Genomic DNA, 72,089 nt, shown 5'->3' on the forward strand with positions numbered 1-72,089 from the left:
AGGGCCTTATATAATGTGCAAAATAGTAAGAATTGGTGGTATACTAGAAAAGTGGGAGCTAAATAATGAGAACACATGAACACATAGAGGGGAGCAACACATCGTGGGGCCTATTGGACTGTGGAGGGTGGGAGGGTGGGAGGAGGGAGAGGATCAGGAAAAATAGCAAATGGGTACCAGGATTAATACCTGAGTAATGAAATAATCTGTACTACAAGACTCCATGACACAAGTTTACCTATGAAACAAACCTGCACATGTAACCCTAAAGTTAAAATAATTTAAAAAAAAAGTGTTGAGCAAAAACTTGGAAGAACTATTCATTTTGGCAAATCATAATCTCTCTAAACTTCCATTAGTCTTTATTGTTGTGTTTTATCAATTCCTGTAAGACGTAAAATTAGCTTTACCTTGACTTCATGTGTCAAACCACTTTAATATATTAACATTTTAATAAAAATAGTAAAATTACATGTGGAAACATACTTATTGCAACTTTAAGTTTTCCACACTTGGGGAGAGAAAAACTGTTAGGCCTAACCGTGCAGCCTTGAGTTAAACCAACAATAAATGTAATTTGATAATATAAAATTCTCATCTTCAGATTTATAAAGTATATGTGCTAAAATAATAAGATTTCATAAACAACAAATACCTAATCATCTTTCGTTTGTTATTGAAAGCTTTTAATTTACTGCCAATTGTTCTTTGTCATGATATATTGTAAAATAAAAATGCTCACAACTCTCTTTTTATACTAATGAAAAGTCATATAAATGTAAAAACTATTTCGTTTCATCCATGCAATGTTAATTTCCATCCAGAGTAAGCAAAATATTTCATATGCACGCAGTGAATCTCGTATAGTCCCATTTTAAGGTTGTCAAATATTCTGATTTCAATCCTATTTGACCAATTTAAATTGCAATTTAAATGGTTAGATTCTACCATTAGATTTTAATTACCTTCAATTCTATCAGAGCAGGGTTCCACAGCTCTTTGTAGCAAATTCATTTCCTGCTTAACCAAAGAGACAATGCTCTTTAAATAGATTTTTCCCCTGCCAGTGCTTTCTCTGGAAAGAAATAGTTTTAATACAGCCTGTCGTTGTATTTTCTCCCGTACTTCAGGACAAATTTATGAATAAAATAAAGTAATGCACCATATAAGGGAAAGACAAGATAAGAAACATAATAATGGTTACTTTATGAATAAATACTTATTATTTAAAAAAATATTTGTGACTAAATGGCCCTATCATTTGAACTAAGAACCCTACATTCTCATAATAGTGTGACTTTGCACCTTTAAACATTTCTTTCCACAGATCATTTCCAATACAACATCTCTGGAGAGTGAGTGTATAATTGTATAATTAAATGAAGTGCATAGAGGAAAATAAATCTGTACTAGTTGTACTGTGATTTCAAGCACAGCATAGAAAGAAATCATAGAGAAACCATCAGATAGTGCACATTTACACTTACATGAAAATACATTGTAGAAGATGTAGCAATTGAGAGCCTCATTTGTATTCTTGATTTAAGCTATTACCATGCATTTCTGGACAACTCATTAATTGCTTCATGCCACCAAGGGCCCACTTAGCGCATTGAAGCAGTAACCTATTAAGTGATCCCAGGGGCCTGAAAGATTTAAGTTGGGCTCCAAAAGAAAACTACAATAGTTGATACAGGATTGCTAAAAGTGAGACATGTTGGAAATACATTTTGTGACTGCATAACAATAACTTTGAGAATGCAAATATTGTCATGTGTATGGGTGGTAAGAGGAAAATGAATTTTGTCACTTAAGCCTTGAGGATTTTTGATATAACAGTTTCTGAGAGTGAAGGTGACTCTATCATGATGCTGCAGCACCTTGGCAGAAAAGCTTCCCATTATTTGCACACCATCATGTTTAAAATCTAGTGTGGTAAGAGATTGCCAAATTTCTTTAAGTGGGATCTGTTGCCATTATAATCAAATATGACAGGCTTCTGGATAATAATTTAAAATAAAGTACTGTCTATCTTGAATCAAATAATGAATAACTTAAAAAGTCAAATTAAAATTTTTTGTAAGGCCTATATTTCTTGCACAAAATCAGGAAGATATAAACAAAGAGATTGTTTCTATACCCATCACTAACCAGTATTACAGAAGGCACTAAATGTTAAAGTGGTTGAAAGTTTCAAATTCAAACAAATCTTGATTCTGTCACTTACCAGTAATGTGATTTTGAACAGATTTCCTCATATTTTTTTAATGCCCAGTTTCCTCATCTCTAAGATGGGAGTGACTACATGCAGTTGTGAGAATTAAAGGCGATCATCTCAGAACGGGGCCTAACACTCAGAATGTCCTCAATATATTGTTGGTGGTGACGATGATAAGTAGCTCTCAGCTAAGACTGAAATCTTTTGATTGCTTTTGTATTGTCCACGTTTAAACAGCAGACAGATACTTCAATTCAGCCTCTACAATATCTCTCACATCTGTGCTTTCTTTTGTCCCGCCCTTCTCCCCTAAATCAGGTACTATTCAAATGAGCAAACTTTGAATTTTGCTTTGTGTGAGCGCTTTGTAAATTACAACACACCATAGAATTTTAAACATTTTATTGAAACTTACCAGAACTATAGTAACTAATTAACTGATATTCTACCTACCAGTCATTACACATCCTAATCCATTCTTAATGGTGCTGGCAGAGATACCCTTTAAAGCCTATATTTTCAGATTACAACTTTACTCAAAACACTTCTATGGCCACCGGGATCAGCACAGTGGATAATGTTCTATTGAACGTGGCCATTGTCTTTTGTTATTACCTCATCTTCTAATATTTTCCTCAAATCTCTCCACCATCTTATTCTCCAGCATGCAAAAAGATGCCATTCCTTGAATTTGTTCTAATTTTTCTTGACTTATATAACTAGTCAACTCTTTAGTTAATTGGACAAATATTAATTGAGGAGTTTTTCATATGTCCCCTCTCTCTACCAAAAGGTTTCTCTATTCCACTATTTCTATCCCCCAAATTCCACCTTTATTTCTATTTATTTATGTTTGAGACAGGGTCTTACTCTGTCACCTAGGCTGGAGTCCAGTGGCATGATCATGTCTCACTACAGCCTCGACTTCCTGGGCTACGGTTATTCTCCCACCTCAGCCTCCTGACTGGCAGGGACTACAGGTATGTGCCACCATGCTCAGCTTGCTTTATATATTATATTTGTAGAGATAAGGTTTTGCCATGTTGCCCAGGCTGGTCTCCAACTCCTGGGCTCAATTGATCCACCTGCCTCAGCCTCCCAAAATGCTAGAATCACAAATTCCACCTTTAAATTTTCTTTAATTTAGCTTTCTCAGATCTCTTTGGTGGGAATCAATCTCTCCCTCGCCTGTTTTCCATTTTTTAGAATATATTCACATTCATCCTTCTACCTTAGTTTTTCATTCACAACATAATCTGAGAGGCCTGGGCAAGAATCAGGTTGCCATGTTCTCTACAATGCTGAGTAGAGCATCTTTCGCAAGATAGGTGCTAATTCATGAGAGGAAATATTGTCTTTTTCTCTATAGATGTATTTACTAATACTAAGCTGCAGTTAAAAAAATACAGGAATAAAAAATAGAGCAGCAGCTGGATTTCAAAAAAAATCCCCAAACCCATAGGGGACAGAGATTGGCTTTGATGCCTCCTTCTCTTTTTTTAAATGTATTTCTCTTAAGCTGTATATTCCTTTGATATTTATTTTAACCAGAATTCAGTAGGATAGAAGTGTTAGGTGAAGGTCATGGATAAAAGATGGAGGGAGAAACAAAGTTTCTCCCCAGGCCAAAAGCGTCACTGTGGACCAACATCTGAAATGTTTCACAAAGTCCCATAACAAATCCCCACTGTCATTCAGCAACTGCAACAAAGTGCATACATAACTCACTGACTTTTTTTCCCCCTCTTTTTGTCATTTGATGGCAACCTGTACTAACCTGACCTGGCCAGTTTAATATTCTGAGTAAGGAGAAAAGTCATCACAGAACAAAATAAAATTTTATCAATGAACATTCTCATTTTCTGCATCCTAACTTTACCCCAATATTTTATGGTTCTCTCTAGACCTAAACTGCTTTTCCAGGTGAGATGTTGAAAATAGAAGGGCAGAGTTGTAAAATATTTTCTTGGCTTCCAACGCCAGAAATATGCAGGTTTATGAATGTCTACTATGTCTATCAAGCAGGTAACATTTTGAGGGCTACTTCAGGCTTTTCAAATGTTTTTTCATCCTTCATGTAAGTCACAGGACACTGCTGTGAACTGTGTCGATGATATAGTTGGGTGGGTCATTTAGGGACCACAGTGTTGATGGCTGTGGACAAGAAACTGTTATAAACTTGCCATACCTTTGATAGAGTAATAATTTGGATAAATAGCATTGTCCTTTTAAAGATGTTTAAATCCAGCTAGAGGCACCTGTTTTTCTAAATGAATGAAATTGGTCAGCAGCTAAAGTTGAATCTCAACTGGACCTATGAACAATGAAAATTAGTCAGTTTTTCCTGTGAGGAATGCATGATCTTAGTATCTCCTGTTTTGGATCCCAATTTAAACATAAGAATAGATGGACTGAAAAAAAGAAAGTATGTTCACTCTCAAATTCACAATTATGCTGAGGAAAACAAGTAAGTTTGTAAATGTTCTATTGCCTGACTGACAAACTAAATCAAAATGGAGAAAGCACCGCCCTTTTTTCCATGGATCAAAATATTATTCTGGTCTCCTTGGTTCCTGAAATGGCCCTACAATTATGGCTTCATTCTCATGACATCATATGAGGCTTACTTTGCATCAGACAGGGAAGAGATTTGTATTAAGTGCTATTGTTTCTGTGATCAACTCTTCTCCTTTAATTTAAAGGTGCATTAAACACGATTTACAAGGATATTCAAATCACGTAGGTTTTCCTTTAAAGTTTTCCACTTGATAGAACAGAGCAAATCATAGCTACATTGCTGTTTCTACTGAATCCACTATTTCAGACAGATATTGCCTGAAAAACTGCTGCTAGCTATAAAATGAATAAAATATCAATGCTGAGCTACAACATGCACACCAGATGTAACCATGCTTCTCTGGAAACTATGCCCACCAACAGGAGCTATGTGAGAAATTGGCCCTGAGCTCTTTCAGCCTCATAAACAGGACTCTAATTAGCACACTGATAAATACTTCAATGACTAACAGACAGAATAAGCATTCTGCAGTCTAATTTATACCATTCTCTGGTAGGGAATGATCAACTATACTGCTGATACCAGGGATTCATGAAAGTAATAATAACATTAACCAAATTCTATATACAAAATAATCTTATTACACCTCAACCTTGACTATCCCTGCAAATCATGAACAGAGATAACATGGATACATGCAGCTTATAGATACTCACCTCATGTAAACTTTTAGGTTCAGATTCCTTGACTATTTATCCCTTTACTAAAACCTGAAATATAAAACAAAATAGGTTAACGTGTCTAGGCTTTACTGTAATTCCCTTCTGCCTACCCTTACTGAAACGCTTTTGCATATTCAGGAATAAGCCCATTTTGAACCAGAAACAACAGGTTAATTTTACTGACACTTCCTTATATTAGGCTCTTTCAGTTGACAAAGAACAAAAAGGTAAACAAGTTTGTTCGTTTTTTTTCTTCAGATAATGTTAGTTTTGATCAAGATTCACACAGAAGAACCAGGAAACATTGAAAAAGGCCTCAGCATGTACATAATCAGATCTCATGGGGAACTGGAACTCAACAAGAATTCAATCTACTCTAGATGCCCAACAACAATTCTGGCAGTAAATTATTCCCCCAACTCAGTTTCAATCTCTCTCTATAATTCTTTTTCTGCTTCTCTTTCTACTATTGACTGAGACTTGAGCTAACCGGCTTCTGTTTTCGCAGTCATTCCTGTATTATGGCTCTTGTTTACTGAAAACCTTTCATGACTTTTCTTCTGTGCTGCCATGTCGTCTGAGTCTCTCTGTTCTTTGTATCCAAGTTCTTCAAGAAAAACCATCTAGTCGGGCAAATAATTATAGTACAGCATAGAGTACCTACAATGAATGGATGTCTAAGTTTAGGACATACCTCAAAGGCTGTGTAGGTCATTGTAGAGTTGAGTGCCTTTGGTGTTGGCATAATGTGGTCTAAAGCTTAGTCATATGGGCATTAGAATCTAGCATCTTTGATTATGTAAAAGTCACTTATTTCTTTTATGAGCATTGAATTGTGAGTAGACAATTCAAGCAAGTTAATGAGTGATATGAACGAAAGAAATGACTAAGAGAAGGAGGAGGAAGAAGAGCAGGAACAAGTGGCTTGGGAAAAGTTTATTAAAGTAATACTTGGCATGCTTTTTATGTTTTATTCGAAACTGACAATAATATAACTTTCTAGGAAGAATTATTTTTTAGCTCTTGAAGAAACCAAGGTATTAAAATTGTCAATCACATTGCCAACCAAAAATACAGCATATAATAATCAAAATTAGAAATGTGATAATAGGTAGGGGCAGGCGCAGTGGCTCCCATCTGTAATCCTAGCACTTTGGGAGGCCGAGGCAGGCAGATCACCTGAGGTCAGGAGTTTGAGACCAGCCTGGCCAACATGACAGACCCTGTGTCTACTAAAAACACAAAAATTAGCTGGGCATGGTGGCACGTGCCTGTAATCCAAGCTACCAGGGAGGCTGAGGCAGGAGAATTGCTGGAACCTGGGAGGCAGAGGCTGCAGTGAGCCGAGATGGCACCACTCTGTTCCAGCCTGGGCAACAGGCGAGACTCCATCTCAAAAAAAAAAAAAAAAAAAAAAAAAAGAAATGTGATAATAAATATCAGCTCATTTGCTTGCCCTTCCACTCCAGAGGAAGTCAGGTATAACTACCCTGGGATCTCATAATTGAATCATCATAAGAGTATATAAGATCATTTTTCTCAAACCTCTTATTTTGCATTTGAAGATTAAGGTTAAGTAAATGGTCCAAGATCTCACAGCTAATTAGTGCTTAGGTGCTGCACCACATTATGAGGGAGAAGTTTAATGGTCTTGGAAAACATTTCCCCACCACTAGATTCTATGTTTCATCTAGGACACTGTGAGCAGCACTTCTGTGTGCATCTAGGGGAATCCTACCACTTTCAAGTGATTATTTCATTACTTAAAACCCTCAATCAACAGATCAAAGAAAGATTACAGAAGTCATTCAATTTCCTGACAAATGGCTGAGATAGCTATTTTCCTTTGGGTTTGAATGCTCAGATTCATTTATTCCTCCATGCTGTTTTTGTGATACTAAAGGAACTTTAAATTATGCCATTTTATATTTTTTCAGAGGATTTTGTATCACTGTTAAACACAGCACCAGCATCAATACCACTCATAATTATTCTTTTTTTTCTTCTGTCAGTATACTTCAAACACCATATGTGAGGCTTTGCAAAGACACGGGCAGGGCCTTCGTCCAGGAATCAGCAGCACTGACTGAAGATGTCACATCTTCTGATTGCCCATTATTACAGAAATTGTAATTCATGTCCTCCCAATTACAATCTTATAATTTTACCTTCCACAGAGATTATATCCAATATATCACAATAAGCCTGTCATTTAGAGCACAAGAAATTAAATCAGGCTGAGAAATCCTGGAGTGTAAATTATGTCCATTTAGGTATTTTACAGGTGCCCAGCTTAAGAGATAGATGTCTTAACCCTCTCCAGTTCATCCTTTTTTCATTCTTATGGCAGTGATTCCAGGCCCTTGAGAAAACAAAGCCAGTCTTTCTACCTGATTTTTGGGCACAATCCTAGAGAAAAAATAATATTATTTTCCATATCATTTCCTGACACCTCAAGCTGGGCAGAAGAGTAGTGCTTCGAGAGTTGAAAAGAAGCAGTATTAGAAACTCATTGCCAGGGAAAAAAAAGCAATCTAAACCTGTTAGAAAATAAAACAACAACAACAAAAAACCGTTTCACCCACCAACTGACCACTCCTGCAAGCAGCAGAGTTTAAAGTGCTTCAGAGAGCCATGCTAAGTTGGCAACAGTAAATTACTGGATTCAACTAAATTGTTGGTGTTCAGAGTCTCAGAGTAATCCCCTAGTCTCAGTCTTGCTTCACTTACTTTCATATTTTCGGTAAGTTATGGCCAACAATCACCTAATATGTTTTGACTGTCAAACTTATGCAATTGGTAATGATCCTTCCAAAATGGTTTCTGTGACCAGTGAAGCTTTCTCCCATAAACCATAGACTCAGAAAGGAAACAGGAGATGACCAAGGCATTTCGTGTTTGCATTTGTATTCATTTGTGTACAGACCCAAAATTCCTAATGGTGCATCCTTTCATTCTCTAAATGTCACTCTTAAATGCTATAGTAATGCATTTGATTCTGAATAATACCAAGGCATTAAAAATAAAACTCTTTTCCTTGTCATAGCATGGAATATAATTATATCAACTGTAGTCATTTAAGAATAAAGATATGGAGTTAGAAGGTCTAAAACCTAGGGACTAAGCCCATCTCTATCTCTATTCTACCCTTGTGGTAAGAAGACTGTAATATTGATATGGTTTCTCCATGCCCCCACCAAAATCTCATCTTGAATTGTAGTTCCCATAATCCTTATGTGTCATGGGAGGGACCCAGTCGGAGGTAATTGAATCATGGGAGCAGTTACCTCCATGCTGCTGTTTTTGTAATAGTGAGTGAGTTCTCATGAGATCTGATGGTTGACACATTTGCAGTCTGACAATGTAGTAGAAAAGAAATTTTTCAGGGGAGAAATTCAAGCTGGTTGCAGAAATTTGCATAAGTAACAAGGATCCAAATGCTAATTGCCAAAACAATGGGGAAAATGTCTCCAGGGCGTGTCACAGACCTTTGAGGCAACCCCTCCCATGACAGGCCCAGAGGCCTAGGAGGGAAAAATGATTTCCTGGGCTGGGTCCAGGGTCCCCCTACTGTGTGCAGCCTCGGCCCCTGCATCTAGCTGCTCCAGCAGTGGCTACAAGGGGCCAAGGTGCAGTTCAGACCATTGCTTCAGACAGTGCATGCCCCAAGCCTTGGAAGTTTCCATGTGGTTTTGGTCCTGTGGGTACATAGAAGACAAGAATTGAGGTTTGGGGACCTCCACATAGATTTCAGAGGATGTAGGGAAATGCATGGATGTCCAGGTGGAGATGTGCTGCTGGGTGGAGCCCTCATGGAGAACCTATGCTAGGGCAGTGCAGAAGGGAAATGTGTGGTTGGAGCCCCCACACAGAGTCCCCACTGGAACACTGCCTAGTGGAGCTGTGAGAAGAGGGCCACCATCCTCCAGACCCCAGAATGGTAGATCCACCAACAGCTTGCACCATGCACCTGGAAAATCCTCAGACAATGGCAACCCATGAAAGCAGCTGGGAGAGACACTGTACCCTACAAAGCCACAGGGGTGGAGCTGCCTGAGGCCATGGGAGCCCCCCTCTTTCATCAGCGTGATGTGAATGTGAGACACGGAGTCAAAGGAGATCATTTTGGAACTTTAAGGTTTAATGACTTCCCTATTTGATTTCAGACTTTCATGGGGCCTATAACCCCTTTGTTTTGGCCAATTTCTCCTGTTTGGAACAGGTGCATTTATGAATGTTTTACCCCCGTGGTATCTAGGAAGTAACTAACTTGCTTTTGATTTTACATGCTCATAGACAGAAGGGACTTGCCTTGTCTGAAATGAGATCTTGGACTTGGACTTAGGGTTAATGCTAGAATGAGCTAAGACTTAGGAAGACTGTTGGGAAGACATGATTGTATTTTGAAATGTGAGAACATGAGATTTGGAAAGGGCCAGGGGTGGAATGATATGATTTGTCTGTATTCCCACTCAAATCTCATCTTGAATTGTAGTCATGGGAGGGACCCAGTGAGAGGCAATTGAATCATGGGGGTAATTACCCTCATGCTGCTGTTTTCATGATAGTGAGTGAGTTCTCATGAGTCCTGATAGTTTTGTAAGGAGCTTCTCCCCCTTTGCTCAGCACTTCTCTCTCCTGTCTCCATGTGAAGAAGGGTGTGTTTGCTTCACATGATTGTAACTTTCCTGAGGCCTTCTCAGCTGTGCAGATTGTGAGTCAATTTAAACCTCTCTCCTTTATAAATTACAATTTATAGATTATTTCCCTATAGCAGTATGAGAATGGACTAATACAAATATTTAATAGGGGTAGCACTGCTCATCAGTGAGTAGTCCAGTAAGGCAATGTTTTTCAGGGAAGCCATAATGGTCAGAGGAAACCAGTGATGGGGAATCTGAAAAGCAAGAAGGCAGGGATTCAGTCTTGATCACTTGGATCATCAGGCAAGAAGGTATTTCTCACAAGCCAAGGTTCATGGACAAAATTTTCCTCAGGAAGATGTGGACTTGGTGGCAGGATTGTTTGAAGTGAATTTGTGCCAAAGAATGGACTGTGATAGTAATTGTAATAATAATAATGCCAGCATCATTGAAAGCTGGCAGATTTAAAACTTGTACTAGATGCCAAGTGCTTTGCTAAACATTCTTTCATGAACTAGTTAATTTTCCCACCAATTCTGTGGCTATTGTTATTGATATTCCAAAAATAAGGAGATTAAGGTCTAGAGAAGAGACTTGATCAAATTCACACTACTCATTTGCACTTTTTCCTACTGTTTCAAGTATCTTCTATTGGCTTTGTGGATACACTCTGCATCCTTCTCCACCTTACTCTTGCTGACAGGAGGGGATTAGAGGGGAGTTAGGAGAAGGAAGGAGGGGAATGAGATCAAAGTATATATTCAGCCACATCACTCCCTAAAGGTTCATTTCAGGCTGCCCAAGTCTCTTCTCTCGGAGTGTCTAATACTTCAGCACATGATGGGGATACAGTCTCCAGCTCATGTAAAATGCCTAGCTGTCATACTGTAGTAAGAGTAGAGATATAGCTAACTATAAGGAGGCTTGAGGAAGATATCCAGAATGCAGGGCAAAACCTTCTTGAATCTCGTTTGCCTATGATTACAGACCTGGTTGAGCTGAATCTGCATGGCAGATGAAGTCAACAGGCTTCATCTGTGAAGCCAGCAGAGCCTCGTGGACCCAGGTAAGACTCAATAGTCATTATTCCTCTTATTTTTTTGGCATTGTGAGAGTTTAATTCTTTTAGTAGGGAAAAAAACAATTTTTCCTCTTCTTAATCATTCTTGTATCTAGTTGTTGTGAGGTCATCATAATACAATGTGGTTTCTCCTAGGAACTTTGAAATGAGGAAAATCTATTTGCTCTGTTCGCTATGAGAGTCACATTTTTACATCAATAGAGCTACACAAAGGAGTCTAGCTTCCAGTCCTACAAGACTTGATATAATCCAATGAAATATATTAACAAAGACTATTTTTAAAATGAATGAATCTATCAAAAAAAAGTACTAAGAACCTCCAGAAAAAATAAAAAGGGTTAGGGAGGTAAACAGGAAAGACCCATGCTGGCACAGTCTGGTGAGTGGAGAAGACCTTTGGCCAATGACTTTGACTATATCTGCTCTTTTATCAAAATTATCCTTTATAGGAGATGGTGGTTGTATTTGAATGACCAATTTTCAGTTGTATTTTCATCCAACAACATTTTATTATAATTGGATTTCCCATATATTTTGTCTTCAGGGAGATAATGCATTGGATAGAAATAAGGAAATTGAATCAAATAGATTTTATACTAAAATTAATCAGTTGTCACTCAGTCATCAGTTTTGTGTGTAGTTAATGTGAATCTGTGTCTGAGAGACAGATCACTTTATTTGTGCTGACAAATAAGGCTTCACATTCTTCAAGGGTAAGGGCCAGATTTTCTGTCTTAGAAAAATTATTAAGTTAATGTCATCCTGAAAAACATCTTGGGAGGAGAATATGCTGGCATGCCACAGAGGATGAAGAGGGAATACCTCCCCTCTACAATACTCTGGATTTTGGCATTTTATTTATTTTTTAAAAAATATTAAATATTTCAAATGTGTCAGGCACTTTGCTTTGTACCAGTGACATTAGTAACATAATGATGATTAAGACACAGTCCTGGCCACCAAGGAGCTTAGAGTCTAGTGAGGTAACAAGCAAGAAAAGCTTCTTTTGTCCTAATTTCGACTCAACTGTGATTGCAAACACAAATTTAGATGCACGAGATGCTCTGAGACCTGTGTGGATAAGTTGCTTAGAGAAACACCTCTTGGTTCATAAAAAATGCTTGTTTGACAAGCTTCTTTTGTAACTAGTATCTAGTTTTGCAGAATATAGGAGCCATCTCTACCTGCTTCCTTAGACTTGAATTTCCAGAACTTGCCAGGTTTCCTGGACACCTAACCTGGGACTGGGAATTAGTTCCCACCTCGTTCTATCCACAGCTGAGCATTATCCTTGCCTTCTCCTATACTCAGGCCATAGCAGATCCACAGATATTCTCTTTTCCTTGAGAATAGGCCAGAATAATATTTTAACTTTCATCTTATTATTATTGTTATGTGAAAATAAAAAAACAAATTGTTTTTCTTAATGATTCCATTCATTAATCCATCCTTTTCATTAATCCATTCATTCATTCCATTAATTAATCCAATCTATGCTCTTTATGAGCTGGTATGAGCAAGATTCATCAGTCCTTTCCCTTTACTGCTTTATTCTAGAAAAAAGAGATAAGCCACATATTATAATTGTATGCAAGGTATTTGTACAAAGTTCCGTATGGGAATGTTGGGGCATTAAGGTGTTTGTGGAATAGGTAGTATTGAGACAGATCCTGAAGGGTGAAACATGCTTTAAAGGCAGAGACAGAAATAACTCAGTAAAAGGCAACTGTAGTTATAAGGAAGAGGAAAGAATGTTAATCTTGAAGCTCCTATTTCAGCTCTTCCAATTATCATCTATATAACCTTAGAAAGGTCAATTTATGTCTTTAAAGTTGGCATTTTTCATCATGAGTAAAATGTGATTAAAAATTCACATCATCGTAAGAATTACATGTAACAACATATGTTAAAGTTTCACGGAAACTTTTGGTGCTATGAGATTAAATTGTATACCATCGTTCATCATAAAATGAATGGAATGCTCAAGGGAGTAGTGGGATGTATCCTAGGAACTGCAGGTGTTTGGGCCATGAATTCTGTTTAGATATTTATACCTTTTCTCATTTGAGTGACCTTAGAAAAGTGACTTATCTTTTTTTTATTTTCTGTAATTATTCAGCTGAAAAATGGGAATACTCTTTTTTCACTTCCTAGTATTATAGAGACACTGTAATTACTAAAATTAGATTATATTATAAAATGCAATCAGCTTTTGGAAGAGAAGAGGTCATGTAAATAAGCTCAACTAAGTACATGTTTCAGCAAAGAAATACCACTGTAAAAAGGAAAAAGGTTCATTTTAGTGTGCTACTTTTTCTTCTACTTGGAAAATAGGAAATGCCTGACAAAGTTCTGGAAACGGCGGCAGGCTAAGAAAATGCATTAAAAATTTGATATCTAGTAGGTGACTGTCTCTCTTTAAAAATTAATTGTCAGCTTGGTTTTTAAAAATTGCTGCATTCCAATACTTGATTCTGCTTAATTACCACCACAGTCATTTGGGTGTCTGGGCATAAATTTTATTTTAACAAAAAGCATCAGCCTTATTTGGGAATGACTTTTATTTCAAAACCGAATTCCTAATGCAAATGTCTGAAAGAAGCCTCTATAAAACCCAACGGCATGCACAGGAGTTATGTCTTCATAACGTAAACACAGCCTAAAATTGCAGTAAATATATAAACATAAGAATTTTAGAACAGTCATTTGTAAATGATCACATAATTTCTAATGCTTCATCCTTTTGTTTTCTAAAAGCTGAATTTAAATTCTGCTTAATCTGTTTTGCTGACAGTTGGGGGTGTTGTGTGACACCTACAGAAGAGGTATTTTCTTCAGTATTGCCATTATGAGTAACATCTTGGTATATAAAAAATGCCATGAGCAATGCTAATTTCAAAGGCTTCTGAGCCAACATCAACATTGCTGACACCATGGCATTATGTATACCAAACCTAATCACTCTAGTAATATGATGCCTCAGTAAATCTGTGAACATTAACATACAGTCCCATCAGCTTAGCACTGCCTCATGCTACAGTATATTCACACAGAAACACGCTGGTTCCGGAGCAGAACAGCTCATGCATAAATACGTACAATGTAGCTGTCTATTAGTCATAAACACTGCTAATATGATACTTTTTCAATCTTACCTATCCCGAGATTTTGTAAATGCCATTTCAAAAACAAAAGCATCCATTTTGAAGAAGATGATTTGCTTTCTTCACGACATGAGACATATACCCTGACTTTAGAAAATATTAGCAATTCAATTTTAAATGTATAAACAAATTAACAAAGTGGTAATTATTTCCTTTCTAGCATGATTATTTGCATGGAGGAGGAAATCCCTGTAAAACTCAAAGTTTCTTTGGAAACATGTATAAAATAAGATTTATTCATGAGTATTCAGAAACATGAAAACATTGGCACCAGGAGTCTTCCAACCGGTTTGGTAACAATAAGTGGCATGCAATATACACACCTAGAATTCTTGAAAATCTAAAATAATTCATCTTTGCTTTGTTCAAGTTGTCAATGGATGAGAAGACAGATATATGCTAGCATAGAAATAGATAATCATAATAAAACAAAAAATGAATAAGTAACAATTATGATGCTCACAAAGAATTTAACAGTGTTCTGATCTTTGGATCAAAAGGCAACGCAAATAAAAATCAACTGAATACATGTTTTCCTAAAGGAGTCAACATTTCTTGTAGAATCTAATGGGATAGAGCCCACTAAATGTATTTTTTGGGACAAAGTCATCTTTGAAGGGATTTTCTGCTATGTTCTATAACTTTCAGCAGATAGAAGTCAGTCAATATTACTTTGATGGTAAAACATTGGTAGTTCAAAACAATTCTGTCTTTGTTTTGGGGATAAACAGAGTCTTTCATCGTTGAAGGTTTAATAATGAGTAAACTTTCCTGGAACCAAGTCCTGAAAGGAAATTAACCTGGGGCTTTGCTGACTTATTTTCCCAAATCACGTGATATAATACTTTAGTAAGGACATTTTTGAAAACAATGTGGAAGCATTGAGCAGAACCATCTGAAAGGGGTCCCAAAGGCTGAGTCTGAGTTGACTGGACAGTAAGGCAGCAGGGAGACTGCCTTCTTTCTCTTCAGGTGGGAAGGGTGACATTGCGTCCAAGCTCAACCTCCCATAGCATTAATGAATCCTTTACTCTGCCAGCATCTTACACGCCACAAAGTTTCCGGTTGTTGAGCAGCTAGCCTTCTCAGACAGCTCCTGTAAACAGCTGATACCCACATCCCAACTCCTGGTGTCACGAAGCTGATGTATTCCTGCTTTGACAAAGCTCTTTCTCATTCTGGACCTTTAAGTAGGGAAACTCTCCCCATTCTCAAATTCTAATTCCGCATTGCAACACAGGATGAGTTAAGAAATTTTTCCAACGCCAGACACAAGAAGTAGCAGCACTGAAGCAATTCTCCTGGCATAAAAGGCAAAGTGAATCTTTGATGCTTTTGGTAAAGTCCCTAGGTGATGGTATTTATAAAACATTTGAAGCATAAGAATTCCATGAATTTCTAGGGCACTTAATTGTGCTATAAAAGGTGAAACTAGCATCAAATTATATTTAGGTTGCTGATTAGGCAACTTTGGTAATTAATTTCTGGAAAGAAAACACTTTACAATAAAGCAATCTATAACTAAGTAATGTTATATTTAGGCTAGTAATAGGAAACTTTCTTTTTCTTTCTTTCTTTTTTTTTTTTTTTTTGAGACGGAGTCTGGCTCTGTTGCCGAGGCTGGAGTGCAATAATGGCACGATCTCGGCTCACTGCAAGCTCTGCCTCCTGGGTTGACGCCATTCTCCTGCCTCAGCCTCCCGAGTAGCTGGGACTACAGGAGCCCGCCACCAAGCCCGACTAATTATTATATGTTTTTAGTAGAGACAGGGTTTCACCGTGTTAGCCAGGATGGTCTCGATCTCCTGACCTGGTGATCCACCCGCCTCGGACTCCCAAAGTGCTGGGATTACAGGCGTGAGCCACCGCGCCTGGCCGTAATAGGGAACTTTCAAATGGGGAAGAAAGTGGGGAGGATTTTCTTATGTACCCAGGAAGTCCAATGCAGTCACAAACTGTGGCACAGTTCCAGTTTTACCAGCCAGAAGAACCCAGGAACAGATTAGAGAAGAAAGGAAGACATTTATAAAGATAGGCAACTGAAAGGATTGGCTCAAAGAACGCTTTAGCATGTTGATGTGGCAGTTTTTACAGTCATGGCAAATGATTAATTTCAGGTTCTGATAGTTTGTCATTTTAAAAACAAGTTCAGGGGCAGAATTTTCTTCAGAAAGACATGCATAATTTTCACTGACATTCTCTTGCAATAGGTTCCCTCTAGTTAGGAAATTTATATGGAGTATAATCTAATTGTAGCGAGATAAAACTACCTTGTGATGTATCCATTAATATGCCAATGCATATTTGTGTTATTTGAAACTTAGAATTCAATGACTCCTCAAGTTGAGTCCTTTTCTCTGAGGTCTTTACTGCCCTTCTTAGTGGTTGCATTAATGATGACTCATCCCCTTTAAGTGATTATGAGAATGGCAGAGAAAGCTAAGAGGCAAAATGTAAAGCTCTCTTGATTTCAACAGTATGCAAATAATTTCATATATAATGGACTCCCTATGTATTGTCCTTTGTTCCCTGTACTCCATGATTTGCTGCCCCATTTATTTTTTTTAAAGTAAAATAAAGTCAATAGTGAAAACTAAATGCAAGTAGGTCCTTACAAAATTAAGTTGCACAATGAAGAGAATAAAAATAAAAAAATTCCAGGCTTATGTTTACGTATTTGGTGAAATAATGTAACTAGAGCAGGGAATTCCTGCCCAATCAAGAAGATTTACGATTGTTTCATGAAACAGCTTTATAGATGGTTAGCATAGTTCAGACTAAAGCATTCACCTTTATCTTGCATGGACAATAAGTGCTAAATGATACAAGGTCCAAATTTGCTTTTTCACAATCCAAATTCACTGAAATATTTGATTACCAAAGCTCCACTTAATTTTGTGTTGGCGGGAAACAGAAGAGGAAGATGAAGCTTTTCAGAACAAAAATCCATCTGCCACCAATAATAGCCTTTGTGTTTAAAAAGCAGTCAGTGACAACATGACTTTTTCTCTATATACTAGGTTTGTATTTTTGCTTGTTGGGAAGAATGGCATTTAAAAAATTAACATATTATCAGAACGTGATGCAATGAAATTAAATTATATGGACTTCTTTAGGAGATAAGAGAAAAATATAATATGTTCAATGTAGGACCTCCCAACCTTGATCACATCCTATGTTTCAAATATAAATTAAAAGATTTTGGTGATATTTAGCTTTGTAGTAATAATGACTGGAAATGTTAACATCAATAACTTATTGCTGTATAAACCACATTTGAAAAAATATCTCTTTGAGACAATATTACTTTGGCTGTTAATTCAAATGAGCAGGAACAAATGAGGCATTTATGCAATAATTTTTTTCTTAAATCAAGCTAAATTTCATTAAGAAATGATTCCTCCAAAATGAGCTTTCTACAATTAAAAATAACTTAGACTAGAGATAATTTATTTGACAAAAATATATTCTATTTTCACTTATACATTATATGAAACAAAAATAAATTTGCTGTTAACCCTCCTTCACTCATAACAGAAGCAAATTACATCTAATTAATGGAAATATTTTTTCTTCCAAGAAGTTTCAACCATCAAACAAGGGGGTAGAAAAGTGAAACCTAAATCTGTTTGATTAAAAGAAAAAAAAAAAAAAAAGAATTTCCTCCCCATCTTATGATGCTCATCCCATATACATTTTTTTCCACTATAACTGCAATTTGGCTCTCAGCTGTTTTCAAGTCAAAATTAGAGAAACTTGACTATGTTACTTTAAATCAAATACAAGGACTGAGTGATTCAGTGGATTAAATCAAGGACAGGAAACTGGGTAATTGCAGTACTAATCTCAGCTTTGCCTAATTATCCATGACCTCTTGGCAGTGATATTGTCCCTTGTGGGTTGGTGAGGAGTGTTCCTCTACCTCCTATCTGTAGCTGTTGCTGCTTAGAAAACAATGAATATCCTTTTCCCAATTGGAATATCTGAATTTTATTAAATTATGTTGGCACCTTTGTTGTAATCACTTGATTTATATGTGTCAGCCTATTTTTAAACTCTGTATTCTTTTCCATTGGTCTGTATTCCTGCCTTTATGCTAATACCACAGTCTTCATTATCATGTCTTTAAAATCCAATAAATCATCCAATTTTGTTCTTTCTCAAAATTATTTTGCCTATTCTAGGTTTTTATATTTCTAGATGAATTTTAGAATCAACTTGTCAATATCTGAAAAATAAAAAGCCTGTTGGGATTATGTTTGTGATTGTGTTGAATGTATAGATCAGTTTGGCGAGAATGGCCATCCTAATAATATTGAGCTGATTAATCCATGAACAAGTTGTATTTTATTTTATTTAGATATTTACTTTCACTCTGCAATGTTGTGCAGTTTTTACAGTAGGGTTTACAAATATCTTTTATCAAATTGACCCCTAAATATTTTGTATTTTGGATGATGTTGTTTTTAAATTTCAAATTTCAGATATTTATTGCTGGTCTGTAGAATATAGTTGATTGTTTTATATTGGACTTTCATATTGTAAACTCTAAATTTATTTATTAACGTAGTACTTTTTCTGAGACTTTCAAAAAGGATTTTCCTCGTAGATAATCATACTTTATTACTTCTTGGTTTTCAACATGCATACTTTATTTTTTCTTGCCTTGTTACATAGATAAGGCCTCCAATACAATGAAATGATGCTTTTGCCTTTGTTCCTAATCTGAAGAGAAAGGAGTTATTCTTCCACTATTAAGTTTTATGTTACTTGATGACCTTTTAGAAAATGTTCTTTATTAGATGAGAAAGTTTCTTTCTACTTTTTTTTAATCAGCGGGTTTGGATATTTACTCTGATATGGTTGGGCTCTGTGGCCCCACCCAAATCTCACCTTAAATTGTGATTTTCATAATCCCCACGTGTCAAGGGTTGGACCAGGTGGAGGTAATTGAATCATGGGGGCAGTTCCCCCATGCTGTTCTCGTGATGTGAGTGAGTTCTCACAAGATCTGATAAGGGCCTCTTTCCCCTTGGCTGGGCACTTCTCCCTATTGCCTTGGGAAGAAGATGCCTTGCTTCCCCTTTGCTTTCTGCCATGATTGTTAGTTTCGTGAGGCCTCCCCAGCCATGCTGAACCGTGAGTCAATTAAACCTCTTTACTTTATAAATTACCCAGTATCAGGCAGTACTTTAGAGCAGTGTGAAAATGGACTAATACAATTCAAATGCTTTTTCCGGATCTTTTGAAATTATCATATGATATATCCTCATTCTGTAAGTATGACAAATTATATTAATTAATTTTTAAGATGTAAAACCAACTTTGCATTCTTTGTCATGGTGTATTATCCTTTATATTTATATTGCTGAAATTGATTTTCTACTACTTTTGAGAATTTTTGTGTCTTCGTTATGACACAAAAGTTTTCTTTTCTTATAATATCTCTTAAAGTTTTGGCATAAAGTTAATGCTGACTTCATAAAATGATGTGGGATTTTTCTCTGCCTGTCTTTTAAACAAAAATTTGGGTAAAATCAGTATTATTTTTTCCTTAAATTTCCTATTTAATCTAAGTTATCAAATGTACTATCATAAAATTGTTCATATTATCTTGTTATCCATTTAATGTCTATACGAGTGAAAGATATCTGTTTTTATTCTTGATGATTGATCATTTGTGGCTTTCTCCCTTAACACTGTGAGTTTATCAGTTTTACTATTATTTGCCAAGAACAAACTTTTCACTTTTAAAATTTTCTATTATGTTTGCTTTCTGTTTATTTGAGTTCTATTCTTGTCTTTGTTTCTTTCCTCTCATTTATGGATTTCATTTTTTTTCTAGCATCTTAATATGAAATATTAGATCACTTTAAATCATTTTATCTAATAGAGGTATTTAAAACTATAATTTTTCTTCTAAATGCTGATATAGGTGCTATTTTTCATCATCCTTCAGTTTGAAGTTTTCTTTAATTTCCTTTGTAATTTCTGCTTTGGTTTATGGGTTATGTAGAAGTGTATAATTTAAGTTCCAAGTAATTTGGAATCGTTTTCTATATATCTTATTGTTTTGATTAAGTATTTTATTTTAATGGTCAGGGAACATATTTGATGACTGAAGTCTCTTGAAATATATTCAGAAATATTTTATTGTCCAGCATATGAGTCTTCTTGGTGAGTGTGAGTAATTGCAGCTCTCCAAAATTCATATGCTGAAATGCTAACTCTTAGTGTGATGGTATTTGGAGGTGGGACCTTTGGGAGGTGATAATTAGGTCATGAGGACGGAGCCTCCCCTAATGGAATTAGTGCCTTAAAAATAGTTCCCAGAGAGCAGGGCGCGGTGGCTCACGCCTGTAATCCCAGCACTTTGGAAGGCAAAGGCGGGCGGATCACGAGGTCAGGAAATCGAGACCATCCTGGCTAACACGATGAAACCCCGTCTTTACTAAAAAAATAGAAAAAATTAGCAGGGCGTGGTGGTGGGCGCCTGTAGTCCCAGCTACTCTGGAGACTGAGGCAGGAGAATGGCATGAACCCGGGAGGCGGAGCTTGCAGTGAGCCGAGATGGCGCCACTGTACTCCAGCCTGGGGGACAGAGCGAGACTCCGTCTCAAAAAAAAAAAAAAAAAAAAAAAAAAAAAAAAAAAAAAAAATTCCCAGAGAGCTCACTTGTGCCTTCTGCCATGTGAGGGGACAAAGAGAAGATGGTGCTCTCTGAACTAACAAGTGGGCTGTTGCCAGACACAGAATTTGCTGGCACTTTGATCTTAGACTTCACAGCTTCCATTACTGCACGAAGTGAATTTCTGTTGCTCATAAGCCACAAAGTCTATGGTAATCTGCTATGGCAGTCCAAACAGACTAAGACAGTTGTATATTAAGGAATTTATCACAAAAAAGTAGTATTTTATATTTACCTCTTTATCTACCATTTATAGTGCTATTCCTTTCTTCTTATTGATTTGCGTTTTTTCCTATCATTGTTTTCCTTCATTCTGGAGAATATACTTTTATATATATATTTTATATATATTATAATGTGAAATATATAAATATATTTTACATGTATATTTTTATATAAAATATATTTTCCATAATATATTATTTTATTTTATATAATATAAAATATATTTTACATATAAATGTGAAATATATGGATATAAGAATATTTTATGTTTATATATTTATATTTATGTCACATATATATACTTTTTTTGTTTTTGTTTTTGAGACGGAGTTTTGCTCTTGTTACCCAGGCTGGAGTGCAATTGCACAATCTTGGCTCACTGCAACCTCTGCCTCCTGGATTCAAGCAATTCTCCTGCCTCAGCCTACTTACTGAGTACCTGGGATTACAGCCATGCGCTGCCACGCCTGGCTAATTTTTTGTATTTAGTAGAGACGGCTTTCACCATATTAGTCAGGCTGGTCTGGAACTCCTGACCTCAGGTGATCCACCTGCCTCGGCCTCCCAAAGTGCTGGGATTACAGGCATGAGCCACTATGCCCAGCCCTTTTATATTTCTTATTGTAAAGTCCTACTGATAATAGATTTAATTTATATTGAAATGTATTTATTCCATTATTGTTTCTGAAGGATATTTTCACTGGACACAGAATTTTGAATTGATAGTGTCTTTTTTCCTCTGAGTGTTTAAAAAATATCCTTCCATTATCTTCTGATTTTCATATTTCTTTTGAAAAATTATCTAAAATTTGTATCATTGTCAGCTGTCAAGTACATTGGTTTCTCTCTGCATGCATATAAAGTTTCTCTTTTCTCTGTTTTCGAGAGTTTGTATTAGCTTTTTAGTAGCTTATGATGTATGTGGGTACTTTCTTTGTATTTATTCTATTTTGCATTTGCTGAACTTATAGGTCTATAAGTCAATGTTTGTTTGTTTTTTCCATCAAAATTGGGAATAATTTGGCCATTATTTCCTCAGACACTTTTTCCTACATTCACAATCTACTGCTGAGATTCAAATTAAATATCTGCTAGACCATATGTATATATTATTCAAAGGTAAGTATTGCTCTGTTCCGTTTTCTTCAATCTTTTTCTTACTGTTTTTGAGATTGGATAATTTCTATAGACCTATTATCAAATTTTCTAAGTTCCTCTTCAAGATCTCCCATCTGCTGATACTCAGGAATTTTTTAAAAGAGTTTCATTTACTTTTCAGTTTTAGAATTTCAATTTGCTCCTTTAATTTTTTGGTTTTAAATTTCCATTTTGTTGCAAAGGATCCCTTTCAGTATACTAATTAATGTTATATATTTCTGTAATTCTTTGAACATCTTGTCCTTGAATTCTTAGAAAGTATTTATAATAGCTCCTTTAGCATCTTTGTTAAAGTTGACATTATGCCTATTACAGGGCTGATTTCTATTAACTGCTTTATTGCATTAGTATCACATTTTCCTATTTCTTTGAATATCTCACAAATTATTACTGTGTACTACACATTTTGGATAATGGATTGTAAAGAATATAAATTATTCTGTCTTACTCTAAGTGTCCTGGTGTTCATTCTAGCAAAAAAGGTAATTATTTGTTAAATGGCTGGAATTTGTGTAAACATGGTTTTCACTTGGTTAGTGTAGATCTCACAACAGTGTAACATGTTTCCCAGGTCACTCCAACTTGCCAGAATTCAAATTCTTCCAAATTATATATCTTCTGAAACTTTTGACATGGCTTAGATTTTGGTTTTATTGGGCAGGTATAGAGTAGTCTGTCTTAAACCTCACAGTGTCTCAGCTGAATTTCCAGGGTGCTTGAAGTGTTTGAGAGACTTTCTTGGCCAAACTCCGTCTTCTAGCAATATTCAGTCTCTTATTTCAAGCTCTGAAGCATGCAGCAGCTGTTGTCTGTTAAGTTTGATGAGATCTCAGCTTGCACATGTGCAACTCATCCCTTAATGAAAGACTTGCCTGGAACCTCCGAACAGACTTTTGCCCATCCTCTGCTTCTTCCTCCTGATGCTCTGAAGATACTACTAAGCTGAAGAGGTAAAAATCAGGGTGTTGGGTAGCTGAAGCAGTTGTCATATTCTCTCTGGACTCCAGCTCACTGTGCCATGGTCACGAAATTGTTAGTAGGCAGAAAACTGGGGTTATCATAGGACTTATCTCATGGGCTTTCCCTTTCCTCAAGGTTTGAAGTATTGCACTTCATGTTATCCAATCTAAAAACAGTGGCCTCATACATTTTGTCCAGCTTTATAATTATTCATGTTAGAGGAATTGACTGGTATTAGTTATATCATCATATTTGGAAGCAAAATTCTTCTGTTTAATTATTAAAAAGAATGTAGTATTCAAGCCCAAATCTCTAAGGATATATTTAAAAATCTTGTTTTCCTTGCTCTATTAACTGTGGTTATCTCAGTTATAAGTTATTCTCTTTGTTAAATTTGTTTTCTTCTTTCATGGCATTGCTGTTTCTCAAATTGTGATTCTTGATTGGATGTGCATATCAATCAAAATCATAACAAGAAATCTATAGCATGGTCAAAATCAGAGGAAAGTTAATTTACAAAGATGTGGGAGTAGGGAAATGTCAGGATTATTTTGTTTAGTCTAAACAGAACAAGTCAGTCTCTATAATGATACCTGTAAGACATTAAACATGGGAATTGTTGCCTACATTTTCTGCCAGGCATAGCAAAGAAGAATTGGATCAGTATTTATAGACAATAAGAGAGAGAAAGGGACAGACAGGCAGACAGACATGGAGAGAGACAGAGACGAAGAAAAACATGAAAAAGATAGATACAGAGAGAAAGATAGAAAAAAAACTTCTTGTTGTGTTTAACAATCTGGCTTTAATTGTTCTAGCATCCATGTATTTCTTGCTATTTGTTCGTTGAGTGCCATTGCTGGTGATAACCAACAAATTCTCCTCTTTTTCCCTCAGTTAGTTTAATCTGGTTTCTATCACTTGACAGAAAAAGAATCCTAATGAATACTGCCAAAAAATGATGAGGAAAATGAAAGCTGATTCAAAATAATTTGTTTAATGTAAATAGAGCAACCTAAATTTTGCTGGTTAGATAAATTTTTTTAAAGGACTTACACCCCTGGTTCTTACCATTTTACTTAATGGTAAGAAGATTAAGAATGTCTTTTACATTTTTAAATGTTTTCCTATACCCACCAAAAAGGAAATGATATCTGAGTGTTTGTATGATATAAGTCCCACCTTTCCGATTTTGTTTCCTTTGTATTTTTTAGATTTTAATCAACTAAATTGGAATGAAAGGTATTATTAGATATGCTAGTTTACCAACTAAGCTTTCACTGGATATTTTACATCATGTGTACTATGGTCCAAGGCTTCGGTTGATTAAAGTCTTCAAATGCTTCACATGCTTTAGATACTTATTTTTAAAATGACTTCACTAATAATCTTAGGCAAAATGTCAATGTCTCAGTTATTTTAAAAAATATCATTTTATTACTACTTATGGAATAAAGGAGTTGAGGTGGTTAATGATTACCAAATCTATCACTATTAATGGAACAAAGGACTTGCTATTTTCTTTTCAGGAGTTGAAGGTGATTAATTATTACATTACCTATCTTCATACAAAATAATTGAAACTTGGAGTAGAAGCTGCCACATCAGCCATTGAACAGCTTCCACTGAGTTTTAAAAGGAATTATGTTTGTTAACATAAGAAAGGTGTAGCCTATTCACATTTAACACTAACTAATTAGTTATGGTCAAATAAAAACATACACAAGTTAAAGCCATAAATGTAACGCTCTGTTCTTTTTAATTTTTTATTTATATTGTTTATATTAACAGGATATGACAATGAGATGAAAGGATGCATTAAACAAGACAGAGTCAAATTTTATAGCTTGGCTAGGGGAAGGAAAACACTAGAGTTTTTAAAATAAGACTTACAATGAATGTTTACGGAACTGGATTCAGGCAAGGCTGTTAAGTAACTGTACGCCTTTAACTCACCAAAGGCAAATAAATAATTTTATCCATCCTGGTGAAAAACTAGCTGATCCGAAAATATTTTCAAATCATTTATTACTCATGAATTTAATCAGAAAATTAGTATATATTGGGGTTTCTGGTGGCTAATTGGTGTCTCAGATAGTTTGGGGGGGTAAGCAGGGAACTCGAGACTGTACGTTAGCAGGGAAACAAGTATGGTTTCAAAATGTTAAGGTTTGGGGATTATGTGAGATGTGCAACTGATACACCCATGTTTCCCAGCAGTATGTCCTCCTTCTCTAAAGCATTTTTATTTCTTCCTATTTTGTCACACATTATTGGCCACTGAGAACAAAAGCATCTCTCTGAAAGACATGTATTTAGGAAAAGTCTGCATAAAACAAGTTCATCCAAGCATATTTTGCTATTTGCTCCCAAGACAATTTTTTCCACTTTGTTTTGATTATCTGGCTTCACTTGCTGTCAGCTTCAGTGCTAGATTTTTGGTTGCCTTGTACAAACCTTGTGTGTGTGTGTGAGTGTGTTTGTGTGTGTGTATGATGGGGTATGTAGAGGGTCGTGTCGAGATGAGAAAAGAATGATTACAGGATAATAAACTACATTTTATTGAGGAAGTATAAAGTGCCAAATCCTAGGGTAGTTTCACAGTTACTAACGCCTTCTCTCATCAAGTCATGACTAACCAAAGCCAGAAAATTTTCCACCTGAGCACAAGCTACCTCAAACTCAAGTAACCCTATGTCTTTCTACCATTCACCACAGTCATTTGTTACTGGACCCCATCAGTCCTTACCTTAGTGTGGTGGACAAAGGCTGCAAATCTGCCTTGCATAGTTGCCTTTCTTTTGGTGGACAACCTTTGAGAATAGGCTTCAGTTTAAACCTGGAAACTTCACAGTATGAATCAGTTATGAACAGGATCTTCATCTCCAGTCTTTCTGTGTTGTTAGAATTTGGCTACCATAATTTTCTGATATAAGTCTCAGAGGCTTACCATGGGGTTTAGCAAGAACTTTGATAACTAGTGCTTTTTAAGGGCATTGGAACTACAACTTTTTTTCTTTTTTTTTGTTCTTATAAATGACCACTGGATGGGCTTCCACCCCTATTAGGAGTTAGAAGTAACAAATGAACCAGTCATTAAATGGTTCAATGAGCCATTTGGCTCTGAGCTCAAATGGCTTGACTATGATTTTTGCAGAAAAGAGTGAGTGAAAACCAGGTTCAGGACAATAGTTGAAACTTCAAAGGATAATGTCATGGCAAGGCTGGAAGGGAGCCTGAAATAGAGGAAAAGTCTCCGAGAGTTTAAACCACATTAGTTCCGAATCATATTATTGGTGCTATTCAGAAAAAGGCCTCTCTCCTCTTCATACTTTTCTATCACAAATTCATTATGGGACAGTCTTGCTTGTAAGACATAATTATGCCTTTTTCTTCTTTTGTTTTCCTTCCTTTCTGCATTCTAACGATCAAGGCATGGCCACTCTTCTTTGACTATGTTTATGTTATTTGTATGAGTTATCTTCGGGCATCCGGCCGCACTTCAATTCTCTGTATAACACAAGGCCACATAGAGGCATTTTCCCTGGGCACTGTTATCCTCTCCTCAAGGGGGTCTTGATTGCACCTCAGTTGACCAGCTTGTCTCTCCCAGAAGCATGTGTTATTTAGAATCATTCAATAGCATTTTTGATATTCTCCTGTGAGCCTGGCTCTATGCTATGACATGGGGTTATCTCAGTGGAGAATAAGCCAGGGCTTTTCACCCCTTTTCTTACCACTTAGACATAGCTGGTCTGCTCCCTCACCAAGTAAAACCAATCTGCCTAAGGTATGCAAAAAGGACTTTTTTTTTTTTTTTTTTTTTTTGAGACGGAGTCTCGCTCTGTCGCCCAGGCTGGAGTGCAGTTCACTGCAAGCTCCGCCTCCCGGGTTCACGCCATACTCCTGCCTCAGCCTCCAGAGTAGCTGGGACTACAGGCGCCCGCCACCACGCCTGACTAATTTTTTCTATTTTTTTGGTAGAGACAGGGTTTCACCGTGTTAGCCAGGATGGTCTCGATCTCCTGACCTCGTGATCCGCCTGCCTCGGCCTCCCGAAGTCCTGGGATTACAGGCATGAGCCACCGAGCCCGGCCAAAAAGGACTATTCTTTTCTTAATTCTGTCTGTACGCTTCTACAAGTTCTCATTTCCCTGACTTTCTAAAGCCCTGGTTCCTTACTTGGCTTTCAATATCTGTGACTGGCACCCTACTTTGTTTGCCAAAATTTGCCAACATCCTCTTTTTCTCTATCAACCTTGCTCTGCACGCTACCTTGATTGTGGTATTACTGGCAGTTTCTGGTTAAAATTATCCTCAAGAGTCTTCTCTGTAGGGGAGAGAAAATGAAGAGTGACTATGTGTAGCTCAGGAGAAAGAAGGAACCAATATTTGCAATCATTTTGTGTCAAACACAGTAATAGGTACCTCCACTCATTTCATTTCAGTTTGTAGCAGAAGTATACAAAATATACACTGCCAAGTGAAAGATGCTTTAATAAAAAGCATAAAGAGGTAACATAACAGAGAGTGGTTTACACTGTCTGGACAACAAGGTAGGATGGCTAGATATTCTGTATCCATGTGGTGAGTGTTAACCTTATGACACATGAACATGTAGGTATAGGGTGCCCACTTGTCTTCTAATACCTCCAGTCCACCCTACACATGGAAGCCAGAGAGTATCAACCCTCAGTGACTTCCCACTAGACTTAGTCTCTCACATTTTTCTAATGGTGGACAGGGATATAGATTTGGCGTATCCTTCCAAAATTATTTCTGGCCACCTTTCATCCACTTACTTTACTCCAACCATATTGGCCTTCTGGATTCTCAAAACTACCAGGTGTTTTTCAGCCTGCAAGTCTTTACACGTGCCTCTGTTCAGGGTGTCCTCCCCTCACCCTTCCTCAAAGAATAGATGCACTTGTGAAATAGTGCTTATGCATCAGACTCATGATCAGATTAGAGGCATTTCAAACAAGTTCTGTTCATCAAGTATAAGAAAATCTTACCTAACAACCTGGCTTAGTAAGCAGTTCCATGTCCTAGATGCTTATTTGTGAAATTGAGACCTTCTGTGTTTCTCAGAAACATTGGCAAGTGAAAAGATTGAGTTTGCCTAGGGAGTAGGTTTGCTTATTGTTGTGGTATCCATGTTGGTCTTTAGCTTATCTTTGACTTATTACACATGAAAAGGTTTCCTTGCTTACATTATAAACATTGGCTATGTAACTGGTTATGGACTTTGAGTTTCTGATCTCTGGCTACTATTGCCATATTTTGTGTAATTGCTAGCTGTTATCAAATAAACAAACAATGAGTTAATCACATTTACTGTTAATATAGGGCTACCACCTGTCTGCTTCCCCCTGGAGAATCTGAATTTTAGAGATCATTTTACTGCTGGAAAACTTTTAAGCTCTCCAGGAGGACTTGCTTTAATTATAGCTGTTTCTCATTTTGTGTACTTTTTTCTCCATTCCAGTTTGAATAAGGGGGTGGCTATTATTTGCTAAATGCACATCTTGGGATGGAGGTTGGAAAAGTAAGAAGATAATTAACATAGCAAAAAGCAGTCTTCTCTGTCTCCCACCCTCTCCCCCATGATTTTGGTAGAATGGGAAGCTATCCATCAGACAAATCTGATGGGACAAAGTGAGTGGACACTTGATGACTCCTGTGGGAATTTGGGATTTGTCAAGACTGCTCTTCATGGCTTAAGGATGGGTGAAAGCATGTGGGCTGAACTGGATGATCAAACAGAAATGGAAAATCCTGTGGGGCAGGCTAGGTGGAGATCTTAAGCTGAGCCAGAGTCAAAGCATCATAGAATCCCCAGCCCTTCAGTACAAACTCTCACCCCTCCATCCCTCTCATTAGTCCTAAAAAATATTAAAAGCAACCATAAACTCATAAAGGAATAAGAAGACTTTTAAGAATGTAGGGCTTTGTATGTGTGTGTATATTGGAAGAGAGAGTGTTATTCTTTTGCAAGACATCATAAAACAAAACTCTGTTATTGAAATAGCATACAATGACAAATTCTAATAAAATCAGGAAAGGTTATTATCTCATAATCAGGAAGTGAATATTTAGGTTCATTATGCAGCATTTTGAGAAAGGTTGCATTGTATTTGAAAGAGTCTGAGAACATCAGTCTTCACTGGGTGATACTTGAAAAGGAAAGTGGACTATTGGGAAATGCAAATGTTGTGGCATCTATTATGAAACAGACCAAGAAACCCACTGAAGGAGCACAAAAAAATCACTCTCATTAGGCCCAAAGTGAGCTTTAGTAGGAAGTAAATTACCAAAAGTGTTGTTGTCCAGTAAGACTATATCTGAGGAAAATAAAGTTATCTTACCCAAATTCATTTCTCATAATGTCAACCTCTGCCTTCATAATTCTTATTTTCTGATAAATCTCTTCTATAAGGGTGCATCCAGTATTAAAAGAAAACCATTCAGAATCGACTTGCACAAATGTGCAGTTACTTAATAGAGACCAGCAGTACTGACCCATCGGATAGCTTGGAAGCATACAAATATAACGAATAAGTAGGAGAGCTACTGTGTTTTGAATGGGTGCATTTGCTAGAAATCAACAGTCTGCATTTTCTATTTCCAGCTGAAACTATGGATGGCAAATCAAGATCGAGGCAGAAAATAGCTGAGAAAGGAATTACTATGAATATTTGATAAATAAAAATCAGATGAGCCCTTTGTTTTTTGGATGACTGCATCACAATAAAATGAACTATTGCCTATGTCATTGTTTACTATCCTGTGTGATACTAAAAATTACCAGGAAAGCATGTTAAAAATACATACTCTTGGAATGAAACCAACTTTTGGATCAAATTTTCCATGAAAAATATTGAGTGTATAATCTTCATAGGAACCACCATGTTGACTATATGAGAGATGAACATGTAGCTTGAAGAAAAATCATGGATGACTTGTATGGTTACAAAACAGGGTAGGAGGAAAACTTCAATGTATATTTAGCAGAAAATGCCTATTATCATAAATTGAGTTTGAATTTTATCTCAACCATTTGCTACCTGGATTGACTTCTACTACTTACTTTACTCTTCACTAAAACACATTCATTTTTTATATAATTTTCCAAATAATGTTAATATTTACCAAATGTTATGTAGCTTCACACACATGTTAAATCTCATGCTCCTCTATCTGAATTCAACTTTTTTAAAAAGAGTTTTTTTGGTTACTCCAGCTTTGTACTATGAAATCACGGTTTTCAGAATCATACAAATATAAGATTATATGGGAATCTTAGAAATTATGAAGGCTAGTAGTTCTGAAATGTGGCTTGTTAAAAATCACAAATGCCAAACTTACTGTATTATACTCTGGGGATGAATCGATGCCATGTGTTTTTTTTTTTTTTTTTTTACAACTTCTCAAGGTGATTTTGATGCAAACAATGAAAATCATTGTTTATTCTACAGAAAGATACCTTTGTTCTAGAGAAATTCAGCAACTTAGCCAAGTTCACAGAGATGATTCGGACAAATGAGAACTAAAATAGAGAACTTCAGACTCTCATATCAATGAGCTTTCTTTCTGGAACATCAAGAAAGATAAGTTAAAATACAATTTTTCTTCATTGTGAATGTACTAAATGCCATTGAATTTAATACTTTAAAGTGGTTAGTTTACATTAGGCAAATTTTACCCAATTAAAAACTAATTTAAAAACATATAAAAACACCACTTTTATTTTACTATTATGTAGGCAAGTTAATTTTCTAAATAACACGTAGAATGGCAACCACATGTTATATCTGGCTAGTGCAACAGCCAACAGAGAAATCATTGATATAGATCATTCAAGCTACTAAATCAGCTCTCTGGTCTGTAAAATTAGGGAATGAGAATAATAATGCTTTGTTGTTGAATAAATGTGAATCTATGAAAGAGGATATATGTAGTCTGCCTGGTACACTGTGGTTGGTCACTGCTAGTTTGACTTGAGGATGAATACAGCATATCATATGCTTTTTTCTCCTCTCACCTTGCTCACCACAGTGTCTTCCAGTAGTAGGTGGCAAGTAACTTATTTATCAACTTGTCTATTGACTAATAAGACCACGTAGATATCACCCTCTTATCAGGTGAAAAGAAATTTCCTTGAAATCTCACTTTATGAGATAGCTAAGTAAATTCCACTCACTCCATATGTGAATGTTCTGCTTTCCTGAATCTGATTAGGTTACAAGTTGTAAGGGCAGGACTCATTTTTTGGGTAATTATAGCTTTAAACGCACTCAGATGGCTATTACACACTAGCCATATCCAATAGATATAATAAATAATTAATTGAACGAATAAATAAATAAATAAATAAAAATTACAGCCCATAAAAGCTCCTCTTTAACTTTCCCAGTACTAACCTACCTCTTGCAATTAATTTTACATTTTCTTGTTTCTCCTTTATTAAGTAAGCTGAAATGAAATAGAAATGATATAATTGTTTTTCTTTCTCATTTGGAGAAATACTCATGCAGTCTCAGTCCTCAGAGCATACAGAAAATGAGACTAGATGAGCTCCATTTGATACAGAAATAACAGAATTCTGAACAATAATGGAATCACATTTATTCCAGTGAATATATGTATACCCATTCCAATGCAGAAAATATTATAATTCTCATAAATTTAAAAAAATAAAAGATATTTATTTTGTCATTACAGAAGTATTCCAGAGGAAAAATTAGGATTTACTCCTCTTTTATAATCACTATTATGTGAGGCTTCCTCAACAGTAAGCCCACCTCCTTTTAGTGCGGAAAAGTGCATATGAGCATCCCTGCTGTAGGTTCTTATCTTGAAGATAACTTTTGTCTTCCATACCCAAATTCCTAGTGTTATACAGTCCAAGGATGAGGTATGGGAACCCAAACATGAAGTTGTCAGTGTGTCTTACAGGAAAAGTACTAAGTGAATGATTCTGTCTATTCTGTGGAGGCCAAGTGATGTAATCTTTAGAAAAAATAGACATGATGTGATATTATTTGGGGGATTTTGTAAACCTTAAGGATATATGGTAGCGATAGTGGACAATGTTTCTCAGAGACATCTTTCCTCAGTACTAGTTTTGAGAGCTCTCCTACAGAAAGATGTGGGTCCACAGGCCAAGGATACACTCTACCCCAGTCCTAACTCTATTGTCAGATCATGAATTATCCATGCAGGAATATGTCTTTCAAGTACATTGTTTTGGATTCCTGAGAGCTTTAAATACAATTCAATCATTATTATTTTTCTAATCCAAAAATTAGTAGAGTGAATAATGGCCCACAAAATTCATCTAAAGGGATCTTGACTTGATTAAAATGACTCACCCAGGTTCATATAAATGTCTTGCACATAATTTCATTTTGAATTGGCAATGTGGCAATGTAGCACAAAGAGAACTGGACTAGAGGTTAGGAGAGCTGATTAAGGCTGGAATCTTCTTCAGTGAGGTGTGTGAACATAGCAAAATTAATACTTTCTGAACCCCAGCTTTCCTTATATTTATAGTGAAAGAATTATAAAAGACAAGGTGCATTATACCTCCAAGGTTCAGTCTAGCTCTTAAATTTATACTTTATATGACATTTCTGGGCTCTCTCAGAAAAGAGATTTTGTCTCACTATCCTTGGGATGAAAATAGGATACTTTCTTTTCTTTCATCTCTCCATTTGTCAGAGACAAAAAAAATCATCTCTCTCTTCTTAATGTTCTGTCTTAGTCTAGGCCACACTGTGGACAGAACAACATTGTCAGTTAGGGAACCGTGATTGGCTACACTCACCCTCTCTCTAAGCTGGTTTGCTAAAGGGAAAGCTTTGTCTCAAAATGAATGGCTATCTGTATGGTAGGTTTATCCAAAAAAAAAAAAAAACCTCAGCAAGTTTATGTAAACACTGTGGTACTCAATGAAGGAAGTGCTGAGAGGGTAACAACATCTGACGAATGGGTAAATTTTCTGGAATCTCGCAGGGCTTTGAACATAGCTCTCCCTGGTGGAGACTGCCTGAGCCAACCTGATGTTGTTTTTCCTCATGGTTGGCAGTTATAGAGTGCAGTGGAACAATCAGTTCCTTGGTTATCCTCCAAGGTGAGCAAGGTCAGTTTTAAACAGCTTTGCTGTCAGGGAGCCTCATATGTTACTCTAGTCTCCTAACCTCACAAATCTTGAGGCTGGCACTGAAGTCAATGAGCCCTCTGCAGCCTGATTCCCCACAGCGACTTCTCTCTTCTTACAAACAATGCCTCATCTTGGTTCTGCACACCTGCACAGGTTTTTAGGGAGCAGGACTGCAATTAGTCAATGCAGCCATAATTCAACCGTTATAAAGTATTTGCTTTCACCAGGGTCCTTTTTGTACAGTCTCATATTAAGCATCCACCACAGGAAAATTGTCCTTGAATGTTTGGTCCTTCATCAGCATTAAACCACAGAGCTGACTTTGAATTTTGTCAAACGATTGTCATAGGACAGGGTGAGATTACATAGTCTTTTGCTTATTAGCATTTCATTTAGAACATTACCATACCAAATTGGCTTAATTCTCCTCAGGGTATAAATATTTAAATTTTACAAATTCCAATTATGTTCCTTGCCCCCATTTTGTTCTTCCCACAAGAAAAAAATAAATAAATAAACATGATTCAGAGTGTCTGTTAATCTCACTTAAGGCAAGGAGGAGCCTGAAGATGAACGGTTCATGAAATGACAGATGTCCTAAGAAAGAAAACATCTCCAAAGTAAGACCATTTTACTCCCATTTCTTTCAGTGACATGGATGTTTCCAACTAAAATTATATTCAGCATTTTATTTCAATTAAGTAAGCTAGTGATATTGTTTGCAAATAGGTCCTGGTTAATATGGAGTTAAGTTCCTTGAAAATACAGCAGAACCCTTTTTGGGTGTGCCCTGATGATCCTTCCTCTGCTCCCTACGTGTCATTGACTTCTTTAGATTATTATCAGGAAATTAGACACTCCATTGAAACAATCCTGGGAAAATAATTCAAGAATCTGGTTTTCATTTTCACTTCTGCTCCTAGAACATTGGACCAGCAGTGCTGGTCCTGTAAAGGACCTGTGTTTGTATGGATGGGACATTGCATAGACCAGCTTAGCAAGACTAATTGATGGTTCAAGTTCTCTGAAGTATAGTTAGTGGCCAGAGGTTGGACTAGAAGGAAGAGAATAAGCAATTTGTTTGTTCAGGTTTTGATTTGCCTGACGAGGTGTGTCCATTTTCTCATGGTTAATGCCTGCGTCAACAGCACTGAGAAGCAACTAAACATTAAAGATTTATGAAGAAAACATTTCATAACCTATGAAGAATTTTACAAACTCTTGGATGGATGAGTCATTGTGGCATTCCACATCTAATGCTATGAGTTGTTTTCCTGTTCCCTTGTTTCCTTGTTGCATGTAGCCATATAATAAATAGAACTGAGCTGTGTGGTGACCCATGGGATAATTATAAATATAGTAATGATTGTCTTTGGTTTATCTGACAGACAAAATATGGAGAAATGTGATTATTGTACTGTATTAAAATTGTTCTGTGTTAAGGGGCTGAAAGAGAATTACAAACACCTTTGAGTACGGCCTTACCCGAAAGGCGTGATCATTCATCATTCTTTTTTTTCTTTTTTTTTTTTTTTGAGATGGAGTCTCACTCTGTCACCCAGGCTGGAGTGCAATGGTGCAATCTTGGCTTACTGCAACCTCTGCCTCCCGGGTTCACGCGATTCTCCTGCCTCAGCCTCCCGAATAGCTGTCTCCATCACTTCCACTTCCTTGTCTCCACTTGTCTCTATCACTTTCCTTGGTTCTGGTTCCTTTGCTTTTCTCCCCCAAAACTGGCAAGACTCAACATCCAGGTCTTGTCACTCTCTCTTACTAAGCTTCCATTGTGTTTTCCCCATAGAGTTAAACTCATTACAGTTCGTTTATGAGTTCTCCTTGACCTTCTTCACTGAGTCCACCTCCCACCACTCCTTCTGTGTGTCCTAAGCTCTAGTCATTTTTGATCATTAATACTTTCTTGAGTAAGATGTGTTCCTTCATATCTTTATGCTGTTCCAGATACTATTTCTTCTGACAAGAAGGAAGAAACATGTTTCTAAGCCACTTAGTGTTCTCTGGTCTGCTCTTGGAACAAGTTAGAAGAATGTTCCTCTCCTTCAGCTTTCTCTGCATGATTGATTTCTCTTTCTTCTTCCTTTTCTTAGCACTTTTGATATAGAATTGATTTTATTGCATTGTAAACACTTCAGAGTGTCTCTCTTTCCAGAGATGTCGTATTCATCTCTGTGTCTTCTCACTCTAGTGTTTCACAATGTCTAAAATATAGATGTTACAATCATACTGAATTGGCTGGCTGAATTATTTTATTCTTATTTTCCTTCCTCAACAATTACCTCTATGTTGGTGCCCATATTTTTCTATAACCCTTTAGCTATGAAATCATATTTCATACTGCCTATTGGAATTTATACTTAGTCTCCTATGGTCACCTCAAAAATAGCATTTCTAGAGCCACATTTACTGTCTTTCCCTCCCAAATTTCATAATCTCTTTCAGTGAAACCACCATTATCCCAGTTAACAAGAGTAACTTTTGTCCCCTTCATTCATCCAAATCAGTCAGTCTTAGATTTTAGGCATTATTTTCTTTTGACATTGCTCTCATATTTACTTTTGTGAATATATCCTTACTGCTGTCCTTTTAGCCCAGACCTTCTTCTCATGCGTGAATGATCACCTTGCTGTTTTGTCTTATTTTCCTCTCTAATCCCTTCCTCTCTCATGGCTAGGCTGATATTTCTTCTTCTTCTTCTTCTTTTTTTTTTTGAGATGGAGTCTCACTCTGTCACCCAGGCTGGAGTGCAGTGGCAGGATCTTGGCTCACTGCAACCTCCGCCCCACAGGTTCAAGCGATTCCCCTGCCTCAGCCTCCCAAGTAGCTGGAATTATAGTCACCTGCCACCATGCCCAACTAATTTTTTTGTATTTTTAGTAGAGACAGGGTTTTGCCATGTTGGCCAGGTTGGTCTCCAACTCCTGACCTCAGGTGATCCCCCTGCCTTGGCCTCCAAAAGTGCTGGGGTTACAGGTGTGAGCCACCGGGCCCAGCATAGGCTGATTTTTCTAAAACAACTCTTTCACAGTGTTGCTCTGGTGCTCCTCGAAATGGTGTTTGCTGTCAAATTAAATCTACTCTTCTGCTTGCTTCTCATGGCCTTCCACAATCCAAACCCCACTCCGCCAATCTTTCTCTGTTTCCCCCTTTTAAGTAGCATCCACCCACATTGCCTTTCCTCATTGATTCTGGCTTAAATGTTCAATCCCAGTTGCAAGGTCAATCTGTCTGGAAGGTTCTCCTCTTGCACCTTTCCCCTTCTCACATGTCAATATCCTTGCCATCCTTCCAGGATGTGTTCAAGTTTGAATCATCTATTATATTTCTTTCAACTTCCTCCTGCCTTCCCTACTCTCTCTCTGAGCTCTGAGTGCAGAAATATTATGTCAGAACTACTGTGTTTACTGTGCTTTACCAACATATGTGCTTCTTGAGGTGAGAGATTATGGTTTATCTTCCTCAGTAATTCTCACAGTGTCATAATGTCCAGCACAATGCTGTGTAGTAGATGACTATGTAACATTAGTGGGTAATTACATGAACTTGTAGTGGTAGCATTTTCTGGGTCATCATCTATAGGCCAGTGGGATGATATTTTCTCAAGATAATTTTAAAAGGCAAGAAAAAAGAAGGCTTCTTATTTCTAATTTCCAGATAAGATATCCCCTACCTTGTCCCTGGATGATAGAACTGGATATTGTAAAATAATAGTAATTAGTATTTGAATGCCATTTAACTCTTTATAAAGCACCTTAACTGATATTTGCTTATTCATAATTCTGTAAGTTCTTCCAAAATTACTATACACTTTGAGGCTGGTGGTGTGATGTGTGAAGATGAGATAGAGGAAGTAAGCGTGGAGGATTTGGATTTGCAAAAACATTTGATAGTGTATTGCTTTTCATTGGTCTCAAGGAGGTCTATTTCTAGGAGTATTGAGAAAGATATATATGTGTATATGTTTACCCATTTACTAGAAAATGGGTTTACTTCTCTAATGTTTTAGCAATAAAGAGAATTCCAGATATGCAGCAAATAAATCTGACTGTTAGTCAGCCCTCAGGAGCTGCTGATAGCAAAAGACTGAAGATCCTATATTTCTATATTCAGATTATACTACTGAGGGATTTCAAGCTTCTCTTTCTCAAGCCAGCTTTTATGGTTTAATAGTTTTTCTGTTATGAAAATAAAGCAGATGACACAAAATTTCAGAGAAAGACAGCAAAAGTAAGAGCCAAAGAAAAGAAGGAGTGGAAGCGAAAAACGCTTCAGTGAAAAAATTGGAGAGCTGACACTTTGGCACCGAAATGTTAATGCTTATTTTTAAGATTATATCGCCACCTAGTAAATAAGCTCAGAAATACAACCACAGAAAATGACAGCTTGTCTGGTGCTGAGCTCTAATCCTCTGGTTAGCAATTCCTGGGAGCACCTTTCCTTCTAAACATCTGCACACACAAATGTGCTACCTGCGCACGCTTTTAGAGTTCTCATTGTTCAGGCTCAGCCCATGTTCTCCTGTTCATTTAGAGCAATGTGATGGAAAAGTCAACAGCACACATTTTAGAAATGAAAACAAGCCAAGGATTTCTATCAAGGAACCTGTTATCTACTCTTGAAAAATGATTAGTTAAAACCATACATATTATCATTTGCCAGTTCTGAATAATTCTGGGATTTTCATTAATGAAAATATTTTGCATTTTCTACTTTCATTTCTGTATAGAACCGAAGTGGTCTGTTCATGGTCTTTCTTGGTTAGGAAGCATTGGAACTAGGGAAATAAAAACACTAAAGACTGCTTAAAATTTTTCTTGTCTTTAGTTTTTCTGTTATTGTGAACAATCTTTTATTTCTTCTGCAGTGTTTGTTTGTACTGAATGCTTTATGCTTGATCACCCACCCTGATTCTGTTTTTGTATAAAAAGCTTGTTAGCTTGATAAAGCACTGCATAGGGTTTTAGTTTGTTGCTCAATAGATGATTATCTGGGTGGCATCCTGGCTATAGCCCTTGCTAGTTCCAATTTTGTAATCTGTGAGCTGGGGATAACAATAGTGCATACATCACTGGGCATTTGGGAGAAATAAATTAAGCAGCAAGTACTCAAAAATGTTAACTATTATTATTAATAATAAAAATAGATCGATTAGAAATGGTAGAAACAAAGGATAGAGACTGATTTCATCTTGCTCAATAGATCAAAATGGCACAGGAGATAAAAAGGTTTTAACCAAACACATAGATACAGATAAAGAAGGCATATATTCTGAGACTAGAAAACCATTCATTCTTAAAAATTCAGGTGATTAAATTTTAAAAAATTATTAAATTTTAATCATATTTAAAAATGATTGAATTCAAGTACTTAGAAACCTTGAAAATATACCTCCATTATTTTTTCTATGCTATCTTTTTTTGAACGAAATCTATCCTCACTTCAGCCTTCCAAATAATAACTCCATTTTATTTTGAGGGCTGTTTAGAATAAACATGATTAAAGAAATTAGCCAAGAGTTTAGGGTATGAAGTGGGAGAGGGGAGATTTTTGTTACGAGAGCCTTTTTCATGGGGGTTATCAGGCATAAAATTATCAATTTTGTTTAACCCAGACGTGGCAGATTCTGCTATTTATCCCAGAATAACCATTGTTTTTCTTTTTCTTTCAATAGAACTTTGTGCTGGTACATGATTATACAGCCAAATATGCCCTAGCTTCTTAAGTGTGGCATCAACTGTGTGATATGTGCTAACTTTGGTGCCATGCCTTCATGAAGAACATGCATTTTCTTCTCCCCTTGTCTTCTACCTTTCTGCTGGCTGGAATGTGGATATGATGATGGGAATGGTACAGCCACTGAACCAAGAGAAGGAAGCTAAGTTTTAAAGAGAAATAGAGCAACAAGATAAAGGAAGCCTGGCTTCCCATCACTTCTGATGTGCCGTAACAGCCCTGGAATGCCTATGCAGACCTTACATGAGAAATAAGCCAATGCCTGTCTGACTTAAGCCTAAATATTTTTTTTGGTTTCTTTATTACAGTAGCCTAAACTGTACTACAACTAATTCTAATAGTCTACAAAGAGTCACAAGCCCTAGAAATATGAATATAAAATTATAGATGTTAAGTTTGACGTCTGCACGCTGCAAGGCACTGCTTCCTAAAGAGTGGTCTTTCATTTGATATTGGACTTTTATCAAAGAAAAAAGACTTTTAATGTATACCAAAAAAGGTCCTCTTAATAGGTGGTAGGAGGATTCTATTGTGTGGGGCTATCAAAGCGGTATCCCGCTTTCTTAAAAAAAATGGAGAGGCTACGAAGAAATTAACTCAGGATAGAAGGTGGCTTGTCTGGTTATCTGGCATCCAAGCTTCTTGTAGAACAAAAAAACAAGTGCAGATGAAAATGACAGGGAAAGAGGAGGGCTCTGGATCTGAGCACAGTGTGTTGGAGGAAGAATGGAAAAGGCCATAGGTTGTTGAACAGATCAAAGCAGCCTTTGGAGAGAAAATAAAAACATTAATTGGTATTTATTAAGATATTTGCTACCTACATTACAATGTCCTGTTTTCTATCTCCTCTAATAATAGCTAATGATTATTGAACACTTTCTATATGCCAGACTCTGTTCTAGGGTTTTACATCTGTAATAATGTAATCGTCACAGAAACTCTCTGAGGCAGTGCTATTATTTTTATTTATGTTTTCCAGATAAATAAAATGAAGCATCGAGGGGCGAAATTACTTGGTAAAAGTCATCCTTGCTAGTAAATTTGGCATTTGAACTCAAGCATTTTGCCCTAACCAATATGCTCTACTATCTTTATATAATGTTTACTAAATTCTCCATTGCTGGCCATTATCTTCAGACAAGCGGATTTGGGTTACACAGGAGCTTCAGAAAGAAGACGTAACTGAAGACACTGTTATATTTAGTAAATCAATATACATTATCATACTAAAGGCTTCCTAGTAAATAAATCTGCTTAACTCTGTTTAATTCAGAATTTCCCAAATGTACTTTATCACAGAACTAATGTATTGAGCACTGGCTATTGCCACTCCAAGAAGCTAGTGTTTCACTGAACATACTTCTCAAATTCTTGGGGAGAAAAATATATTGACCTGGGTGTCAGGGGGCCCACATTTTGGTTCTGATTTGGTACTTTTTGTTTACATAGCTTTGGGCAAGTCACTGTAGATTTCTGGGATTTCACTTCTTTTTATTCTTTTGTTTTCTTTTCTTTCATTTTATTTTATTTTATTTTTTGAGACAAGGTCTTACTTTGTTGCTCAGGCTGGAGTGCAGTAGTGCAGTCATAGCTCACTGCAGCCTCACTGTCCTGGGATTAAGCAATTTTCTCAATTTATTCTCCTGAGTAGCTGGGATTATGGGCGTGGATCACCACGCCTGGCTAATTTTTATTATTTTATTTTGTAGAGCTGGGATGTTGCTATGTTGCCCAGGCTGCTCTTCAACTCCTGGCCTTAAGTGATCCTCCTGCCTCAGCCTCCCAAAGTGCTAGGATTAGAGGTGTGAGCCATGTCTGGCTAGATACTTGATCTAGTAAAACAGTGTCCAAGTTGATGCGGTGACCAGTGACATGTGAGCTTTAAGACTAGGCTTGTATTTGGAAAAAGTGAAAGCAGAGATACAGCTATAAAAAATCTAGACAATTAAATCCAGTTCTAAGCAAAAAGAGAAGAAATAGAACCAGGCAAATTCTGTATTGAGAGATTTTCCTTAAGAATTTGAGTACTGGCATCAAAGAATATGTATGATAGATGATCTACAGGTATTTGTTTGGGCTCTGAATTTAGCCTTCATAAACATGCGGACATCACTGATTTCCATGCTACCTCAGATCCCTACTAGTATCTTTCTCCAATTCGTGACCCACAATATCCAACCAGTTATTTTCCATCTATCTTGTTCATGTAGTACCTTGACCAAATTGTAAAGGAATAACTCAAGCAGATTAGACAGTTAGTCTTTGGCCAGGTGAATAAGACAGAAGAAGATATTTCAGGCAGAGAAAGTAGCATATGCAAAGGCTCAAGTGTAAGAAAGAGTAAGACAGGTTCAGTAATCTTGGGATAGTGCAGACTGGTGGAATGTGTGTTCATGGGATTTTTGTAGGTGTGGAGTTTGATGAAGAAGGAGGATTCCAGAGAGAAGTGACTGGAAATGTAAGCTGGGTTTGGGTGGTGGAGTATGTTCCATGTGCTATATTCAGGATGCCTCTCCCTGCATAGACTCAAGTTTTAGATGTATCTTAATAGGAGTTTCCAGAAGTTAAGCATAAAAGGAAATCCCTTTATTCTGATGAGATTCCATGACTCTTTATGTGTCTTGGGAAAATTAGGATATAAGCTAGAGTATAAGTAATAACCCAATTCTGTTCTAATAGAATAATTCAATTATCCTGGTACTGTCATTGGATGTATCATGAATTTGCAGGTGTATGTTTATTTTCATAGAAATAATTTCCCATCTTTCTATAAAGTGATAATTTCTACAGTAACATCCTGATGATATTGGCTGCCTTATAATTAAGTCTACTCTACATGACGAGGTTCTTCTGGAACTTTTGAAACTAAATTCACCTCTGGACGACACCAGAATAAAAGAGAAATATAGGCTTTAAATATAATTGTTGTAATTTCTGAAGACCACTGGTTAAGGCAAATCTAGTTAATGCATAGGAAATCTTGATTTATACGACATTCTCTACCTGGTCTCAGCCTGTCTTTTCAGCCTGATTTATCCCTATCCATTTCCTTTTTACCTCACAATCTCACACACCTGCTCTCTGCCCACTTTGTGTCCTTCACTATTTCCCAAAAATTCCTGCCCATTTATGCTAAGCTTTGAACATGCTATTTTCTCTATCTGCTGAAGGTAAAGACTTACCTTTGGCAGCTATAATAATATTTTGCTACAATCTAAGTAATTCTTGACATCAATTGCTTACTGTCAAGAGGGTCAGTTATTATTAATCTTGCAGTTTGGTGGAAGAAAAGAAATTGAAGAGGGATGAAGAAAGGGGACTTATCCCCCAACTTCTTTTTTCAGAGATAGCCTCTGTATTCCAAATTTATGACTAGTAATTTAGAGGAGAAATATTCCTCAGTAAAATGCACCTGGAAGAAAAAAGAGTAGGGGTAAGAGGAGAGAGGGATGAAGGAAGGAAACAAGGAGGAGGAAACTACTCTGGGTACTTTGCTTTCTGAGCCAGTAAACATAATCTCATTTAATCCTTGCTACAATCCTGTGAGCTTAGAGTACTAATTCCATTTTACTTTTAAGGGAAGAATACTCAAAAAGTAGATAATATTTCCAAGGTTATGTAGCCAACTAGATAATGGAGTTAGAATTTAAATCCAAGCTTTTAAGACTCAGAAGTCTACCACTCTTACCAATGGCTCTACTTAGTGTCTTATTACAGTAACGTAAAAAACTAAATGGGATCAAGATATTATTGGGATGGTAATTGTAGTCTCCTGATTTACAGCCCATTGTTCTAGCCCCATCCCATCTGAACTATTGTCTTTTGGATAGGAAGGTTCATGTCTTATCTGTAACCATCAACACTGGCCATCTATACCGGGTGTGGCAGCTCACAGCTGTAATCCCAGCACTTTGGGAGGCCAAGCTAGGTGGACCGCCTGAGCTCAGGAGTTTGAGACGAGCCTGGACAACATGGGGAAACCCTCTCTTTACCAAAAATATAAAAAATTAGCTGAGCGTGGTGGCACGTCTGTGATCCTAGCTACATAGGAGGCTGACGTGGGAGGATTGCTTGAGCCTGGGAGGTGGAGGTTGCAGTAAGCCAAGATAGTACCATTGCACTCCATCCTGGGTGACAGAGGAAGACCTCGTCTCAAAACAAACACACACACACACACAAAAACCCACAAAAAACAAAAAACAAACAAAAACCCAAACAAAATACAGCCATCTACTTAAGGCCATCTACTTAGTTATTTGGCATATGGCATTCCTTATATATATATTTTTGAAAATGATTTAAAGTCTTACATAATTTTTGACTACTTGGTACAGAGTATCCATCATAGATAATTCTTGACCTTAAAATTATTGTAAATTCAATGCCTTGCTGTTTATAATACATTAAACTAAACTAAACTAAACAGAATGGGCTAAACTAAACAAAATCCCTGTTAGGCTGGGAATTTAATAAGTCACATTCTAAAAGTCCCTGAAGCTCTGAATTATTTGGTTATAATATTTAGAATCACTGTGAAACTGTGTTACAAAGTAAGGATAATGGGGAGAGATAAAGGAAAAGGAGGAGGCTTCTATAATGTTTAAGGTGGTTGCAAGAATAGTGATGTCTAAGAATAAGCTTGGATGTCCTACAGCATCAGACAATGGTAGTGCAAAAAGGAATCCCGTAATAACAACAGTTTAAAGGGAAAAATCGCTTCACTTTACCCCATCCTGGTCTATATAAGATGTTTGATCTTTCCAGTTGACTGAAGTAAGCTCTTAATAGAATCCTTGCTAACAAAAAAAAATGAAGTAAGGGTAAGATAAATGCTTTTAAAACCACCAAAATTCAAGTGGGCAAGTGATATAAGGGTTAATTCTTTGCTGTTAAATTTTCTAATAAAATTGGCAACAGGCTGTTAAAAGTTTATTAGCTTGATGCTGGTTAATCATCCTGTTTCTGTTTTGGACCACAGTAAAGGAACACAAACCAAATTAACCAGCACATGAGCCCTTTATAAGAACCTCTTTAAAATAATTTACTTAGCTTATTTACTCCCACTTTTTGAGTTCTCTGAACTATAGAATTCTCCAAATGAATCAGTACCCCAATTTGTTTGCCAGAATATAAAGATGAAAAGAAAAATGAGCTCTCTTACAATACCCTCTGGGACTAATTACCCTGATCTGACTAGACTGGTTGTTAGATCTGAATTATAGTCATGAATAAGTTAGATCTTAATTAAAGTCATGTATGGGGTCCAAGAGGCAATGTCATACAGGCAAAAAAGCTGTTTTGTATAAGTGGAAATTAGTATTATAGTGCTTCGTGAGACATTGGGCTTCTGGTTAGAAATCTATCTTCTGAGATGTAGAAGAAATTTCAGGTTTAAAAAAACCCATCTTCTCTCTCTATATATGGTCTTTTCTAAATTTTGAAACCAAATTAATTTTGGGATTTCCACTAATGTGAATGAAATGATGTTTTCAAAATTAGCTTATCTTTATTTTCTTTTACCTGCAAATGTATGGCAGCTTTTATTTAACATTTTAAACTTTCTTAATAGTTACCAACATCTTGTGTGAGTAGGAAACAATGAAGCAAGAAAGATTTTTAATCGGATTGGATAATGTAAGAGAATTTCCTGGTGGTAGAAGGTGTTGAATATTAAAAAATAGCTCTGGAGTAGGTAACAAAATTTTCTTCTCTGGAGGTTTTTAAATTTAAAGAAGTTTCATTCAGAAAACAGGTGGATGAACTTCATTTATGTTTCTTGACCTATTCTTTTTTACTGAAGAATAAGAATGTTCTAAGTGTGTCACAAGCCACCTGAAGGAAGTGAGGTATTGAACACGTATACCCAAATCCAAACATCAGTGGCAACTATGCTGTTAGGACTAATCGAAGAATCCCAAAGCCGGAAGGGAACTCAAGCTGAGCTTTGGTTTCAACATGAGTTAACAGCCTTGGAGAAATGGTGAGGAGGGGCTCTAGGCCACTGTGTAAGAGTAGCCAGATGCCAAGCCACACACGAGAGAAGATTCGAGAGAGAAATTAATCTTCCTGAGAGTTTTCATTTATGTTAGGATTTCTAATCATTTCCTCAGCGGAGGGAAAGAGGCGTGCATCCTCGCATTTGAATAGGACATATGAGTTTACAAAATCCTCTCACGTTTACAGTGAGTTACTAAATGAACAGAAGCAATCATTCTCATTTCATAATTGGTGAAATGGAGACAAAGAAATTTAGTGATTTGCTCACAGCCAAACAGCTGGAAAACGGTTGGGATAGACCTCAAAGGCAAGTCTTCTGACTCTATGGTTGGTATTTTTCAGATACGCTGTATCCTTCCACTTCTTTAAAGTGTTCAAAGTCCTCCTTTGCTGGGAAGTGAGATGGGAAAGGAAGCTCAATGATGATCTGTTTTAAGGAAATTATTTTGAGACAGAGTCTCGCTTTGTGGCCCAGACTGGAGTGCAGCGTGCGATCCCGGCTTACTGCAACCTCCTGGAGTCAAGCAAATCTCCTGCCTCAGCCTCTGAAGTAGCTGGGATTACAAACACGCACCACCATGCCCAGCTAATTTTTTTGTACTTTAGGTGGAGATGGGGTTTAACCATATTGCCCAGGCTGGTCTGGAAATCCTGACCTCAAGTGATCCGCCCACTTCAGCCTCCCAAAGTGCTAGCAGTAGAGGTGTGAGCCACCGTGCCCTGTCTGACTTAACGTGAATTCTTAGTTTCCAGAGTAGGGCTCTTGGCTATTGGTTTGCAGAACTATGGCCTCGATTTTGACTATCAGATCTGCAAAGTGCAGCATATAACCCCATACCGATAAGTAGTTTGAATGCACTTGTGTAGAATGAGTCACAGGCTCTTAAATTCTCTTTCATAACATTGGCTCATAGATTCATACATTGTTAGGGTAAGAATGGAGCTTTATATTATTTAATACAGTGATTTGATTTACACGTGAGGAAATTGTGTCCTAAAGGTGTTGAGCCTGTGCTTATTAGATATATATTATAAATGATGAAATCTCCGGGAAAATGTTTTTAATGTAAAGAAAATTCCAAAATAGAATAGGAGCCACAAAAACCCTGACCAATTTTCTTTAGTAAGAGTTAGAAGAAAGTTTCTTTGTTAACCAACTTTTTACATTAAGTTTACATAAAAGGATGTTAGTATTACCGTGATACACTCATAAAGTGTTGTTATACAATGTCTTAAGAGGTGATGGGTACTGATGATCTAGTATCTAAGAATATTTAATGCACAAAAATGCCACAATGGTGTGGTTAACAGATTTTTTGTTTCATAGCATTTTCTTCAGAATTTTGTAGTCTTAAAGAGTACAGTAATTTGAGATGAGTCTGCATTCACATATGGATGTGTGCAAAAAGAGGAGCAGTGAATTTTTATTTGTTTGAGATGGAGTCTGTCTGTCTCACAGGCTAGAATGCAGTGGAGCAATCTTGGCTCACTGCAACCTCTGCCTCCCAGGGTCAAGCGATTTTGCTGCCTCAGCCTCCCAAATTGCTGGGATAACATGCACACCACTATGCACAGCAACTTTTTGTATTTTTAATAGAGACAGGATTTCACTAGGTTGGACCAGGGTGGTCTCGAACTCCTGACCTCAGGTGATCTGCCTGCCTCGGCCTCCCGAAGTGCTAGGATTACATGTGTGAGCCACTGTGCCTGGCCACAAAGCAGTGAATTTTAAAAGGTATGTCATGTTTTCTACTGTGCTGTTTTGAATCATACATATCTTTGAGTTTGGCCTATAGCATACTTGTTTCTAATCCCAATCCATTCTGAAACAAAATTATCTACTAATAGTATGATATTCATTAATGCCCTGAATGACTTACATATGCAGTAAAATTACACCTTTCTCAGCAGTTAGAATATAAATCAAGGACATAAAGTGAAAATCATATACAATCAACGTTGCCCTTGAAATGTCCAATCAAGTATATCACTAAAACAACCTGAATAGGTTTTATACAGTTAATTTTCCTTGTTGTTTCTTGGAATGAGCACCAGATTAAGCATCTGGCTTATTTTTAGGAGTCATATGATACAAACAAACAAACAAAGTATAGCAACTTCAAACACTGGAATTAGAATAAGCATGGAGCACGTGCACAATGTGGATGTACAGAACTGAGACTAATTGAGGGAAGAGTAAGTTCTTCCTCTCATGTAATTATCACTCTGGGCTATTGACTTACTTACTTAGATAGTGACAGGATTCACCTGCTTTATTTAAATAGTTTGTTCTTTTTCTCTCTTTTGTTTCAAAGTTCTTAGAAGTGAATCAGCCAAGTTAAATGTGTAAATATCACCAGTCTGCTGTGCGTGTTTGTTTTTCGGCCCCCGAAACAATTCTTTCTCTCAACAAGTACTAAGTATAATTTAAGGATTCCTCCCATCAACTATACACACTTATACCAGAATTTTCAGCTTGACACTGAGCTATATCCATTGCTGAGATGCAGGCAGGTCTGGGCAGAAGCCCACTTGCAAAGTGGGTGAAAGTTATCCTAGGACAGAAGTCTGCACAGAAAGAAGTCAGTTTTACTAAGCTATACAATATTCCTTTTGTTTTGTACTCAAACCCCCAAAAACTATGAAAACAAAGATTTTTCCATTATCTTCTGCAAACACATTTGGTGGGAAAGCCTTAGATGAACTGAAGTGAGCATGCATACCTCCTCAGAGTCTCTATTTGACCCTCTGGAATATTCACAGGTTTCACTGGAGATTGTTGGAGTGTTTGATTATAGGAGCTAGCCTACAACCTGCTGGGGCCTTTATGCAATACATGGTTTTCAGACTGTGCTACATTTTTAAAATTGAAACAATTCTGAATTCTAAAACACATCTGACATTCAGCAAAGGGATTATGGATTTGAGGTATTTGGCCATGCACAGTTTGCACTGTTTTCTACTAACATGATTTACTGTAGGTCCTAGGTTTGTAGTTTTGAGCCTGCTTATTGTCTTATCTCTGACATGACCTCTTCATTTATGCTAAAGTTTATAGTTATTGAAAAGGCTAAATGAGAGTGTTTACACTTCTGATTTCTCCTCTGTACATAAAATCTCTAAATAGAAAGTTTTTTGATTAAATGATATTTTTGATTGCTGTCTTTGGCCTTCCTTGGTACCTTAAGTTTGAAAGAGTAGTAAAAACAAATCAACTGTTTATAAAAGGCAAAATAATAATAATAATAATAATAATAATAATAAGTGATTGGGGTATGTCTGGAGAACTCATGGGCACTGGAGATGTGTATCTGCCATAGAGCGGCATGAAGCTAACAGCCTCTTTGTCACTGAGATAGCCGTCATTGCTATAACTCACTGAGAAGCAGAGAGAAACACCCTCTGCTGTCCAGTATTTCAAAGCCCTTTATTGCTTTATTTGTTTAGAAGTGCATCAGGTAAATGGAGTGCTTATAATTGTAGGTGTAGTACCAGCTATTAAAGCAAATATATTCACAGCCCCTGTAATTATGCGTCAGTAAAAGTTGTTCTGGGTGGCTCAACAGGACTTCTCCTTGGGTAATATGTTTAGTTTTGTATTTTCTCCAATGATGCAGAACGACTTATAGTCAAACATTTTCTCCTGATGATGCCTTTATTACTGGCATGACCTTCTTCTCTTTGAAGTCCAAAAAGAAATATATAGAGTGACATACATACATACATACATACATACAGTGACAGATAAATGTAATGTGCTTCAGGAACTTACTGATTTATTGACAAATAGTCACTTTAAAAAAATCTATAATACAAAGGCTAATGAAAGAAGGAAGACACTGTAAGGATGATGTTAAATATATGTTTAGGCATGATGTCTGAATTCCTACCCCGATGCCTTTTAGCATTGGATATTCTTGCACAGATTTTGCTACCTAAGATTTTATGTAGAACAACATGGTGATAGATGCTGTTTAGTAGAAATATTCTATTACAGCTTTCTCTTTGGAGACAACCTAAGTCTTCTCTTGGGAGTGTTTTAACGCTTCCTTAATTAGGTCACCTTTGGGCAAAGTGAGTTTCAAGCAAATCGAAAGGTTTCTAAATTCTTTCAGATCACCTGAATACCATTTAGTGTCCTGGTATGTTAATTTGCCAAATGAAACCCCAGGGAAGGAAAATAATTAAGTCTATAAATAAACAAAATAAGTAAATGCTTACTTATAAATGAGAATATCCTATATTTGTGTAAGATCTTTGCTTGCTTTATGGAATAGGGTATAAAATATTTGATGAAACTAAGTTTCCATTATAATTCTACAACTTTTTTCCCAAAATGCATTTCCATGTTTTTCTCCACAACAGCCTCATAGGTTATAAGGTCATTAGGAGAAATATTTTATCTTCCTCTTGGAACTTCTTATAATGATTAATATAGATCTTTGAATAAATGGTGGATATCTGCATTATTTTGGAACAGTATATGCTTCATCTTATTAAACCCAGAGATTCTGGAATCAAGTAAGAAACAGAAATATAACCAATATGCCTCAGTGAATTGTTTGGCCATTTAAAGCAGTAGAAATTTGTGTTTTTCACCATTCCCAAACCCTTCTCCAATGGGAAATTGTTTCTTCTTTTTATCATGTGGTATGACACGTCTACTAATTAGGTTACCACCAGTTTTTGGCATTAGGATTACGCCTTATACTTCTCCAAATATCAAAATATGGAAAGAGAGCTATTGAACTCCTTGGTCTAACCATGTTTGAATCCCACTCTTGGGCTTCTGGGTTATATGACTCAATAAATTCCCTTTTACTTAAGCTGGTTTCAGCTAAGTTTAATTTGCATGTAACTTAAAGTATCCTGACTAATAAATTTTGCATATTTGGAAATGCAAAATGGCTCCATAAAAATAGATTTTTTTTCCTAGAAATCTTGTCTGCTTTTTCAGAAGCTTACATTAGGTAAAAGATGGTACTTAGTATGTAGATTCATAGATTACTCAGTATAATTGAGAAATGTGAAGTGAAATGTTTTAGTTATATTCAGCAATTGCATAGCTAATAAAACAGCAATAGAAAATTTGCATATTCTCTTATAGTGATAGAAGGATTCAATGTAAAGTACACTTTAAGGAACAACATCTATGTACAAAGATGGCATATTTGCTCACTGAATCAAATATTACCAATAAGGGCTTAGCAAAACATTGCCTTTTATTCTCACTTATAAAATACATTTTATTTTTCTTGCCCATTTAATTTTATGTCCACACAAAATTCACCTTGATTCTTCCTTTTGCTTTCATCTGTTGCAAAGAAAAATCTTTCTACAGATGCTACGCCTACTTCAGATTTCGGAGTAAAATTTAAAAAAAAAAAAAAGCTCTCTGTTTTAGTTTCCAAAAGATGATTTTGATTTGCCTTCTGTTTCTAGATATACCCTGCAAGGAAAAAGCCAGACTGCTACAGGTGGTTTTTTTTTTTTCCATGTCTTGAACACAAACCATTCTCTTCTTCTCTTTCTCTCTCCCTCTCTCAACCCACAGTCATTCATTTCCTTCTTTGAACTGGAAATGTGCTTACCTCCTTTCCAATTTCTATTATTTTGAGACACATTTTATGTTAGCAGGCATGCACAATTTTAAAATCAGACACACATTGATTTCTCATATCTGGCAAGTCAGGTAAAAATTTGGAAACCAAATGTTTATAAATTGCAAAGTTACTTTTAAGACCCTAATTATTATCAATCACAATATTGCCATAACTATTTTGTATGTTCCCCCAAATAGCATTGCTTTTGATGAATGCAGTGTGATTCAGAGTACTCCCAATACACAGTCATTTGACAGATTTTTTTAACACTGGCAAGCATGTAGCAGATTTTAAGATATATTAAAAGATGTTTGTCATATCTAGTATCTAATAGATGTAATCAAACAAAGGCTTTTTTTCAAGCCCATTCAGAAGATTCATTTTATAGGCACAAGATTATGGTAATTTATAATTCATGTTATTCTCTGGATGGTGTGGTTTTGGTTCAGGCAAAGATTTGCATGTCCCTGTCCCTGCTCAGTGTTCATCTACTAGCTAGCATCCTACCTAAGATTAAATTTATGCATTTGGTTTTGGTTCAAGGTTTCTTGTTCCCGCTGGCAAACACAGATGCTCCTTAACTCCTCTCCACCTGAATGTGCACAGAATATAATTATGACAGGAGCTAACATTATCTAAAATGCATTTCCGTTTATGCTTGTAGACCAAGGTCAGAACAATTAATCTGAAAGATGGTAGCACCTCAGATTATGCCAAACAACATTTTCCCAAGGAATGTGATACTATATATCACAAATAGGTAAAATATTCATGCAAATTCTCTGCTGGCCTCTCTGTCAACACAGGTTTACTGTCACTAAATATGAAGTTTACAAAATAGACTGCAGGGAATGCAGATGTTTCTAGTGGTGAGTATTTCATGCATATGTTGTAAAAATATTGTGAGGGTTAATTTTATATGTCAACTTGACTGGGCCATGGAGTGCCTGTATGTGGGGAAGTCCCATGTCTGTTGTAAACATCCTGAATAGCAGGTATGGTGATGTTAAATAATATCGTGTTTACTGATCCCCCCCCCCGGCACTGTTGCCCAGGCAACTTGTGATATTCAGACAGCACTGCTGGACCATTAAGTTTCTTTAGGTAAAGTCTGGCCCTGTGGGTTGGTGAAGACACAGAGGCTCAGGACACCAGGGTCCTGACACTAAATCACTTTCAAAGGAAATCTTGTGACTCTGATGTTAGAAAGGTAACTTGTTTGTTCTTAAGAAAACAAAAATAATTTACAACTTGTTTATTTTAAAACATTAAACTAACATTTTTTGCAACAAATCAATAATTAAAGAAAGAACTCTATTAAAACTACTTTCCTTTAGCTTCAAGCTTTCTGAGAACCAGGTAGAACCAATAAAAAAAATCATGGCAAATACTTGGTAAATGTTGATGAGCTAGCACGTTTCAAGCATGCTATTGCTAAAACGTCATTCCTGCTGTCAAAAGATGAAATTACAATAAATTTAGTTATAGATCTAATTGGCTTTTATTTGTGATTCATGACTCAGAGTAGCCTCCATTCTGCAAAACAGAATGAGGACTTCCAATGGGCAGTGGCAGACTAGTGGGTTTTGTAAGGAAGGAACAAGAAAAGAGAACAATAGAAAAAAAGCTGATTGGTTAACATCAGGTTACTTAGTTTACCTTTTTTTGTAAGGGTTAAAACAGAGGGCGCTTTCTTACCACACATTTCAAGTAGACCTAAATGTCCTGTTTTCAGAAAAAATTGGTCTGTTGGGAGATCTATGTGCTTCCTTAGTTTTATTATCTGGCGTGTAGCATGAGTGACTTCATTTTAGTTTGACCTAGTTTACTGCGGCTGAGTGCATAAAGGCCAGACCAAAACAATGGTCTTCCATAATTTTGTTGAACACTGCTATGTTTGGAGCTGGAGCTGGCTTGGGAATCTCTGCCAACCCCCAATTATCTCTCCCTTACCAGGAAAAACACCTATTGCTTGCATTACTGTGTATATGGGAGGTATACTCATTTGCGTCAGAGTCCTCCATAACCCTCTGTTGGCTATAACTTAGGGTTAAAACCAACTGACAATTAAGCTATCAGGGTAATAATCATTTGGCAGAACTGGAATCTAACACTGTAAACTGTCTTTGTCTTTGACAAAGTTGCATAAACAATAGTGGTAGAAAAGGCCAGTGTTGTTAGACCATGGGCCTTTCATTATTCCTGTCTTCTATCACTCCTACTGTCATTAATTACTTCATCCTTTGGGGCACAGGAGTCAGGGCTGTAGACAGCAAACCTCTGGTGACCTGGTGACTCTACTTTTGACAGCAAGCAGCAACTATGTTCTTTGAACTAATCAGCTCAATATAAATTTTCCTGTTGTACAGACATGATCTAAAAGACATAAATATTCTGGAATTTAAAGATATTTTGTATCAGTGTAAAAACCATGTTTTTAAAAGTTAATTTTAAAAGCTATGGTCTATGTAGGCTGGATTCTGAGATTCAAGTTTTATTTTCAGCTTAAGTCTATTTAAAAAGCAGGTGTATCATCAGAAAAAAAAATGCTTATATCAAAGGGCAGAGGAATTTGATCCTGTGAGTGATCGTTGCTATGGGACCATTTTATGCAAATTAATCTGTAAACATTTAGCAGTTAGACAACTGATGGGAGGGGGAAGAGTGAAGAAAATTAGTCAGGTGGATAGCAAGAAAATTACTCCATCTGATTAGAAAAGGATAATAATGGTGTTTTCACGCAGACCAGCAGCATCGTGGTGTTTCTTCATTTCATTTATCTTTCATTTCTGCTTGCTTTGAGGTGAGGGTGGGGAGTCTGAGGACTGTGGGATGGCTACATAGTGTGGTAAAGGTGATCAGAAAGAGTAAGGCAATGGAATACATTTCAGATTAAGACATGGCTATTCAGGTCTCTCATTAAAGAGATGATCAAAAGCTGGAAATATAATTGTATGACTTTTCGCCCAAAGCCCACTGGAGTTTTCATAGCCACCAACAAATCATGGTTGAGTTATAAAGAGGTATTCCACCAACACCTGAGGGAAACCAAGAGCTGCTTCCTGACATATTTAAGAAATTTTTCTTTAAAATTTTAGGTCATAAATATGTACCTTTTAAAAAGAATAGTGTTAAAGACTAGTAATTAGCTATATTTAGTGTCTTTCTTATTTATGTAATTAGAGTTTAAAAGTTTACTTCAGTTGAAACTGAAACAGTAACTACAGTTTGCTTAATTGTAACTGAGTTTGGAATACGAAACCCTAATTAAACAAACTGTGGCTAAAGTGTACATTTATTCTAACAAATCAAAAATTTAAAAATAATGGTGAGTGTGATAGCACTGTTCTGTAGCTTGACATTGATGATGGGCACATATATCTGCACTTGTGGTAAAATTGCATTAAACTGAACACATACACACACGTACTTATAACTTGTGAAATTAGAATAAAGTCAGTGAATTGTATCAATGTCAATTTCCTGATTAACTGTGCTATATATATGCAAAATGTTCCGCTGGAAGAAATGGGGCAAAGTGCTCACCAGTGAGCTCTCTGCATCATTTCTTACAACTGCATGAGAAGCCACAATTATCTCAAAATTAAAAGTTACAATACATGGTGAATATCATGAAATACATTGCTCTTTATATTTTTACTTTCTTACAAATTGATATTTAAGCATTGTAAAAGCTGATACTTTTGAAACTACTCTGAAAAATTATGTAAGAATTCAGAATCATCAATTTTTTTTTACAAAGCAGAAAGTAATAGGCTTTTACTTACATGCTGTCTATCCATGGTCCTTATTTTAGTCCATCTTCTGCTGGTATAACAAAATAGCATAGACGAGGTAATTCATAAAGAATAGAGGTTTATTTGGCTTATTGATCTGAAGGCTGGGAAGTCCAAGATCAATGGGCTGCATCTGGTGAGGGCCTTCTTGCTGTATCATACTGTGATGAAAGGCATCAAATGGTGCAAGTGGGAAACAGAAGGAGGAAATCAGGCTGAACTTATGCCCTTATCAGGAGCTCACTTCCACAATCACTAACCCATTCTTAAGATAATAACATTAATCCATTAATGAGGGCAGGATCTTCATGCTTAATCATGTCTTAAATGTCCCACTTTTTAATACTGACACAATGGCAATTAAAGTTCAAAATGAGTTTTGGAGGGGACATCCATACTATAACAGCTCTAAGAGAAAAATCTTCAATTATTATGCTTATGCACTGTCGTGATAAAATTGCCAGCATCTAACTAGTATAAATTGTTTAAAATTAATTCAACAGGACAGAGAAGCAGAACACAATGTGGTTTATACAAATATCTACTATAACAGTTACTAATAGCGTATCATTTTCAAGACTTTTGCTGAATGAGTGGATTATAGTTGCTCTTGCTTAGGGAAGTGGAGGGGTAACTATGGAGATGATATTAATTTGACTCACTGTTGTAACAATGTTACTGTACAGTATATATATCTCATACAATCATGTTTTATTCATTAAGTATACACAATAAAATTTGTTTTAAAAATTATATTGTACAATGATAGATATATACAATTTTGATATGTCAATAAATAAATTTTAAAAAGACCTATAAACACATGAGGAAAACCTCATCCTTTGATCATGCATGTAGAAAAGTCAGTTTGAGCAAAAGCATTAAAAATTTTGAGCACATTGAAACATATTTTCCCAAATAATTATCAAACATATAGATAAATTTTAAAAACCACAAACTAGAATTTATTTACTTATTTTTCTTTTACTATGTCAAATGACTGTTGATTATGTGGAATGTTAAATATTGGGACAACTAAGCACCTTTATTTCTTAATTCTTAAAGATCCTTACAAAATATGAATCTATCATTTTTGAACATGCATTCAACTATTTTGAATGGCTCCAGTTTAGTGCTGTGGCAGGTGACAAAGATATAATAGTAAACATAAAAATCGGAATTGACCTTAATGGAGTCTTCTATCCAGCTGAGAACTTTTTGAAACAATAATGCTATAATAAAATTTATTGCTAACTAGTAGTGACAGATCTGGTGCTAATTACTCTATATGTATGTTTTCCACTAATGCTCACTATAAACTTTCAAGAAAACCCTGGGAGGCAGGTGTATTTGATAAAGGAAGATTTCATATGTGATAGAATTAGTTAGAACTTGGAAGAACCCAAGATTATAATAGATACCATTGATAAATTATAAAGAGGAAAATTAATTTAAACTTAAAGCAAAAAAAAAATTATTTGAACTGTAAAAGAGAAGCATTGCATAGGCTCAATATACTGACCTATACAGAAGGAAATATAATGCTAGTGTACTGCTTTATGTTTCAGGGAAAAAAGTCATTATAGTCATATTAATGAAAACAGTTTACTGGTACTCACCTTTTAAGTAGACTAACGTAAATTATATTTTTTAAAATTAAAAAGATTATGGGCTGGGCGCAGTGGCTCACACCTGTAATCCCAGCACTTTGCAGGGCAGAGGCAGGCAGATCACAAGGTAAGGAGATCCAGACCATCCTGGCTAACATGGTGAAACCCTGTCTCTAATAATTTAAAAAAAAATTAGCTGGGTGTAGTGTTGCACACCTGTAATCCCACCTACGCAGGAGGTTGAGGCAGGAGAATCGCTTGAACCCAGGAGGCAGAGGTTGCAGTGAGCTGAGATCGCACCACTGCACTCCAGCCTGGTGACATAGCGAGACTCCGTCTAAAAAAAAATGATTATGAGAGAAAATATAAAGAACAGCACAGAGTTACACTTGCTAGAGGCTGTGAGGTAACAGGGAGTTAGGAAAGATACAGAGAAGGAACATCAAGATGGACCTCTGATGGTTGATGGAAAAAGGAATGGAATTTAAGGATATTTGAGATTGAAGAGACCACTTCCACCAAGGTAGATCATATACTTTATGTAAGGATGGATTCTAAAAGAAAATAAGATTTTGAAGCAGATAGTTCATGTTGGATATATTGAGCAAAATCAGATTTCTAGTCCAAAAATTAAGATTTGGATATGTGTAAATATATAGAATAAAATAAGTAGCTTCATGACTATCAAACCTTAGAGGTATACCAAGATTGTGATTTTTACCCATGTAATTCTCCACATTTTCAGGCAAGGAATCTTGCCTGAGTCTTCCAATTTGCGTGCAGCCAAACTGTATTCCTGATTTTTGTTCTTAGAAGTCGTGATAATGATTGTCAGTCAACACCCAGCCCTTCTCAATCCAGTCCATCATCCTGACCTAGTGCCGTAGAAATCTAATCCTTGAAAACCTCAATCCTGACTCCTGTTAAGAACACCTGCTTCTTTCACTGTGCATAGTGTACATGGTCCTCACTAAGAGATTACAGTTTGTAAGCATTTTACTTGCTAAAAACCACTACAACAACAAAGTACTGTGGTAGCAATGCAATACCTGGAAAGAAAATGATCCCTAATTTAAACCTAGTGAAGTCTTGAGAAATTCTTAAAAATAATTGTTGATCTGAGGTAATTTGTTTTACAGGAGTAGACTTGCAACATAAAGCACATTATTTCTGCATCTGTTACAGACATCATATTTGTTTAAAAGCATTTAGGCAGTAACAGTTTTGCTAAATAAGGCAAGTACCTAAGAAGCGAAGCTTCAGAGACGGTAATGACAATGATTTTGTTTTAAAAGCTGTCTCAGAGAGGGAGTCATATCTCCAGTCTGCTTTCCTGTGAGGTTTAAAGGAAAGAGCATGGGCTTAGATGTTAGTGGCAAAACTGGAACAGGCACCCAGGGAAATAACTGAGGTTGTTTCAGTTTACTCATCTGCAGAATGAAGATCTACTATCATCATTCACTGAATGGTCAACAACATGTTTGAACACCCAGTAATAACAGATAGCATGTACTGGACACTTACTGTCTGTCAGGTTCTGTACTAAGTCATGAATCTCATTTGATTCTTCCAATTATTAGAATCCCCATTTTAAATAGGAGGACATTGAGCATTGAGGGTCACAGAGGTCCTAGTTCATATTAAGGCTAAGTAGTGGAAAAGAGATTGAAACATATGTATTTTCAATTCCAAAGCTCTTATGCTTAAAACGCTACCCAAGGTGGCCACTTTATGTGAACTTAAAGGTTCCCACAGGCCAGAAGTGGTGACTCATGACTGTAATCCCAGCACTTTGGGAGGCCGAGGCAGGAGGATCGCTTGGGCCCAGGAGTTTAAGACCAGCCTGGGCAACATAGGGAGACCTTGTCTCTACAAAAAAAAAAAAAAAAGAAAAAATTTTAAAAGAAATTAGCTGGGCATGTGGTGCACACCTGTAGGTCCAGCTACTTAGGAGGCTGAGGTGGGAGGATTGTTTGAGCCTGGGAGGTCAAGGCTGCAGTGAGCTGTGATCATACCACCTCATTCTAGCACTCCAGCCTGGGTGATAAAGACCCTCGTTCCCACAGCTCAAATATTCTGATAGTAGCTTTCAATCCCTGTTCCCTGAACCTTGGGGGTGGGGGCTCACAGCTACTATAAGACATGCCAGTCCACATATGTACAAGGTGCAATTTGTATACTGGGTAACATTATACACAATGCAGAGCCAATCAAGGAAATCATAAAATCATAAAAGAGATTGTGAACATGGTAAAAATGTAGAGGGCGGAGGTTAGGGTTTTAAGACATGAATCTTGGAAAAATTTAAGAAATAATAGACACTGCACCACAGGAATTAATAGAAGACAACTTGATGGAGGCGAGTGCTTCTGATTCAGTGCTGCACGATGAGGAAGATGTAAAAGTGCCAGAAAACAAATTGACATTAAACAATCTGGCAGAAGGATTCCGATTATTTAAGACTGTTTTTGATGTCTTTTATGACATGGTCTCGTCTATATTAAAGGCACTGAAATTAAACAAACAGTGAAAGAAGGATTGGTACTGTACGGAGACATTTTTAGATAAATGAAAAAGCAAAAGAGCCAGATAAAAATTATATCATAGTTCAGTAAAGTCATGCCACGTGTGCCTGCCTCTCCTGCCTCCCCTTTCACCTCCTCTACCTCTTCCATTTCTGCCACCCTGAGACAGTAAGAACAATCCCTCGTCTTTTCCCTCTTGCTCAGCCTACTGAACATGAAGATGATGAGGATGAACACCTTTATGATCATCCACTTCCACTTAATGAATAGTAAACATACTTTATCTTCCTTATGATTTTCTTAATAACATTTTCTTTTTTCTAGCTTACTTTATTGTAAAAATATAGTAGATAATACATATATGAAATATGTGCTAATGGACCGTTTATGTTATTGGTGAGACTTCCAGTCAACAGTAGCCTATTTATTAGCAGGTAGGTTTTGGGGGAGTCAAAAGTTATATACAAATTTTTGACTGCACAAGGTTTAGCAGTCAAACCTCACATTGTTTAAGGGTCAACTGTATGTAGATGTCATGTTTTCTTTATTTATTCATCCATTGATAGACATTTAGCCTGTTCCACATCTTGGCTATTGTGAATAATGCTGCAGTGAACATGGAAGTGCAAATATCTTGTCAAGAATCACATTTCATTTTCTTTGGATGTATATTCAGAAGTGAGATTACTGGATCATATGATAATTTGATCATATAGTTTATTAGTTTAAAAATAGTTTTAATTTTTTGAGAAATCTCCATATTGTTTTCCATAATGGCTGCACCAATTTACATTTCCACCAACAGTGTACAAGAGTTTTCTTTTCTCCACATCCTCATCAGCACTTTACATCTTTTGACTTTTTGATAATAGCTATTATAAGGTGTGGCTGTGTATCACTTCAGGTGTGAAGTGATATCTCACTGTGACTTTGATTTATATTTCCCTGATGATTAACAATGTGGAGAACCTTTTCATATACCTTCTGGCTATTTTCATGTCCTCTTTGGAGAAATGTCCATTCACCTGCTCTGCTCATTCTTTAAATCAGGTTTTTTTTGTGTGTTATGAGATTGTACAAGTTCCTTATATATTTTGGATATTATCCCCTTATTAGATGTATAGTTTGCAAACATTTTGTCCCATTCCATAGATTGTGCAATCTATGGAATATTTCCCTTGCTGTGCAGAAACATTTAAATTTGATGAAATACACTTGTCTGTTTTTTGCATTTGTTGCCTATGCTTTTGGTGTTATATCCAAAATATTATTTCAAGACCAATGTTGAGAAACTCTTTTCCTGTTTTCTGGTAGGATTTTAAAGTTTCATTTACTATGCTGAAGGCTTTAATCCATCTTAAGTTGATATTTGTATATGATGTGAGATAAGAATACAATTTCACTCTTCTGCATGTGGATATCCAGTTTTTTGAACATTTGTTATTAAACAAACTATCTTTTTCCCTTTGTGTGTTCTTGGCATCTGTGTCAAAGATCAGATGTCTGGAAATGTGTAGATTTATTTCTGGGCTCTCTATTCTATTTCATTGGTCTATATGTCTGTTGGTGTTTTTGTTTTGTTTTGTTTTGTTTTTGTATCACCTGAAGCTTTTATTGTCTTACCACAATTATGGGTTTGACAAACAAAACATTGGTTATAAACTATTTTAGAAATTTTATAACAGTCATGCCACCAATCTTTTTTCATAAGTTGAAGCGTTTTATCTCCTCCATAATGAATCATGGGGTGCAGAGCTTTTAATGTTGGAAGATTTAAGACTCTGGAAGAACGAGGCAGCCATCCAGGTTCTTCCTGTGTCCAGGCTTAACACTGGATTTACTTTCTCTTAAATACCAACTTTGTTTCTCCAATTCAGGTGCTTGTAGCACTGTTTATTGAATAGGTTTTATCAAATGTAATTTGACTTGGATCGATATTATAGAGTTCATTCAAATTATACATCTTAATAATTTCATTACTGGCTTAATTAGCAAGAAATCCTGCCCAGGTCATTTTCTTGGTATTATTTCTTATTCTGTGTGACATTAGGTTAGCAGTTTTATGAATCAGTCAATTTCTTCATTAGAGTCCTGGAATTTTTTACCCAATCCAATTGTATGATTTTAAAGTTATCAGAAAACTGTACCTCTCAGAGTTCTTTCCATGAATCTCCTTGAAGAGGAACACTTTAGGCTTATAGTTGCTCAGGAAATACCAGAGTAAGCAATTGACTATCTGTGAATGAAAAGACTTAAAATGGCAACGACTTTAAAGATCTGGTAAGGGTTCATTACAATAATGACACAATTGGCAAGGAAACTCAGTTAATTCTGTTGTATTCAACATTTTAAGACAATAACTAGAATTATGACTGATAGCTTTATAGCAGGACTATTAGACTTCTATGAATTTTACACAATTTCTGAAATACATATTAATAACACATTCATACAAATATAATTCAAAAAATTTAGTGTTATTTATTATTTGATAATGCTTTCTATATAATTTAATATATCAGATCAGCCCAATTAGTTTAATATGTCTCTTTCTATAAGGAGAGATGTCCTTTTGAGATATTCTGAAGGCCCATATGGAAAACCTCAAAGTTAATTCATGTCAAGAAAAGACTTAATTTAGAATTTTATTTTGGAAAGTTTATCAAAAATATATGTATTGGTTTTTATGACAGTATCATACTGTTTTTGTAACTGTAGTTTTGTAATATATTTTGAAATCAAGAAATGTGATGCTTCCAGCTTTGCTATTCTTGCTTAAGATTGCTTTGGCCATTTGGGGTCTTTGTGGTTCCACATGAATTTTAGGATTATGTTTTCTATTTCTGTAGAGAATGACATTGAGATTTTGATAGAGATTGCATCAAATCTGTAGATCAATTTGGGTAGTATAAACATTTTAACAATATTCTTTCAATCCATGAGCACAGAATGTCTCTTCATTTATCCATCTTCTTTAATTTCCTTCATTAATGTTTTATGATTTTTAGTGTATAAAACTTCCACTTCTTTGGTTCAATTATTCATAAGTATTTTATTCTTTTGTTACTATCGTAAATGGTATTGCTTTCTTAATTTCCTTTATTGGATAGTTTAGTGTTAATGTATCATGAAATGTTTCCATAGATTGATGTATTCTACAATACCACTGAATTAATTTGTTAGTTTTAATAATTTCTGTTGTTTCTTTTAAGCTTTTAAAGATTTCTACAAATATGATTACATCATGTGCAGGCAGAGACAATTTTACTTCTTTCTTTCCAATTTGAATGACATTTATTTCTTTTTCTTGATTCATTGTTCTACCTAGAACTTCCAATGCTATGTTGAATAGAAACGGTGAGAGTGGGCAACATCATCTTGTACTAGATCTCAGAGGAAAAACGTTTACCTCACTGATTATGATGTTAGCTGTGGGCTTTTCATAAGTGGTCTTTATTGTGTTGCAGTAAGTTTGTTCTTTATCTATTTTGTTGAAGGATTTTTTTTAAACCATGAGCCTATGTGGAATTTTGTCAAATACTTTTTCTGAATATATTGGGATTATCATGTTGTCTGTTAATGTAGTGAGTCACATTGATTGATTATGTTGAAATATCTATGCATCCTAGAGATAAATTCTACTTGATCATGGTGTATAATCCTTTCATGTGCTGCTGAATTTTGTTTGCTAGTATATTATGATGGATTTTGGCATCTATCTTCATTAGGAATATTGGTCTGTAGTTTCCTTGTGGTGACATGTTTTAGCTTTGGTATCAGGGTGTTGCTGGCCTCATAAAATGAGTTTGGAAGCATTTCCCCCTCTTTTTTTGAAGTATTCAAGAAGCATTAGTATTCTCTGAATGTTTGGTAGAATTCACCTATGAAACCATTTGGTCCTGGACTTCTCTGCATTAGTAGGTTTTTGATTACTGATTCAATCTTTTTATTTGTTACTGGTTTGTTCAGATTTTCTATTTCTTTTAGATTCAGTCTCAGTAGGTTGTACATTTGTAGGAATGTATGCCTTTCTTCTAAGTTATCCAATTTCTTGGCAATAATTTTTTAAATAATCCCTTGTGATCATTTTTATTTCTGTGGCATCCATTGTAATGTCTTTTCTTTTATTCTTATTTTATTTATTTGAGATTCCTCTTTTCTTTCTTATTCTAGCTAAGCATTTGTTCACTCTGTTTACTTTTCTAAACACCAACTTGTAGTATTGTGATTTTTCCCATTATTTTTCTATTCTCTCTTTGATTTATTTCTGCTTTATTCTTTATTATTTCTTTCCTTCCACTAACTTTGGGCTTACTTTGTTCTTTTTGTAGTTCCTTGAGATGTAAAGTTAGGTTGTTTATTTGAGAACTGTCTTTCTTAATGTAAGCATTTATCATAATAAACTATCCTGTGAGTACAGCTTTTGCTGCATCCCATAAGTTTTGGTGTGTTGTGTTTTTATTTTTGTTTGTCTTCAGATATATTTAAAATTCGATTTTGATTTTCTATTTGACCCAACGATTACTCGAGAGTATATTGTTTAGTTTCCATGTTTTTGTAAGTGTTCTTATTCTCTCATTGTTAATGATTTCTAGTTTCATTCCACTGTGATCAGAAAAGATACTCAATATTCTTTCAATATTAAATTTGTTAAGACTTGTTTTGTAATCTAATGTGACCTAGCTTAGAGAATATTTCACGTGCACCTAAGAAGAATGTATATTTTTCTGCTGCTGGGTTGAAAGTTTGGTGTATGTCTGTTGGGTCCGTTTGGCCTATAGTGTTGTTCAAGTCTTCCTTTTCCTTATCAATTTTCTGTGTAGGTATTTTCTTGAAAGTGGATACTGAAGTATCCTACTCACACTATGCTGGTTAATTTCTTCCTACTGATCTGTCAATACTTTCTTTATATGTTTAGGTGTTCTGATGTTGGGTACATATATATTTATGCTTGTTATATCTTTCTATTGAATTCACACTTTTATCATTATATAATGACTTTCTTTGACTCTAAGAGGCAATTTTTGACTTATATAATCTATTTCATCTTATATATATATATAACATGCAAATGGTAACCAGAAAAAAGCAGGTGTGTGTGTGTGTGTGTGTGTGTATATATGTGATAATTTGCATGAATTATCTTTCCATCCCTTCACTTTTAGACTTTGTATAGCTTTTTAAGTCTAAAGCAAATTTCTCATAGACAGCATATAGTTCGATCTTATTTTTTAAAAATCTAAACAGCCACTCTATGTCTCCTCATTGGAGAATTTAATCTATTTACATTTAAAGTTATTATTAATAGGGAAGGATTTACTGTTGTAATTTTGTTAACTTTTTTGTGTCTGTCATGTAGTTCTTTATTTTTTTCTTTCTTGTTGTCTTCCTTTGTAGTTTTGTGTGTGTTTATGTGTGTGTGTATGTGTGCTGATATTCTTGGATTCATTTCTCTTTTTCTTTTGTGTAACTTCTATATATATATTTTGTTAATGGTTTCTATGGGGCTTATATAAAATATCTTATTGCTATAAATTTATTTTAAGCTGCTAACACTTTCACTTTCATAAAAAGCTCTACATTGTTACCTCTTGTTTCTTCAACATTCTATGTTATTGATGTCACAATTTATATCTATTTGTATTGCATGCCTATTAACATAATTTTAGTTACAGTTTTGCTAATACTCCTGCTACCATTACAGTAACCCAGTATTCTATATTTTTATATATATTTACTTTTAGAAATGGCTTTTATATATTTTTATGCTATCTTATTGCTGTTTGGTGTCCTGTTGTTTCAACTTGAAGAACTCTCTTTAGCATTTCTTGAAAGGCAAATAGAGTAGTGATTAACTCTCTCAGACTTTGTTTATCTAAGAAAGTCTTTCTTTCCTTCATTTTAGAAAGAATCTTGCCTGGTATAGTATTCTTGATGGGCTGGTTTAAAATTATATTTTTATGTTCATCACTTTGAATATATCATCCCACCCTCTAGCCTGAAAAATTTCAGCTGAAAAATCTGCTAATAGTATTATGAAGGTTCGCTTATATGTGGTAAGTTGCTTTTCTCTTGCTGCTCAAAATTCTCTCTTTAACTTTTGTCAGTTTAATTATAATGTGTCTTGCTATGGATCTCTTATCTTATTTCATGCCCTTTTGGCTTCCTGGATCTGGATGGCTATTTACTTCTAAAGATTTGGAGAATTTTCCACCATTATTCACTTGAATAAGCTTTCTGCCATTTTTTTCTCTCTTTTCTCCTTTTAGAACTTGCATAATGTGTTTATTTGCTTGATTGTGTCCCATAAGTCTCTTAAGCTATATTCACTGTTTTTCATTTCTTTTCTTGTTTTCTTTTTACTTCTCCAGATGATTTCCAATGAGCTGTATTCAAGTGATTTCTTCTCAAATGACTTACCTGGCTGATCTACCTGTTGTTGAACCCCTCTATTGAATTTTTCATTTCAATTATTATATTCTTCATCTCTATTATTTCTTTTTAATCCTTTAAACTATTTTCTGTCTGTTTGTTGAAATTCTAACTTTTCTCATATATTACTGTCCTGAACTTGGAAGTATTTTATGGCTTTTATTTTGAATTCTCTGTGAATTCTAAGCCACGTATCTTCATTTTCATCAGAGTAGCTTTTTGATTTATCATGTTCTTTTGTTTGAAATATATTTCCCTTTTCAGTTTTTTTAATTCTCTGTGTTGATGTGTGTACATAAGAAGAAACAGCTATCTTTTCAAGTCTTCACAGACTAGTCTCATATGAAATAAGACACTAACCAATCAGCATAGCCAGAGATTTTCAATGCCTCTGAAATGTCCATGCTCATTCAAACCTCTATCTCAAACCCAGGAGCCTGGAATGTGCCAAATCCCACCAGTGTCCCAAGACAGGAAGTCAGAAGCCAGTCCATCTAGTAGCAATTAAAAAAATTGGGGCATTAGATGGCTGGTCCAATCCCTTCTCTCCTCAGAGAGAAGCTGAAAGCTGGAGTTTATCACCCACTTGCTCCCCTTTGAGCTGCGGAGAAGAGCTATAGCAATGCCTGTACTCTCGTTCATTCTGCACACTCTTTCAAACTGTGTTTTTGCTCTCTGCAGCTCCCAGGGGCCTAGCAGATGCCAGATCCCAGTGGCTCTCAGGGATAGTCAAGTTAGAAGCCAGTCCCTTGGGTAGCAGGCAGAAAAGTTGGGCAGCTGGATATGTTGTGCAACTCCCAGGGAGAAGCTGAAAGAAGCCAGATAATTGGGGCACTAGATGTGCAGTCCAACTCCTTCCAGAACTAATTTCCTCTTCTTATAAAGATGCCAGTGATATTGAATTAGAGCCCTCTCTAACAATCTTATTTTAACTCAGTTACCTCTTTAAACACCGTATCTCCAAATACAATCACATCGTGAGATACTAGGGGTTAGGATTTCAACACATAAATTTGGCAGTGGGAGGGAGGGAGTCCAGCCCATATTACTGCTCCCTTCTCTCGTAGAAAATTGCATGTGCATATGTGGGGTTTCTCAAAACCTTCAAGTCTCTGATTTTCCCTGCTACTTCCTGGCTTTTCTTCTGTAGGCTTTTGTTGGCTCTACTTCCTCTTCTTGTCCTCTGCTTTTCTCTATCTACTCATACTTTTTATAGACAGTTTCATCCAATCTCCCCTCAGGGATTCTAATGGCCATCTCAAATTCAACATGGCCAAAACAGAAATTTTGATAACTTTCACCCTCAAATCAATACCTCCTGTCTCTTCTAATTACTACCATTGCTAAGAATCAAAACTTTGGAGTCATTTAAACTTTTTGTATCCTCACACCATGCATTGAATGCAGAAAAAAATCCCATTGGCTCCATCATGAAATATAAATTCTAATTTCCAAATTACATTCTCACCACTTCAACGGCTATACCATCCTAGTTCAAGCCTACATTATCTCAAATTATAGCCATTTCTTCCTAAGTAGTTTCCATGCTTTTAAAAAATTCTTTAATTCTCTACATTTCCCTAGATTGATCTTTTAAAATTATAATCCTGAATTGTGGCTATGTGATGTATACATGTGTAAAACATGTGGTCTGTACATTTGAGATTCTCTTGGTTTGCTTTATGTACATTTTTAATTCAATTCCAGTGGATGCAGAGAAAACAAACATGGTTCAGTTAATTTCTTATCTCTTCTCAAATATCTTCAGTGGCTAAACAGTATGTTCTTAGTTCTCTGCAAGTTCCATATTCTGGATACCCTGGAGCCCCTCACTTCACTTGTCACTGTCAGTCACTTATTCCACACTTTACACTATTTGCACTGCTCTTCTTACTATTTGTTTTGTGTGCACCAAGTTATTGTTTATCTTAGGGTTTTATACCTGTGCCTCAAACACCTTTTTTAAAAAAAATCCCTTCTGTCCTTTTCAAATATCACTCCATTAGAGAAGACCCTACCTGATTGCTCTATAGCAAATAACATAGCTCCTCTTTCATTATTCTTTATCTTCTCTCACTGCATTTTTTTCCTGCACAGAAATGATATTTTCAGGATATTATATATTTATGTATTATTTTGATTTTTGTCTGTTTTCTCCATTAGTGTATTCCCAAACCTACAAGAATGCTTAGTACATTGCTAGTACTCAGTAAGTATTCTGAATGACATAACAAAATATGCCTATAAAATCAAAACAACTTAAAACATCATTTTGAAACCTGGGACCCTGGTGGTGTAGGCACCCAAAGGAATCTCCTGGCCATTGGAACAGAACAGAGGCCTCAGAAATAACACCACACACCTACAAACATCTGATCTTTGACAAACCTGACAAAAACAGGAAATGGGGAAAGGATTCCCTATTTAACAAATGGTGTTGGGAAAACTGGCTAGCCATAGGCAGAAAACTGAAACTGGACCCCTCCCTTACACCTTATACAAAAATTAACTCAAGATGGATTACAGACTTAAATGTTAGACCTAAAACCATAAAAACTCTAGAAGAAAACTTAGAAATACCATTCAGGACATAGGCATGGACAAAGTCTTCATGACTAAAACACCAAAAGCAATGGCAACAAAAGCCAAAATAGACAAATGGGATCTAATTAAACTAAAGAGCTTCTGTGCAGCAAAAGAAACTACCATCAGAGTGAACAAGCAACCTACAGGATGGGATAAAATTTTTGCAATCTACTCATCTGACAAAGGGCTAATATCCAGAGTCTACAAGGAACTTAAACAAATTTCCTAAAAAAAACAAACAACCCCATCAAAAAGCGGGTGAAGGATATGAACAGACACTTCTCAAAAGAAGACATTTAAGTGGCCAACAAACATATGTAAAAAAGCTCATCATCACTGGTCATGACAGAAATGCAAATCAAAACCACAATGAGATACCATCTGAAGCCAGTTAAAATGGCGATCATTAAAAAGTCAGGAAACAACAGATGCTGGAAAGGATGTGGAGAAATAGGAATATTTTACACTACTGGTGGGAGTGTAAATTAGTTCAACCATTGTGGAAGACAGTGTGGCAATTCCTCAAGGATCTAGAACTACAAATACCATTTGATCCAGCAATCCCATTACTGGGTGTATACCTAAAAGATTATAAACCGTTCTACTATAAAGACACATGTACACGTATGTTTATTGCGGCACTATTCACAATAGCAAGGACCTGGAACCAACCCAAATGCCCATCAATGATAGCCTGGATAGAGAAAATGTGGCACATATACACCATGGAATACTATGAAGTCATAAAAAAGAATTAATCCGTGTCCTTTGCAGGGACATGGATCAAGCTGGAAACCATCATTCTCAGCAAACTAACACAGGAACCGAAAAACAAACACCATGTTATCACTCATAAGTGAGAGTTGACATGAGAACACAGGGACATAGGGAGGGGAACATCATGCACCAGGGCGTGTTGCAGGGTGGAAGACAAGGGGATGGATAGCATTAGGAGAAATACCTAATGTAGATGATGCATTGATGGGTTGATGGGTGCAGCAAACCACCATGGCACATGTATACCTACGTAACAAACCTGCACGTTCTGCATATGTATCCCAGAACTTGAAGTACAATAATAAAAAAAAAACATTTTGACCACAATTTTGAGACTATTTTGAAGAAAACTTAGTTTAAAGTACTCTCTTCTGCTCCAATTCTCCATTTTGCTTTGTATGCAGAGCTTCAGCTTAAATGGAATCTGTTGGAGGTAATTCCATGAAGAAAAAAAAAGAAGAAAAGAAAGAAAAAAATTCATTTTTAATTCTACATAATTTTGACAGTTAAACTTTACTAAAATTTGATCAAAAATTACTTTTGCTGTCATACACAATCAGAGAGACAAACTTATCTGTTTGTGTATGGCACATGTATGCTTTTCCTCTAAATATTTGCAGTTAAATAGAGTCCTGCCATTTAAAAGATATTTTCAAATGGAAAGAATTATGCAAGTACAACTATCCCCACACTATGTAAACAAGATGTACCCCAAAACATATAATGAGTTTTGGCCATTTTAATCTGCTTTTAGTATATTAGGGGAAGGCTATTTCTAAAAAGTAACACTCTGAAATATTTTGCAAAACAAAGCAACGATTTATAATACTTATATTCTGCCTCTAAGTTTCAGTAATTTAAAAATCTTGGAGAAATCTTAATTTATTAGACTCTTTTTTATATGTAAAAAAATAATTATTCTAAGAATAATTATAATAATGAAATGATCACAGGGTAATTATAAAATGAAATAAAATAATTATGAGCAAACATAAAGTACAATAGTTTTTAAATACTAGAAATTATTCTTCAAGCAAAAACAAGAAATATTTGAGGGCTCGTGGTTTGACGCACAGTGACAGAACAATGGAAAAGTGTATTTCATCTCTAAAATAAGAAAACCATGTTTGAAATAAAAGATACAGAAATTTTTTCAATTAATCAGTGCCTGATAAATATAACTGGTTAATCTTGACAATAAAAGTCAAGCTTATCATCACTTTTATTTTTTTCTAAGTTTTAATTTTGGTTCAATTGATTGTCCATAAACTTAGCATCATTTTCTCAAGTTTTCCTTCTAAAATTGAGTATAAATTTACTCTTAAAAATGAATTGCTTACCTTTCCAAGTTTTAAGAAATATCCTTCAAAGTGTTAATTAGGACTTGTAGACACACTAGACAACAAGATCACAAGTAGAAATACCTTATTTTTCTATGTATCCCACCTTTCCTTGTCCTCACCAACCTATGACTACAAATAACGTTATACTTCTTTATTCAGTCAAATAATAATGGCGTAAGACCCAGGCCATGTACTTCCTTTCTAGAAATTACTCCTGCATAAAAGGTTTTCCACATGTTTCTGAGAGTTTTCTTCCAGACAGTTCTGCACCACATGACTCCAAAGCAAGAGCCTCAAATTTTTTTACTTGGGCAGTTTTCTTACCACTAGTCAGCCACCCCTGTTGCCGAAGATACTTGTGAAGCAGGAGCTTTGCTGGGCAAAGCTGTTTGTGCTAATGCTTCTACTACTTCCACCATACCTATCTCAGGTGTGGTTGCGCTCATGAACCTGTTCCAAGGTCAGTTTGTCTACTCTTAACTGCTGCACAGATGTTGGCTGCTTCTGGAAGCCAGGCCCTGCACTGCTCTTCCATGACTGCTAATGGCAACCTCACTCTATCCTGCTATTGGCAAACAGCAGAAACTCACTGCCCCTACTCACTTCCATACTGGCCCTACATGACTGGAGAATGCCATTCCACTCCAGGAATCACTGTAGGCCTTTCCAGACTTGAAGTTTATTCTCCTCTAGCTCCAGGCCCTGGGAGAAAGACCGTCCTCCATCTCAGTTCAGGTTTGTGGCTGACAATCTACCCCAGGATTAACCACTACTTGGGATGATTGACAGTGGGAATACCCTTTCACTTCAGGGAATAATTCTGTCTTAACTCTCCAAGTTATAGACTTGAACTATGCCTCTGATAAGGCCATTAAAAATTAACCCAAGATGGGCAAATTTCCTGAAATCCAACTATTCAGTCTTTCTTATGATTACTTTGTTACTTATATTAAAACCAGACTGCTACTTGATACCTTGAAAGCTTTTAAAGTTTGAACTGAATGACCATCCAGGCTGAATACAGTTAATAAATCTTAACAATGAAGCTCATTTTGTTAAAGGCTACCAGTAACTACCTAAGTAACACTTTATAGTGTACTTAACATTCTTTGTAATTTAACTACAGGCAATAACTCACATATCTGCTAATTTCTAGCTTTTTACTGATCTTCAGAACATACTGGTTATAATTTGATGACCATATCAGACATGCCTTCAGTGCAAATTATAATTTGATTTCTCTAAATAAAATATACATTATAATTATAAAATATATATTGGAACTACATGTTTAGAAATACTGAGTCTTGCTTGATACAAGGGCATGTACCTAATGTATACCCATTGTCTTATGGGGGATGGTGCTCTCTCCTGCAAGCAAATCTGTATCCAAGTGCTCTTTGTTCTTATCACTCCACTATTAAGTAATTGCCTAAGACTTGAGAAGTATCTAAATAAGAACATTACATAATAGATCTACTGGACTTAACTCCGTTCCCAGATGTTCAAACTCATATTGACTTTTACTTTCTTACTCAGAACATCTATTATATGTGACCATTCATGTACAAATAAGGCTAAGTAATTATGCAGGGTATTAGCATATTGGTGCACAGTGATGTGAAGTGAATTCCAGATAAGCCTCTGAGCTTTTATATGAAAATGGGAAGAAACTGATATCCATTTAAATACCACAAGAGATGTTCTTTTATTCTACTGAGAGGCATTTCTTCGAGTGAACTTTAGGATCATCATGTTCAGGCACAAATACAATGAAAGTTGCAAATCTCCATACTTTACAATGTCGTTTTGTATCTAACAGTCTGTCTAGTTCATAGTAAAAACAGAATTAAAATTTATATTTGGACTTAGGCAAAATGTCCTGGTATATAGTTCCAGCTCTATGCATTTATTTGCAAAAGACTTTGAGTCTTTTCATAAATAACTTGTACACACTTCGGGATCAGAGTACATGTAAATATCTGCTGACCTTTGGAGAGGGCCCAAATAAATCTAAACTACAGAGAGTGCTGTGAGATCTTTGAGAGAATGTGAAGGGATAAATAGTCTCATCAGTCCAACTGGATTTGGTAACATAGCCTGATTTGTAGGGGTCAGTGACTCCGAGG

This window comes from Pan troglodytes, chromosome 2 (assembly GCF_028858775.2).
Source record: "Pan troglodytes isolate AG18354 chromosome 2, NHGRI_mPanTro3-v2.0_pri, whole genome shotgun sequence".
NCBI classification, from domain to species: Eukaryota; Metazoa; Chordata; class Mammalia; order Primates; family Hominidae; genus Pan; species Pan troglodytes.